The following is a 70,679-nucleotide window of genomic DNA, read 5'->3' as shown; positions in this document are numbered from 1 at the left end:
CTTCCAGGCCAAATTCTGGGAGTAATTAAAACTTGCTCCATTTGCAAATGGGAATATTTTGCATCTTTCAAACCAGCCTGGGACGTTAACAGAGTTACTGGCAGGGGAACCAAGCAGGAAATGCAGGAAACTCCCCCAAAACCAGATTTTCCAAGAGGATGCAAAGCTTTATGCTTCAAGCGCTCCCCAAAAAAGTTATGGAAGACTGCCATGGTGTAGTTTGGTTGGGAATGGGGTTTCAGAAATCTTTGTGGCTGTGTTGGAAAATGCTCCTAGACTTGATGCTGACAGATTCTGCCAGTGGGACTCGTGATCCTTGGCTCCAAGCAGGACAAGGAGCCATTTTGGAAGCAGGGAAACACTGGGAAATCTGTCACTTGCAGCACTTTCCCAGCCACATCTGAAGCAGCGTTATGAAAGGGGTCTGGTCTGGGTTCCCACATCAAAACGGTCAGCCACAGATCCAGATCTGGGGAGTCTCATCCCAACTGCAGCCCAGCTCTCCAAAGGGTTGGATTTGCAGCTCTATTTTCAGCCCACTTGTAATGGGAAAATGGATTTTATTTTGGATGATCCCCAGGAGTTTCTCTGTCTTGCAAACTTCTGATTCCCAGATTTGTGTGCAGCACAGAGCAGGGGGTTGGAAACCTGATATTTTTTTCAAGTTTTATGTTCTTTCTGCATAATCCAACTGCTTCTGCTTTTGGCTGGGTCAAATTTCCCATTAGGGAAAAAAAAAAAGTGGGAAAATTTGCATTTTCTTTGAAAATACAAAGAAATTTGCTTATGAACAAAGCCCTGGATCCCTGGCAGTGCCCAAGGCCAGGCTGGACAGGGCTTGGAGCAACCTGGGATAGTGGAATGTGCCCTGCCCATGGCAGGGGGTGGAATGAGATGAGCTTTGGGCTCCCTCCCAACCCAAAGGATTCCATGAGAGCTCAGCCTAAGAACCTTTTAGTCAGACCCTGGTCCTTATTTTCATTTTCAGCCAAATAAATTTCTCTCTGTTTCAAGAGTTACGGCCTGATCTAAGGAAAAGAAAATGTAATTCTTATGGAACTTCTTAACAACAGGTTATCTTTGTCATTTACTGGGTGTTTTGCAGCATAAAACCTCCCAAATGCTCGGGAATTGTTCCCTTTAATGCCCTTCTGGAACCATTCTCTTGCCCCTGCAAAAAGCCAGCAGGAAATCATACATGGAATTGATGATCTTAGAGTTCTTTTCCAGCCCTAATGATTCTGTGTTGCTCACTACTTAAACAGCATGTTCAGTATCAGTAGGTGCTGAGGAAATATGGTGTTTTAGACTAGGATTATTTGACTTGTAAAACTTTAAGGGAATGTTGAAAACCATTCTGGCGCTGGCTAGAGGAAAATAGAGGATTTGAGCTTCTAGTGGGATTTTTTTCCTGCTTGTTTCTAAAAATGGCAGCTTCCAATGCACATATTTGAGACTCCTTGGTATTTATCACAGCCTTATTGAAGGATCATTTTCAGGGACTTAGAAAAAGCAGAGGGAAAAGGGTTTAAATCACTAAAAACCTATTTAAATAATTTAAATCTACATAAATCACAGAATTGTTTAGGTGGGAAAAGCCCTCTGAGACAGACCATCAAGTCCAATAATTCCCCCAGCACTGCCACAGTGTCTTCTTACCCATGTGGCTTTTAAATCCCTCTGGGAATGGGGACTCCACCACTGCCTGGGCAGCCCCTTATAAGGCCTGACCACCTTTTCCATGATGAACTTTTCCCCAATCTCCAATCCAAGCCTGCCCTGGCCCAGCCTGAGGCCGTTCCCTCTGCTCCTGTCCCTGTTCCCTGGAGCACAGCCCGACCCCCCGGCTGTCCCCTCCTGGCAGGAGCTGTGCAGAGCCACAAGGGCCCCCTGAGCCTCCTTTGCTCCAGGCTGAGCCCCTGCCCAGCTCCCTCAGCCCCTCCTGGGGCTCCATTCCCTGCCCTGGACACGCTCCAGCCCCTCAAATTCTTCATTGAAACAAGAGGGCCAGGGCTGGGCACAGGCTGTGGAAGGAACTGGGTAATATTTTGTCATATTTTCCACAAATTCCTCAATTTTAAATTTTTTCCCCACTATTTTCCAGCTGCCAGCCCTTGCTCTGCTCTCAGCTCAGCCTCTTTCCCACGTGAGTGCCTGCAGGCACAGTTTGATCAGCTGTAAAATCCCTAAAGCTTCATTTGTCCTGGGAAATGGGGCAATGGGAGCTCTGGAGGTGCCCAAAGGCTGTTGGTGAGTTTGGAATCAAGGGGAGACACCTCCAAGCATCTCCTTTCCACGGGAGCAGGGCAGGACAGACTTTGCTGGCCAGAGGATACAGGCAGGTCTGGATTTTGGGCGCCAGGGAACAGCCTGGTGCATCTGCCTGGATGGTAAATAGTTTGTCCTGCCCTTCACCAGGATGTGTGCTCTCTGTGCAAGGTTAGAAAATTGAGGAATAAGGAAAAGAAACTTCACACAAATATTCCTTTCACCATCACTTCACATCTGTCAGGGAAGGGAAGGGAAGGGAAGGGAAGGGAAGGGAAGGGAAGGGAAGGGAAGGGAAGGGAAGGGAAGGGAAGGGAAGGGAAGGGAAGGGAAGGGAAGGGAAGGGAAGGGAAGGGAAGGGAAGGGAAGAGAAGAGAAGAGAAGAGAAGAGAAGAGAAGAGAAGAGAAGAGAAGAGAAGAGAAGAGAAGAGAAGAGAAGAGAAGAGAAGAGAAGAGAAGAGAAGAGAAGAGAAGAGAAGAGAAGAGAAGAGAAGAGAAGAGAAGAGAAGAGAAGAGAAGAGAAGAGAAGAGAAGAGAAGAGAAGAGAAGAGAAGGCAAGGCTCTGGGGTTTTCCAACGAGGGAAAGCCACAAGGAACATGGAGAGAGACTATTTACAGAGGATGGAGTGACAGGAAAAGGGGCAATGGCTTCCCACTGGCACAGAGAAAGATTAGGTGGGATTCTGGGAAGAAATTCCTCCCTGTGAGGGTGGGGAAGCTGTGGCTGCCCCTGGATCCCTGGCAGTACCCAAGGCCAGGCTGGATGGGGCTTGGAGCAGCCTGGGACGGTGGAAAGTGTCCCTGCCTGTGTCAGGAGGTGGGATGGGATGTGTTTTGAGGTAATTTCCAACTCAGGCCATTCTGATTCTGCTTTCAGGACCTTTTCTGACAAGCTCAGGGGGGTTTGGAGCTCCCTCTGCTCTGCAGCAGCACACAGGGCAGAGCATCCCTGCTCTGCAATAAATCAGCGCTGCCCAGGGGTCTGCAAGCTTCAGAAAAGCAAACACTGGGAGCTCCCTCTGGCCCAGCATGAATCTCTGTGTGTATTTACACACACACATATAATGGATGTGTCTATAGATCCTCAATATATCAGTGAAAGGAGCTTGTCTAGGACCACAGCATGCAGCTTTTCCCTGCCAGCAGCCTTTCCCCTAGGCTGGGCTTCCACATGGGGACCAGATGGGCCCATCCCAAAAGTTCTGCTCACTTCTGTGCACTCTCTTTTAGGGGTTTTTTTCCCCCCCACCCCACTGAAGTACAGCAGGAGCCACATGGGCCAACCCTCCAGCTGAGGCTGAGCAGGAACCAGGAGTGGCTGCTTGCTCAGAATGCCATAAATAGCTAAAGAGCTGCTTCCAGCAGCAAACAGGGATATGTGAATTAGGAATAAACTCTCCCACCAGTCTTTAGACATTCCAGTTGCTTGTTTTAATATCTTCATGTGGCTTTTTCCCTCCCCTCTCCTTCGCTTTTCTTGGTGGGAGGTGACACAGAGAACAATGAGCAAGGGGCCCACTCTGGTTATCTGAAGCAGAATGAAAAACAAGAGGGAAGAAAAAAAAAAAAGAAAGGCTGGGATTCTTCAAAAGGAGCCTAGGAGAATTAGAGACCTCAGGCATTTTGGGAACTGCATATTCAGTTCTTTGAGGGGACCCTGAAAGAGCCCATCCTCAAGATGCTGGCAGAGGATTTGGGGATGCTCTGCCAGCTTGGAGCCTTTGGATGAGCTTCCAAAGCTTCCCTGAGCTGTCTCAGCCAGCCTCCCATTCTTCTTGACAGCAACCAAAGCTGTCCAGAAAGTGGAATTCCTGTCTCATGGAATGAAATGTCCTCATGGATTTTTCTTTGCTTTTGTTCCAGATGAGGGAGAAAGGTCCAACTTTTTTTCACTGAGTGGAAGTCTTTCTGAAATGGAGTCAGTGACCTGACTGAAGTGGAAAATTTAGTGTAAAAACCAGGTAAATTTGATACAAATCATGGGCATCCAGAATGGAAGGAAAGGGTGGAATAACCAAGAGGAAAAAGAAGAAACAAAGCTTTTGGGTCTGAACTTAGGGATTTTGCTATCCAACTCCCACAAAATTCTCCCACAAAGTCAAATTAATTGGGATGAATGGGAATTTTCTGTGGTTTGCCTCAAGCACAGCCTGCTCTCACACCTGTGCCCAGCATTATAACACAGAGCTCTTATGGACATCCAAAATTTGGGCTCCAGCTCTGAGTCTGGCCCTGCTTTGAGCAGGAGGGGGGATTAGAGACCTCCTGAGGTCCCTTTGGACTTTGGAGATGTCCACAGCCCATGGAAAAGAGTGATTTTGCTAAGAGATCAAGGGGGAGGAAGGAGGAGGGAGGAATTTAAAATCCCTTCCATCTTTTCTTCCAAAATAGCCTCAAAGTGATGGTCTGGGTTTGAAGGAACTTTAAAGTCATCTAGTCCACCCTCAAATAATGTCTTCCAGCCACCCTATGGACCTCAGCTCAGCAGTGGAGAAAGTATTTTCCAGGTGTGGTGTCTTTGGGAAGGGGACACCTCTGACTGTGGGGTGCACCCATTAAATGGGGAAGGCATAGGCTCATTAAGCAATGGGCCATGAACTTTTCCCTCTTTGCTTCACAGAGAGGGGAGGAAAAGGCAGCCAGAATTCCCAACTCAGATGGAGGAGCCAGAGGGAAGAGCAGGCTCAGCACCCCATGGCAGAGGGAGCACTCAACAGATTGAGAGGTTTAGTGAGCTGAGAAGAAGCATTTTGATGATCCAGCACTGATTTTCCCTGGAAATCTTGGAGCTGCACAAAAATCTGATGGTGATTCTTGCTGGTTGATCTTCAGAGAATCCATAACAGAGAGGTCTGGGTTGGAAGGGACCTTGGAGACCTTCTCAATCCATGGGCAGGGACACCTTCCACTAAAACAGGTGTTCCAAGAATATTGTTGGTCTGAGAAGGAAATCAGAGCTTAAAGCCACCCAGCATGAAGGGACAGCAGTGTGGCCTTGGTGCTGGTGTGGTGTGAGGTGGAGGCAGAGCTGCCTCACGACGTTCGGGGCCGGAATTCCAAGAGTTCTCAGCTCTGGCTCAGCCCAGCCTCATTCCAAGGCAGCAGGAAGGGCTGACAGGGAGCCAGCAGGGCTCTTTCAATCCCTTTGGCTCCCCTAATTACTTCTGGCTGCTGTGGAAGCCCCGAGGAGTTCAAAGGGATGAGGCTGGGTTTGCGCGGGGCTGTCTCTCCGCATCTCCCATCCCGGCTTCCCAGCCCATGGTGGTCCAAAAGGGACTGAAGAAAACATTAAAATATATTACAAATGCACATTCCCACACAGACAAAGGCAAGGGAAATGGAGAGAAATCAAAGGGCTAAGCAAACAATGGAAATTCAGCTTTTTTTGCCTCTTTTTTTTTTTGGCTGTAAATGGAAAAGCATGTGTGGGAGATGGAGCTGGCTTCTCCAAAAGGAGAAATGGTACATCTCAGGGTGGGTTTAGATGGGATGTTTGGAAGAAATTCTTCCCTGAGAGGGGTTGAAGCCCTGGCACAGGGTGCCCAGAGCAGCTGTGGCTGCCCCTGGATCCCTGGAAGTGTTCCAGACCAGGTTGGACATTGGGGCTTGGAGCAGCCTGGGACAGTGGGAGATGTCCCTGCTATGGCAGGGGTGGGATAGGATGAGCTTTAACGTTCCTCTAACCCAAACCATTCTGGGGTGAAAGAGGAGAGATTCTGGTCCAGGCTAAGCAGAAAAAGCACATTTTTCCCTTGGTGGAGGTTTGATGGAGGTGTCTCCTTGTGCCGGGAAGAGTGACGGCAGCTCGGGTGGGATGAGGGAAGGTAGGGTGGGAATTGATGCTCTCCATACCCCATAGATGGGCAGCAAAACAGGGCTCTGCAACCAGAGCAGTGAATGTTCCAGGGGCTTTTTTCTCTTTCCCAGAGCATTGCCCACTTTCCTGGGCCCTTTTTGGGTTGGAAAAGTGAAATAATCACAGGGTTTCTCCTGTTAAGGCTGTTGGGGATGCTCCTGCACGACTCCACATCCTAAAAGACAAGGAAAGATGGATTTTATCCCATTAGAAATAATCAACCCATGGATCTTCTGAGCAGTGGGGAGCAAGGAGGGTGGGGGCTCTTTATCCATCAGCCCCTCTCCAAGGGGATCATCCCATTTGTTCAGCTCTTGGGACACAGTGGTGGCCCTGAGCCCCAGAGGGTTTTCCAGGCATGACGCTTGAAAAACACATCCCAGAGCTGGATTAACCCTGCCCAGTGTGGAGCTGCTTTATAAGAAATCATATCATTACTCAATGAGCTGGTGGGACAGCTCGGGGTGGAGCAGACATGGCGTCATCACACAAATTTAAGCGATTTTGGCAAAACTCTTCTGGCCAAAAGGAAGTTGGCTTTGTTCACTGATTTTCTCCCATTTCAACCCCGAAGAAAATGGTGATTTCCAGCCAGCAAGGCAGCTCTGCCTGTGCTTGAGCAGGCTTTTAGTAAGCTTCAGAGGCTGGCAATTGGGGTGGTAAAGCCACTTTATGGGCTGTTATTCACAGTGCTCTGCTCAGAGGCAGCAAAACTCATTATGTGCAGGAACGCTCCCGTGCACCCATGCAGGGAACCTTTCATGCTCCCCCTTTTCCGGCTTCCCAGTGATAAAAACACATTATTGGGGGGGAAAAACCAACAAAACAAAAGCCTCAGAGTGAGCTGCTGGTTCTCTCAGCCTTCAGGCTCCCATGCTGGAGGTTTTATTTGGCTGCTGAGGTCCTGTGGATAGCTGCAGAACAGGCACTTGGGTTTTAGGAAGTCGGCCAGTGTGGTACACTCTCTGTTTTTTATTTAGCTGCGCATTAAATGTTCCCCTTTGCCCCAGGTTTTATTAAGGAGAAATTAAAGGGAGCCTTGTTAAGCTGGGGACATGAAAGGAGAGCAGGTCATCCTGCTGGGCCGGAGAAACAACCTCAGGATCAGCACCGCAATTAGCCCAGATTTGCTGGCCTGCTATAATTATGGATATCAGAGTCTGCAAAGGGCATGGGAACAGCAGGAAACTCCTCTCAGAGAAAACTGGGGAGAAATAAAGGCTGAGAGGGACTTTGGAGTTCATCAGAGCTCTCAGCTGGAGGATGTCGGCGCACGCTGGGTTTGTGGGGTGGTGGAGATCCCTGCCTGACCCTTCCATGATATCCCAACATTTCCCTGTAAATTTGGGCACATTTTGTACCTCTAGCAAGCAGAAACACCAAAGCCCACCAATGTCCCAGCCAGCTCTCGTGGGAGGGTTAATGGGGTGTGTGTGAAAGACTCCAAGAAGTGAAGGCCCTGTGGAGGAGGCCCTCAGGACACAAAACGCCAGAGGTTTTCCAAAGGTGCACGGAATTATGTCCTGAGTGTTGAATTCATGTTCCCCACTGCCTTGACTTCTCCAACCTCTCCCACTGCTTTGACTGAACCCCTGGTACCACAATCAGGACTTTACTAGGCCTTGGTGGTGTTTTTCCCTACGCCCAACCCAGTGCTGGAGTCTCTCAGTGGCAGGAAAAGGCCCAAATTAGGTCGGTATTAACAAATACTGAGAGCACCATCTGGTGGGCTGAGGGGCTGGGGAATGTGGCCATCAGAGCCAGGGATGGGCTTCTGAAAGCATCCCAGAAATGCACCTGGGATGGGGCCACCAGGGTTTGTGGGTCTGCCTTCCCACAGCCACCTCCTGACAGGCTCGAGGAGAAGGTGGAAATAATGGCCAAACCTCCCCAAACCCTTCCTGCTTTTGGATGGATGGATGGATGGATGGATGGATGGATGGATGGATGGATGGATGGATGGATGGATGGATGGATGGATGGAGCTTGATGTGCTCCCTGAAGTGTGGAAAAAACCTCTGAGTGGGATGACTAAACTCCTACATAAATATCCATTTGCTCTTTCTTCTTTGGACTGCATCATCCTTGTGGGGCTCTTCCAGCTGTGATTCTTTGGAAGTGGATGAAATCTTAAAATCAGCTTTGTTGTGGTCATGGGTTCCATGGATCTGTGAGTGTATATTTGGATAGATTTCTCTCATATACATATATAAATATCTATCCATTTTCAGCTGGCTGATATTCAATGTTCCCATCTGTAGCCTTCATCTGTGAGAGAGGGATTAAGCAGTGCCTGTGTTCCCTGGGCCATCCACACTATTCCTGTCCCTCATGGATTTATCCAGAGCCCTGTGAGACCCCATTAACCCTCCCACATACCCTCCATGTGCTGTGCTCACAGAACCCAGGGATGGTGACCTCCAAAAAAGCAGATGAATCACATGAAAATTACGCAGCATTTTTAAAACCCCAATCTTTTCCTTGACCTTTCAGCACAGCCCCAGAGCCCTGTGTGTGCTTTGGGGTTGGGAACATCCTCCCAGGATGTCACTTGGCTTTTTCCAGGCAGCTGATCCTCCTTTTATCTGCAGGAAAACAGGTCAAAGATGTTCCTTAGAACTGGAGCTCCTTCTCCTGTCCTGTTTGCTGCTGGTCATGGGTCTGTCCCTCCTTTAGTCCACAACAGGGATAAACTATCCCAGCAATTTTTTTATGCTGTTATCATATAAATTTTGACCTGTCAAAGCATTTTCTATACATGACCTGTCAGGGAATGTGGTTTTTTGTTGTTTCTCTATGTCCTTGATCTCAAAGGTTCTGCTGTGCACCTGCAGGAAGTGAAGGCGATGTTGTCAGAGGTCTGACTGGAGATAAAAGTGGGATATAAGTGATTATAACCCACAAATTTGTCATATCTCAACCAGCTGGTGTTGCTGAGTGTGTGCTGTAACTGTCTGGGGGCTCTGCAGAAGAAGCTGGGTGATGTTCCATAAAAGGTTTACAGGGAATTTTATTGTCATTCCTTGTTGTGAGGATATCAGATGTTGTGAGGCCATCAGATATCTCATAGAGCCATGAATTAAATAATCCATATGAATTATTTAATAACAGGGGCAGCTGATGGTATTTTATCAGAGCTGGGTTTTGATGCAATCAGCTCAGATGGAGCAGAAAGAGAAGAATGGGTGCCAGGGGAATTTGCAGCCCTGCCTCTCCAGGATGCTTTTCCCTGGCTTGTTCCCAGGGCTCTCTGCTCCATCCTGCACTTGTGTCCTCCCTCTGCACCCTCCCCTCGAGGCTCAGGCACTTGTGGCACCAGTTCCCACGTCCCCTCAGAAGGAAGAATCCCAGAAAACAACACATGAGGCATTTTTCTCATCATTTTCATAGCGTGGCAGGTGGAAACGTGCAGGAGGAAAATCCAGCTGGGTGCACCCAGCCCTGCTGTCAGTGTCAAAGGTGCTCGTGGAAGCTGCTCCTGAGCAAACAGCAAACAAGTTCCACCCCAAAAACACTTTTTGGCAGCAGCCTTGGGCAGGTTTCCCAACCTGGAGGGCTTTCCCCTGTGGGCTGAGAGCCCTGGGGAGTGCCAGAAGTGCCTCGTGGAGGTTTTCACACCTCTTGCACAACCCCTTGCCCAGCTCACTGCTCAGTTTGCTTTGCCAGCAGTGCAAACTTTGCCTTGGAGGGGAACCAAGGCACTCAAGGAGGCCAGGGGCAGGTGTTTAGCTCTCCTCTTTTCCCAGTCCTGTGCCAGTGTGATTGGGCTGCTGTCACTGCCACTCTGTCCTTGATGGATGTGTGAATCACATCCATCCTGCACATCCCCCAGGTGTCAGCCCCAGCTGAGCTGAGCCATCCCTGTGCAGCTGTGCTGATCCCAGGCTCCAGGTGTGCTGGCTGCTGTGTTTTGGGATCAGTGGGAGAGCCCAGAGCTGTGCTGCACCCCAGCATCAATGCCACAGCCCCTTGCCAGCAGCTTGGCATCCTCAGGGATCACAGGAGGAGGTAAAACATGGAATATCCTGGGCTCAGGGGACCCACAAGGATCAAAGCCCAGCTCCTGGCCCTGCACAGACACCCCAACAATCCCACCCTGTGCATCCCTGGCAGTGTTATCCAAATTCTCCTTGGGCTCTGGCAGCCTGGGGCTGTGCCCATTCCCTGGGAGATGTGTGGGAAATGGATGCTTTGATTAAAATTGCTGGGTATTGCAGCTGAAGCAGGCTTTGACTTCTGCTGGCTGCCCTGTGATGCTTCTCCAGCAGCTCCTCCCAACCTTCCCAGAAGAGCCAGCAACCCTATGCTGCAATTTAAGAAGCAAAAAAATCCTAAAAATCCCTCACGCAGATGAGTTTTCCCCTGTGATGTCTCCCTGCCCCCTTCCCATGGGCTCTGAATCACAGCACCTGCTTGCTTCAGCTGCTCTGATTAAAAGTGGAGAAGAAAATGATCAGTGAGGCTTGCTTTCTTCTCACCAAACAATGCCCCCAAACCTCCCCAAACTGTCATGTCCTGTACAAAAAAACCCCAAACACTTCTGCATTAATAAGGCAGCCTTTGGACCCTCAGGAGTGTCTTTTGTGTGGGGTTCTCCCTGCATTTTAATAAGCCTGGCTTTTACAAAGTCCCCCCCCCCCCAAAAAAAAAAAATAAAAAGAGAGAAACAGACACAGGCACAAAGACAAATTTCATTAGGCTCTAATCTCCTCTCTGACAAATACACTCCTGCAGATCTCTAAGCCCTTTCAGCCCAGCAAAGCTCATTTTATTTTATGTATAATCTTGTTGTTGTTTTGTTCCCCACCAAAATAAAACTTGTTCCAGATCCCAGCACGGATAACATCTCTTTCTTTCGCAGAGGTGTGAAGTTGTTAATGAGCTGCCTCACGTGCTGGAAACCCCAGCAAATCCTTTGATTAAAACCAGTCCGAGGGGCAGGGGCTGGATTATTTGTGCTTTGATGCCTTGGAGGGATGGAGGTGGCTGTGGCTGGGGAGAGGGAGGGAGGATGAGGAGGATGAGGAAGATGAGGAAGATGAGATGAGGGATGGCACTGGCTGGGGGTAGCAGGTTTGTTTGGCTTGGCAGAGCAGCAGAAAGGAACGTCAGGGAAAGGGAGGGGCTTGTGAAATGCCATCAGCCCTCGGTGTTGGATAAACACATGCTGGCAGGAGGATTTGCTGTGAAATCCAGCGTTTTTTGGAGGAGGGGAGCTTTGAGTGGGAGATCTTCGGTCAGCATGAGGGTGCTGACACGCCAATAGTCACAGCAAGGAGTTTGGGAGGGCTTGGCTTGTCCTTGCTCTCTGCTCTGCATGCCCTCCCCTTCACGCAGCTCTTCAGCTCTGCTTTATTCTCCCTTGGCTCATGGGAACACCCACCCATCACATCCCTGTGGGAGCTGCACAGACAGGGTGAGCACACTGAAACTGCCAAGGTGCAGAACTGGGGCAAAACCTGCAGGAAAAGCAGAAATGGCAGCAGAAATGGCAGAAAAGGAGCAAACCCCCCCCCCCCCCGAGGGTGGATCACCTATCATGGCACTGCTGGAGGAGCTCACGCTTTGGCTGGGAGCCCACTGGAGCATTCCTGGCAAAGCTGCTTTAGATCCAGGCATTTTGGGGTGGCTCCTCTGCTCCCAGGGCTGGGGTGGGCTGAGAAGGCAGACCCTGGGTGCATTTGGGGCATTTTGGCTGGGTGGGAGATGCTGTGCCTTTGGGAGGGCCGAGGGAAATGCCAGCCTGGCATCTGCCAGCCTGAGGCCATGCTCAGGGCTGGAGCCAGGAGAGTGCAGTAAACATCTGTCCATCTCTTCCATCCTGGGATGAAAACCAGCCCTGTTTGCTCTCTCTCTCTTGGCTGCTGAGGTTCAAACACTCTCAGCCAGCTCCTGAGCCTCAGAGGAGCCTGGAAGGTGCCAGCAGCTGCCTGCACTTGCCTGTTCCCCCTTCCTGCTGCACATCAGGCTGACAAAAGCAGCTCAGGGAGCAGCAGGCTGAGCTGGCAGGCTCATCTGGCACTTGGCTGCAGCTCCAGGCTCCCTTTGGCTCCAGCCCTGGTGGCTCAGCTCCATGTGGATGCATGGCACGGAAAGGCTGGCACACCAGCCCTCTCTGGAGCCCAGCCATCCCAAAAAGCAGCTCCCAGCCTGGGGAGGACAGGAAACATCTCAGCTACAGCCTCCCCCAGGAGAGGCTGGTGTCTGTGGTTGTGGGGGTTTGGTGGAAAATGGTTTTTATGGTTAAAGCACATCTGTACCCCCCTGGGCAATCTGTAGCCCCTTAGAACTGAGCCAGAGGTGGCTGCTGGTCACTCCCTGCTCTGATGGGGTTGTTTTCCTGATCAGAAGGGGAGAAAGGTACCTGGCTTTTTGCAGGGCTTGGGAAAATGACCCTGATGGATTCACCTGGTGGAAAGGAGCTCCCTGTGTGAGGGAGCAGGGTGGCCAAGCTCCCAGCACCTCACCAGACACTTTGCACTGGTGGAAAGGTGCAGCCAGGCTCTATCCCACCCTGGATTCCCTCTGGCAATGGATTGTTTCCATTTAAAAAATAATTAAATAAATAAAATTGAAAAAGCCAGCCAGGACTGTGAGACTCCCCTGTCCTTGGGGAAAAGGTTTGGGGCAGAAATGTGATTTTCTGTTATTGCCTCCCAAATTCTCCTGTGCATTTGGCACAAGGGAAACACTATCATGGCTCTGTTCCTTTTGGGCTGCCTACACAGAGAAAAATTGGGGAAAAAGTCTGATAGCTTCAAGTATTTTAGAGGGGAAATATTTGGAGGGAAGAGCTTCATGGGCACTGCAAATATTTGGTTGCCTCAGAGATTTCCTGCGCATCATTTGTCTTCTGATGAAATACTCTGGCTTCGTTCTGGAGCCACTTCTCTCTTCTGGGTCAGAAAGATGGAAAATCAGCCATGTACTTCAATATTTTTACATTATTAATATAACATTATAAGACCTATTATAATATTATAATGGTATAATATATTCTAATATATAATAATACTCTAATAATATATTATTTTAATATGATTAATCATTATTAATATATTATATTGATATATTATAGTAATATATTAATATATTATTATGCTAATATATCATATATTAGAATCTATATATATTATAATATATTATAATAATATATAATATTAATATAATATTTTATATTATATCTTAGGGGTGGGTTCCTCACAACTGCAATGAGTGAGATCTTACAATTTTCCACCTTCTCTGTAGCAGAGACTCCTTCAGGTGTGAGAAGCAGCAAAAACCCTGGTGGAAATGACCCTGTGCAAAGCTTGAAGGGGGAAAAGGAAACCCCAACGCAGCAAGAGCTTTGGGTGAACAGTCAGACACAAGGCTTGCAGAAGGGTTTTTGTGTTTGGAAACTCCTGTGCTTGTTTTACCCAGTGATACAATTTGGGGTAAAAGGAGATGTAAATAGATATTGAGGCTGTGGTAGCACTGCTTTAAGAGTGGAAGGGAGCAAAGGAGACCACAGTGATGTGTTTGAGGGCTCACCCTCAATGTGTTGAGTTCACAAACTCAAAACTCCCTTGAACCATCCCTAAAAAGAGGCAGAAAGCTGCTGGATTCCTCCTTCCCCTCCTGCATCCCAACCACGTTCTCCTCCTCCCACTGTACAGAACAGCAGCGGGATGCAGATGAAACGTCAGAGATATTTTTGGGAGACAAACCCCAGCCCTAAACATCTGTTCCTGGCTTTCTCCTGGCCAGAAGGGATAGGTCAGGCTTAGCTGCACTTCAAGTGCCTTTTGCATCCGGCAGCTCTGCACAAGCTCAGCCTTGAGCCAGGCAGATCATCCCTGCTCTTGGAATTAAACACACCCAGGAGCCCTGCCAGCGTCTGTGTGCAGGGCCTGGAGCTGAAGGAAATGATGGGTTCTGGACCAGAGCTGGAAAAATGAATAAATAAATGAAAAATGAATAAATAAACTCCTCCTCTGATGTTTGCCTTCATGTTGGAGGTGAAAAAAACACGCAAAAAATGGCACATTGCATTACTGCAAGGAGGAGATAACTCTCTGTGCCTCCCCAGCCACCAGGGTGGGTGTTAGGGAAAGGATTCCCTGTTGGAGAGATTAATGTGGGATAAATTGGAGCAGCTCCAAGCCAGAAGCTTTTTTGTTTTGTTGTTTTTCCATCAGCCAGGGCACAGCAGAGATGGGGTACCAGGGCCCCCATCCTGCCTGAGACAGAGGGTGAAGGCAGAGCACACCAAAATGGGTGTGTGGAGAGTGGTAGTGGGAACAGAGTTCTAAAAATTAACAAATTCATTAATTGCAGCTAGATGGAAGGGGATGATTTACTGGAAAATGGGCCCTGGCTGTAAACTTCTCTGCCGCTCATGCTGTCTGTAAATGGATTTATCACATGTTCACCTTTGAGCAAGGCTTTAGGAGAGTCTCTCACAGCTTGGGGTTTTCTCCTGAGCCTTTCATGGCAGGGAGAAGCAGCATTCCTCCCTCCTTCCTTCCCTAAGGAACGTGGTGGGGGGAAGAGGAGCAGAAATTCCTTGGTCTGTGGAGAAGATGGGGAGGTGCCACACCTTGGCCCCAGCCCTGCTGCCTCCCTGCCTTGGGAGCCCCTTTCTGGGGAGGGCAGGGTCAGGTGGGGGATCCTGGAGCAAGCACCACCCTCAGGTGGATAAATGCCTTTATCTTGGGGTGAATTATCCACTTTAAAGGGTCATTTGGGCTGGGATCCAGGGTTTTCTTCATCTCTGCCTGCCAATAGAATTTCTGTGAGGATGCACTTTAATTTAGGCAGGGCTGAGGTGATTTGGGAGCCACAAAACCAGCGGCCACTACCAAGAGGTGCTGGTTTCCCTGGGAAATCCGGGCTTGTGCTGTGGTCCTTGGGAAATGTGACCTAAATTGGGAGAGGAATAAACTGTGGAAGAACAATAAAAGCCAGGGAATGGAGTGAAGGGTAAACAGAGCAAGGATCGTGTGTGATGTTTCCCTGACTCTGGGGCTGAAAGACATCTAAATATAACAAATATTGAAAGCTTTTATCCCATCCACTATAAACAACAACAAAGTACTGAGTGGGTTTTTTTTTTTTTTCCCTCTGCCTGGCAGAGAAATAGGAAAAAATTCCTTTTGGATCCCACAGGCAAAATGAGGACAGGATGGAGTCCTGCCCCAGAAGTGGAGGCATGGCCCTTCCTGACCTCCCTCTGCTGAGCTCAGCTTCCCAGTCCACTCTGGTCCACCTGGGATGAACCATTTAGGACCAAAACCTGGGATGTTAACTGGGAATATCCAGCCCTGGGGCTCTGCAGGGCCTTGAAGGAGCACAAACCCAAGCCCACCCCCTAACTTTAACCCTGTAATTTTTGTGGCTGGGGCTCCAGGCACAGTTTTCCCCATAGGGAAGGAGGGAAGGAGCAGAGGGCTGAGGAAATTGGGGAGAAAGAACATCTGGCTACTCCCAGCAGCTGCAAGGTTTTTAACTGAATGTGGTTTCCCATGGGAGCTGCAGGGACCCTGCCCCAAACTCTGTCAGCTTGGAGTTGTACTGAGGTGGTTTTTTTTTTTCATTAATTCTTAGGGTAAAAATTATCCTAATTTAAATTTTAAAAAATCCTAATTTATCCTAATACATTTTAAATAAAAATATCCTAATGATATATATCCATATTGAAATAAAAATATCCTAATTTATCCTGATATTTTACATAAAATTATCCTAATTGAAATAAAAATATCCTAATTTCTCCTAATATTTGTAAAATAAAAATATCCTAATTATATAATCCCAATTATATATATCCATATTGAAATAAAAAATTATTTGTTTCCTAATTTATCCTAATATATTTTTTTAAATAAAAATATCCTAATTATATAATCCCAATTATATATCTCCATATTGAAGTAAAAATTTATTTGTTTCCTAATTTATCTTGATATATTTTAAATAAAAGGATCCTAATTATATATATCCATTTTGAAATAAAAATATCCTAATTTATCCTGATATATTTTTAATAAAAATATCCTGATTATCTGGCAGGCAGAACAGGTACCAGGAAGCACAATTGAAAGCATGGAGGGGACAGAGACCTTCCAGGGCAGGCTGGAAATATTAATTAATATTAATTAATTACTATTAACTCCCCTGGAAAAAGCCCTGCATATCCCCACTGACCTGGCTCAGTGATTTTAGCAGGTCATTGCCTGGCAAAATATCCTTCAGCCTTCATCTTCTTCTTCCTCCTCCTACCACCCTCAAGCTGTGGAGGAGGAGCTCCTTACCTGGTGAAAACGGGGTGGAATATTCAGTGTTTACACCCAAAATCACTTTCAGCTCAAACATTTTGGCTTTTGCAGTCTCCTCCCTCCTCTAGGGCCAAGGGTATGTGAAAGAAGGAGCTCTGTGACCTGCTGGGGACTCAGCTGGGTGAAGAAATCCCTCAAACAGGCAGGAATTTGAGGTCTTTGCGTGTCATCTATTTCTGATGTCCCAGAGCCCAGGCTGGGAACTGCCACCTTGGTGTTTCCAGCATTCCTGGGGTGGGGAGGGAAGCCTTCAGGAGCAGATGGACTGCAAAATGCAGAGCACTGGGAATGAATCAGCGTTGTGGTAGGGTACACATTGGAGCATCAGAGACACTGGGACTGGTATTGCCTGTAAAACTCCTCATTCCAGTGGGATGAATTCAGGCTTGGATCAAACCTGCAAGCAGAGATACACAACAGCCAAGTGTAGGCTGCTCTTGGCTGTGCCATGCCCAGTTAGGCTGGGGGTTTGTCCCAAGGAATTCCTGCCTGCAGGCCAAAACTAACAGCAAGATCCTCAGTGGAAATCCTTCTGGAAGGGGAGGGAAGTCTGTTTGCCCCCCAAAAGTGCACAGCCCTTAGGTCTGAGCCAGCAAGAGCTGCTGGTGATGGTTCGAGGCACAGGATTAGCAGTGGCACACTTAGAGGGGGACAAAGGAGCCGTGGCAGAGGTTGGGAATTGTTCCATGGACGTGGCCAAGGATAAACAGTGTTAACAAAGCAGTGCATAAACAGAGGATGTCAATATGCCCTGATTGCTATCAGCATTTGCCATCATAGAGGCAGCTCCCTACAATGTGGCCGTGGTTTCCTGTTTATCCAGAAGGGAGAGTCGCAACAAAAGCTGCAGCACTTGGTGCCTGTGGTTTGTCTTTTATTTGTTTTTATTTCTAGAGCTCAAAGCAGCCCTCGTTTCTGCTGGAGCTCCTGCTGCCTGCAGAGGCTGAGCACAGGTGACCTGATCCCAGCTCCTGCTGCCCAACCACATCTTGCTGAAATCTCTGAAACCCTTCTCTCCATCTGAACAAGGCAGAAAGTGCCACATGCTTGCGAGGAACAAAGGCAAGGAATTAATTCCCTGTGATTTCTGCTGCTCCTGGTTTGACACCCGATGACAGGCGCCTCTGGAGTCAATCCTAGGAACACATGTACAGCTCTTGGGGGGGAAATTCTGCCTTATCATCTGTCAGAATTTATGCTCTCAGGGCTGCTTATCTCCTGCTGCCTGGTGGGACCCCTGGGAGCTTCTGTAATTCTCCTTCTTCCAGGCTTTTGGTGCCTCCCCTGGTGCTCCTGGTGGAACAGACTCAGATGGATCAGTCATCGCTCTGCTCTCCAGGGAACCTTCCAGTTTTCCTGCTGAAAGGAAGGGGAAATCTCACCTAGTTTAGGCAGAGGAGACCTAAAAGAAGGAAAGAGGAGAGTCTTTGTGGGATTATGGTGGTGTGAGGTTGGCAGGGACCTTGAAGCCCATCCAGTTCCATGGGCAGGGACACCTTCCACTATCCCAGGCTGCTCCAAGCCCATCCAGCCTGGCCTTGGACACTTCCAGGGATGTGGCAGCCACAGCTACTTGTGGCCAGGGCCTTTTTCTGCTGTTGCTGTCTGGAAGCTGAAGAACACAGGTGATGAACCAAAAATATTGTAGAAATGGACCAGCACAAAAACTTGCTTTAAAAGAAAAATAAGGAGATTGTCTATGAGCCCTTTCCTTGGAAATGAGAGCTGCCCCAAAGTTTGTCAAAGCTTTCCTTGGAAGAATGGAGGGCAGAATTAGGAAAGAGAAATCAGTTTTACTTTAAAAGAGTGAGTTATTTGGTGAGATCTGCAGCCATTTTGACTGTTTTCACATAGTCCATCTTTATTTACCTTCCTGTCAGTCTAGCAAGGATTTTGGCTCTATTTTAGTGGCATATAAAGAATTTCCTGCTTGCTCGTATTTTAGGGAACTTGATGAGTATTTCCATATAAAGAAAAAGGCCTGAAAGAGAGGGTTTATCTCAGGAAGGAGAAAGGGCTTCATTTTCCAGGATGTTTGGGATGATGCCACAGAGTGCCTGGCTTGTGCATGGGGCTTGGAGCAACCTGGGATAATGGAGGGTGTCCCTGCCCATGGAGATGAATTTTAAGGTCCTTTCCAAGCCAGGCTGGGATTCTGTGGTGGCCAGACATGGATGCACATGTTCACCTGCCCAGCAGGAAGCCAAAGCTCATCCCTGCCATCAATCCACGCCAGGAACCATCGGCGTGGTGGGATCACAGGGCAGGGCTTTGGCAGGGCCACTTGTGACACTCTGAATCCAGGGAGAAGAAAGCAGCAGAGCTGTCAAACCACCCCAGTTCCTGTTTATGTCACCAGAGCCCCAAGGTTAGGGCTTGAACAATGGATTAACTAATATGTTACAGGCACAGAAAGCCCTGGAAGAAGGAAGGAGGAAGAGGTTTCCCTCCCACATTTGGAATATGTGACGTGGGGCTGCTGGGCAAGAAAAAGGCTTTTGTAAAGCGAAGGAAGGCTTTAAAAAATTAAGGGGAGCTTGTAGGAAGGCTCAAGGAGAGAAGAGAAGAGCTGGAGGGATCCTCAGCTGCTCTGGGAGCCACGGGTCCGTGCAGTGAGGAGGTCAAAGCGAGTTCAGCACTTGGAGCCTGAGCTCTCCCCAGAGCAGCTCCTTGTTCTGAAGCACACACGTTGGCTGACCAGGACCATTCCAGTTTGTTTTTCTTCTGCCTAATCACATCACTCTGAGGAAACAACTGCACAAGTGCTGAGGCTTTGCTGCTGCCAGTGTTCCTGGATCATCCTGATAATCCCCAAATCCCAGGAGATGCCTGAGGCTCGCTCTGCTTTTGGCCCTGGGTGAGGAGAACTCTCACACCCACCCCTGCTCCTGGCCTCTCAGCCAGCATCTCTGCTGAGTTTCACCCCACCAAGGCCAGGTGCAATGGTGGGGACCAGTCCAAGAGCCAGAGCAGAGCTGTGGGTGAAGCTTGGGTTCAGCACCCTCACAGCAAGCGAGGAGATTCAAAGCTCTCTCCCTTGCTTTGCTGTGTGCTGTTAATTTGTCAAGTTTTATCTATTTCTGCTACCCCTGGCTGCTACACTCTGTGTAAAATCCTCCCTGTATCATGTATGAGATGCCCTGCCAGCCTTTGACTGGAAAAGCAACAAAAGCAGAGGTCCATTTTTATGTAAATGTTTAATTGGGGCCTAATTGTCTCCCAAATCTGACTGAAGGCACTTAAATTGGTTGAAAGCCTTGCAGTTCCATGCTTTTGACAGATCCAGCCACAATCAGCTTGTTCTGGCATCTGTGGGCTTATCACATGAATTTTTTGCTCTCAAATTAAGCTTTTTTTAATCACTTAACATCAGTTAATAGGCACTTAAGATGAAGTAATTTCCTTTTTATTTTCTTACTTGGTCTCTGCTGATCAGTGCAGGATGAGATCACCTGAATTTTATTTTGGGGGGGGAGGCCATAAGGAAAATTGGCAGCATCCACCTAGGGCTTATTTTGGTTTTATTTCCCCCTTCTCCTTTGAACAGGGTGGGATTTCTGCAGAACAATTAACATTCATTCGCTAAGTGCTTTTGCAAGCGTGTTTACGAGAAATGCAAATACCCCAGGACTGCGGTGGGCTCGTTTTTCACCTCAATTTAGCCCCAGATCCTGTGGGGTTTGTGTACACATCGGAGTCTCATGCTACAGCACTTGAAAGTTTGCACAGCCGGAGCCGAGCGTGTCTGCAAACCTCCCTGGGGTGGAGGGGCTGAGGCGTGAGAGAGCTCGAGATGTTGCAGCACAGCTTGAAAATCCAGGCTGTTCAGGCCTCTCCAGCTGTCCTGGAAGGGAATTCCAGAGCCTGGAGACTACCATCCCATAAAGAGTGTTCCCTCAAGTGGCCCAGGATAACCCAGGGAGGCTGATGCCTCCAGGGCTGTGCTTTCCCACCTCAGTCCGTCTGCTGGCAGAGCAGAGGCTGCTGTGAATTCTGTGAATTCTGTGATTTATGGGGTGGAGGCTGAGCTCCCAACCAGGAGCAGCAGAGAGGTTTTTCCATGGGAAGTGTGACAGCCCCGAGGAGCAGGATCTGCATTTTGCATATGCAAAAACCATCTGCATCTGGTTTCCCCAGCCTGGTGAAAGCCACCCCCAAATTTGGGGTTTTTCATGGGAATTGTAGGCACAGAGAGGCAGCAAGACCTCTCTCCTCCTGTCTGGGCTTTCCAAGGAGTTGGTCAATCTGTTCAGGGATGGAGGGAGGAGAGGCAAAGCCCAGTATTCTTTCCTTAAGGAAAAGAAGCTAAAAATTGAATTCCTTCTTCCCAACCGATGGATGGACCTCAAAGAGCAAACCATGACCAGGGGCTGTGGAAAAGGTTGGCAAAGGACAGTGAGAAGGGATGGATTTAACAAGGCAACCTGGATATCCTCTCCCACATCATGAGTACAGTCCCTTGAGGGCACTCACTGGGAAAGTCTCTGCTTAATTACAGCCTAATTGCAGCTCTGGGAGCAGTTCTCATGCCTTTGGATGATGGGTTGAGACTGGATGGTGGAAAACTGCTCCCAAACATGTTTTTTTAGGATATTAGGCCCGAAGGAAATATGCCAGGGAGTTGTGGGTATGGTTGGAGCAGGGAGGAGAAGAGGCATATCCTGTTCAGGGTCTTGGAAATATTACTGGAACAGCAGCAGCAAACACAGAGATAATTTATCCTTTTTATCCTTCAAATTTCATAAAAAAGAGGCTTCTGCTGCAGGGAGAAGAGGGGTAACACCGGGGGTGGGTAAAGAATGACCTTTACAATATTAAAACCCAGTTGCCTGGAAATCAAATACTCAAAGATGATGCAGAAACTTGGATTTAAAGCAGGGGTTTAAACCTGATAGGAATTAAAAACTCATCCAAAGGACCTGGAAGAAATGATAGCTGATAAGGATTATGATGGATAACTGCTCAATAAATAATTATTGTGGTCAGGGGAGGGGGGTGAAAGCTCCTTTGCTTCTTCTCCACCCCTGGAGGTGTCCAGGGAAGGCTTGGATGTGGCACTCAGTGCTCTGGGCTGGGTGACAAGGTGGGGATTGGGCACAGCTTGGACACCATGGCCTTGGAGGTCTTTTCCCACCTGAATGATTATGGGGTTCTGTGACACCCCCCAAACACTCAGCCAGGACCAAGGATGCTGCACCTTCCACCTTCAAGGTGCCACCTTGGGCTCCAGGCTTGGAGCTTTAATAAAATCACCCTTGTTCAAGGTTACAGCACGAGTTGATTGCTCCTGATTAGGGATTTGTATTCAGTTGTGACATCCTGCCATTTTTATTACCTTTATGGCAATAATTGCAAATAATAAAATGACAAACTATCGTAATTAAATTTTAATTAATTACAAATCCATTACTTTTAAGTTTATTCATGGTAAGGACAATGATACCCAAAACAATTCATTAAAGCACTTGATATGTAAATTATGAAGCCTGACATTAATCTCAGGCAGCTCATGTATTCTCCATTGCAGCAGGGAATTTGTTTAAGGAAAGGCAGCTCTGGATGATCTTAACTGCTCACTTGAGGGAGCAGGGAAATACTGGATACTCTCAAGCTGAAATGATTCCCAAAGTCAAGTTCTGCATCCTCCAAAGGAAAATGCTAAGGAAGCAAAAAGAGATCCCTGGCTGGCCTTCCTGCTATGGGTGTTTAATCCCTGTCACAGCACGGGGAGATGGGGCAATCCTGCTGGGAGCAGGGCACCAGGGCAGCTCCTGGCTCCCAGCCCAGGTGTTTCACTCCTGATGGGCAACTCTGTGCAGGCAGCACTCGGGGAGAGGGTTTTGGAACACCAGGCCAGGAATGTTTCCTGGGCTTCAGCTGAGAACACCCACCCACCTCCCCAAATCCATGGAATTCTGTTCTTATGCTTCTCCATCAGGGCAGCAAACCTCTCACCCCAGCTCTCCACGCTGAAATGATCCCATTTGGGATGGTCTGTCTGCCATCAGCTTTTGCTGACTTAATTTCATGCACAAAGCCACACTGGGCTTTGCTTCCCCCAGATAACCTGAGTGCAGATCCCTGCACATCCCACGGGAAAAATGGTCCAGGTCAGGCACAGGATGAGGATTATTCCTGGTCAGAATGGCTCATGCTCGGCCCTGCACAGCAGTAAGAGTGCCTGGTGCAACAAAGGTCGTGTTGGATGGGGCTTGGAGCAGCCTGGTCCAGTGGAAGGTGTCCCTGACCATGGCAAGGGCTGGAAAGGGATGAGCTTCAACCCAAACTACTCAGGGATTCTGTGATCTCCACAGGGTGTGGGAATGAGCTGCTTGACAACCTGGGGCACTCTGGCCCGAAGGAGGTCAGCACCAAGCTCGTTAATTTTGATTTTTTCCCTCCAGCACTTCTTTATCTGGGGAAGCACAAGGCTATTTTTGCCTTTTGCCGAGGCGAGCTGGCATTTGGCTGCAGCACCCCCCGTGCTCCCAATTGTCTGGGATCCATGAGTAATCCTACCCAGCCTGGGAGCTCTCCTGTCAAGGGGGGAGGCACAGATGGAGGGGAGACGTGATCAGACAGAAAGGCACCTCACAGAGAGCCTGAAGCAGGAGGCACACCCAAGGTTAATAACACGTTGCTCCACCAGCTTCTATCTAATCTTGGAAAAACGTCCTCTGCTGCGAAGAAAAATGGGAAACTGATTATGTGACTTGAAATAAGGTCTTGCTCCACTGTCTAGACAGCTTTAAAAAACATCAAGCTGGGGTGTTCCTATTTATGAAGAATGCAGCTGCAGTGCTGCCTTCCGCGGGCGAGGGAAGCGCGCGGAGCACTTGAGGTCATCTGGCTGCTCGCTGAGCCTGTCCATGGGAATTTATTCCTCTCTCCTTCTTGCTTTATTTGTTTTCTTCCTTCTGCTTCCCAACCTGCCATCCCCAGCCCTCTGGGCCGCTGGGCTGTGTCCCTGGGGGCTGTTGGCAGCGGGACAGGGATCCCTGTGAGGGTCCCTGCTAATCCAGGCTTTTTCCTTCCCAGATTATTGCCATAGGGATGACTGCCCGCAGCAAAACTGCAGACAGCCTCCAGATCCTTAATAGAGTCTCTTATAACTTCTCTTTTAAACTGGAAGGATTTCATTTGCACTAAATGCAACCTCAGCAATTCCCCTTTGCCTTTCCCCCGCCCCCAGAGTGTGTAGAGTTGGAACGTTTGGATCAGGCAGGTGGAATTTGATGCCAAAACCGACTGGAGCAGGATTTGCAGCAGGGGACACGGGGCTCAGCATCCCCAGCACCACATTCCTGCTAAGGCTCAACCTTGGATGGTCTGGGGGGAAAGAAAAAGAAAAAGAAAAAGAAAAAGAAAAAGAAAAAGAAAAAGAAAAAGAAAAAGAAAAAGAAAAAGAAAAAGAAAAAGAAAAAGAAAAAGAAAAACAGCCCTGCTGGTCACGGGTCTGTGTCCTACAAAAGGGGGAAATGGGTCAGCGGATCTGTTAATCCCAGCTTGATCTAAAGTCTGCAGGACAGGTGGCAACCTCCATTTAATGAACAATGAGATCATTAGGAATTGGTAATGAAGGGCAGTGCAGCCAGGAAAGTAGGTCACCCTCAGCCCAGGAAGGCTCCAGCCTGTCCCCGTTGCTGGCCAGGGGCAGGGTGACAGCTCCGCCCTGGGCTTTGCTAAACCAGATGATTTTAGGAACAGAGCAGGGCACAAAATGGGTTAGATTATCTCTAATAATAAAATGCCTTCAAACCAGGCTGATTCAGGTTTAGGTGCTGTGTCCCACTGGCTGCCCATGATTTGTGGGGAGGGTGGTGCTGGGAGAACCAGTCAGGTCAGGGACATTGATCAGCCAGGAGAGAAAGGGAAGAGATCCTCTCCTGATCCCCATGGGAAGCTTTGCCCAGCCCTGAGCATCACACAGATCCCTGTTTCTGCATCCTGAGGGCCTCCCAGGAGGTTTCTCCTCACCTGCAGCACTCTCAGCTGAGCTTTTCCCTTCAGATGCTTTCCCTGTTGCCTTCAGGGCTGAACTTTGGTGCTTCTTTGAGTTGAATGATCCTGAGTCATCTCAAATAATAATGCAAAAGATCCATACCAAAGACATACCAAATTTTACCAATTAGCCCTGCCCAAGGTGCCAAGCCTTGCACATCAAATATGATTCACATCCATGAATTTATTTCTTCTCCCACTGACCCCTCGAGGATGAAACCCAAGTGCTCCTGGTGGTAAGGCTACAAATTTCAAAAGCCTCTATTCTTCCCTCCACCTTCATTTGCTCCCAAATCTTGATACTCCTACAGCCCTCTATAACTTTCTGAACCACCAAGCAGGCACTGCTGCCCTGCAGGAGCAGAGAGCTTTGCTCAGCCAGTGAGAGCCCCAAGGTTTGAAGACAGGAAAGGTTAAGAAAATATTTTGCCCAAGATGCAATAAGCAGTAGTGGGGTTTGGAAGGTTATTTCATTTTGCTTTTTTTTTTTTTTTCTTTTTTCAAAGGGGTATTCAAGTAAGCATTTTATAAATATTAATAGACAAGGAACTGTGCTAAAATAACACTTGATGGCTGGTTTGAGCTCCTCCAGGAAACTGAGGTGGTGCATGATCCCCATGTGGCTCTGTGTGTTGTTAGTGAGGATCCTCCTGCTCTGCATTTCCAGGAATAGGCTTCAGCTGTTGTCCCTGTTAACTGCAGCTTTTGCATTTTATCCCCATGGATGTATGATTCCAGGGGGTGCTGGGGGAGTGCCCTGATGTGCCCTGAGATGTCTGTCCCATCAACTCAGCAGAAGCCCCCACAGTCTTGACTCCCAACCCCACCAAAGCCTTTTTAAGCCCAGCCCATCCCAGTGAGGATTGCCACTACTCCCCATGAGCACATCAAGGGACCAGGAGTGCCACCAGGCCACAGGAACAGGTCTCTCTTTGTCCCCCTTCACTGGGAAAAGCTCCACAAACCCTCCCTTCCCTCCACAGCTGGAGGTGGTTGTCTACATCCTCTCCTTCTGGGCACAGGTGCTGGAGCTTTCACCAACACTTAAAAACTTCAGGAGGGGAGGGATTCTTCTTCTCCTTTTCCAGTTTTCCTCTTCCTGTTGATATTTTCTGTGCTTCTCTTCACCTGCCCACAGCTCCAGGCTTTCTTTCCATCCACACTCCTGTGGTGTCTGAGCTGCTCCACAAGAACTTCTGTCCACGTCCTGCTGGATGGGATCTGCACAGCATTCACTGAATGAAACCAGAAAATCTCCAGGTTGTTTCCCCCCACAACCCCAGTTTCCTGCCAAAAACAGCTTTGGAGGATGGGGAGGGGCGTGAAGATCCTGGTGGAGCTTGCAGAGGAGCAGGACTGGGACACTGGTGACACCTGTGGTGCTGCCAGCTGGGCTCTCCCATCCCAAGGACGCTGGCTCTGGGGGCAAAAGGGACAGACAGGGGCTTGGGGAGATACATGGAAAAGCTTGGGAACTCTTAAAGGGAGAGGAATGCAGTGCCCCTCATCATAAGGGCTGATTTCTTTTTAATTACTCAGAAATACAATAATAAGGGCTGATTTCTTTTAGTTACTCAGAAATACAATAATAAGGGCTGATTTCTTTTTATTACTCAGAAATGCAATAAAAAGGGCTGATTTCTTTGCATTGCTCAGAAAGAGGCAGCCTAGATAGGTATCCATGTGTGGCTGAGCTGCTGAAAAATGTTTTTTGCCTTTTGGGGAAGACTGGGGAGGGTCCTGTGTGTGTGTGTGTGCCCTTGGCTGTGACATCTGGCAATACCAGTGCTTGCTCACAGCTCCCCCAGTTTTGAGGATGAAATGAAGTGGAATGTCCATCTTGCCCTGCAATGCAAACATTGCAGCAGGCCAGGCAGCTGATAAGGAATCACTCCTTGTTTTAATGAGGAGACTTGACATAAACTCAAGAGTGTGCAGGAAAAAGGAAAACATTTCAGAGGGTGCCTGCAATGGAACATTTCTGGCACTTAAAGAGGCACGAAGCGAGCGTGGTTCACATCAGTAAAGATTTTCAGCTTCCTATTACGTAAAAATGTAATAATTTAAACCAAACAAGAAAAGCTTCCTGTAAATGTACAGTGAGCAGTTTGGCCTAGAAATTTTTCCCCCCCTCCAAGAGCAAGGAAACCACACAGGTGAGTTTTGGGGTTTGTTTTTTATTCTCTCCTCATGGCCCAGCATTAAATGAGTGATTAACAGCAGCAATGACCCAGGAGTGTTTCACCTGCTCCAGTGACATTGCAGTGATTCCTTGAGGGCCAGCCAAAAGATCAGGTTTGCTGGACTTGAGCTGGACGCTGGCCATGCTTCCAGGCAAGAGTCGAATTCTTGGATTCCTTCCCACTGTTCTCAGCCAACTGTGTGCCCAGATGGAAGGATGGTGGTGTTGGAATCCTTGGGGATCTCCTTCTCAAGCTCTGATGTCTAAATGGAGCAGGATAAATGTAGGGAGACAGGGGAATGGCTTCAAAGTGACAGAGGGCAGGGTTAGGGTGGCTATCAGGAGAAAATTCCTGGCTGTGAGGGTGGAAGGAGTTGCCCAGAGAAGCTGAGGCTGCCCCATCCCTGGAAATGCTCAGGGTTGGGCTGGATGGAGCTCTGAGCAGCCTGGTCGAGTGGAAGGTGTCCCTGTCCCAGGCAGGTGGGTGGAACTGGGTGATCCTGAAGGTCCCTTTCAGCCCAAGCCATTCTGGCATTCCATGGTTTCCACGGGAAGGAGAGGATTAGGACACCATGCTGTGGTTTCAGGGAAGCTCTCCAGGGTCAGCCCTTGGCCACAAGGCCTGAGATCCCCCTCAGAGGCTCCTGAGCACGTGAGGAGCTTGCAGCTAAAAGCAGCAGCAGAAGGATGCCAGGGTGCTGGTCTTGGCTTGAGAACACTTAGTTTGGGAAGGAAACAAAACCAGAGGTTGTTTTTACGACCACAATGAATATCCAGAGTCGATTCTGCTTCCAGAGCACACATCCAGGAGGGCAGCTCCAGTTATTGATCTGAGGAAATTGGCAGGTTCCTGATGTTGGGGCTGAAGTGTTTCCTCTTCAGGTGCACACAGAGGCTCTGAGGGGTGATGTTGTCCCTTCTTTGGAGCTCTGCTGCTAACTCAGCCCCTTCAGAAAGAGAAAACGTGGCAGCTTGTCCAGCGAGGGGTTCAGGGACGTGTTCTCTTATATCTGCCTCAAGGTTCAGCCTGTAATCCCTTAAACTCCCCTCTGAGCTGAGAGGGTGTTGGGTTGTGCCTGTGTTCCTTGATTTAAATGTTGGGGGTTTTTTAGAATTAATCATTTAGGTTATTATTAATTATGAGCAAAACCCCCTCTTGATGGGGAGGATTTGGCAGAGGTGCTGTTCACTGGAGAGATGGATGGGGTGGGATATCTGGGTATCCCAGGACTGGAATTTCCTTGGTGTCTTTGCAGGAAAAGGAGAAAGGTGAAAACCTGTCCTTGAAATAAGTGGTTATACTTTCTGTGCCACCTGGAATACACAATTCCCTGTTGATATTAGCATTATTTAGTCCTCTGCAGCTTTATTTTGATAGTGCATCAGTTAAGAAAGGAAAAGATCATTTGGAAAAAAACAAAACAACCCAAACCCAATGTTTCTAGTTCCTCAGGAGTGTCTTTCCCTTTATAACAAACAACTGGCTGACAATTTCAACTGAAATGCACAAATAGCTTCTATCTCCCAGACAGAATTTTCCAACAATTTTTCTGGAAATAGGCTGCCTTATGCCTGATTTTTTTACAAATGCCACGGATTTCAGAACCAGGCTTCTCCAATTCTCAGCTTCACCAGATATTGAGCAGTAGAACCTGGTCATATTTCCACACAGACAGCAGTGAAATTCAATATAAATTTAAAATTTGTAGGACAAACATGGGACATTTTTGTGGTTTATCACATTTGGTGTCTATGGGAATTCCTTCTCCATGGGCATTCTTAAGGAAAACCTTAAAACATTGGGAAAAAAAATAAAAAGTGTATTTTTAAATGTTTACATATGGGGACATGTAGTCAAATGTAGCAGAGATGATTTTTTTATTCACCAGATGGTAACTTCTTATTTACATTTCCCATATAAAACCATCTGTGCCTGAAGTGGGGAGATGCTCCAGTGGGGAGTTTGGCTGCAGGGGGTGGATTTGTTACATCCAATTTTCTCCTCTCATCAGAGCTGAATATGTAACACTTGTTTTATTTAACCTCCCTTTAATTAGAGGGTTACAGAAGTGCACTTGGCTCCCCCATGCAGTAGCTGGCACTCTGCATTTTCCTGCTTTTTGACAAAATTGAGATTTCTTGCCTTGAATCCCCTTGACGTTGAACTTGCTCCGTTTCCATCCCATGGCTCCCTCTCCCAGCCTTCTCCAGCACCAAATTCCCCTTTCTTGGTGTGAAATCCTGGCCCTGCTGAAGTCAGTGGAAGCCTTGACACCAGCTCCAGCAAGGTCAGGATTTCTCCCTGGGTGTTTATTTCCTTTAATCACTCCCAGCCTTTTGCTCTGTCCAACTCTTCTTGGAGCCAAGTTCAACACTTCCCACTCTGTCACTCCTCCATGAACTCCCTCCAAATTAAAATGTTGGGTGCCCAGAATGCTCTCTGCTGTTTCAGGTGCTGTCTAAGCAGGAACCTCATGGAAACACCATATTTTTTTTTCCCCTGTCAGCCTCGCTGGGTTGTTTGCTTTTCTCTTCCCCCCCCCCCCCCCTTGCTTTAGTGGCATATTACACTGCATTTTCATGCCATTAATAAAGATGGACCTAAATACGAGACCTGACAGTGACCTCCCCATAGAATCCACCAGCTCTGCCAACTCTGTGCTCTGCTGGTTGCCTTTTTGCTCTTCCTTCCCATCCAGTTCTTATCCTTCATGGACCATTTCCATCCAGGCCAATTTGAATTCATCCTGTGTGATCTGAGGAGACACCAAACTGGGGGCTTCATCCTGCTAAGAATCCCATCCATGTGGGAGCCAGATGTTGTCATCTGTGAAAATTTTCATCATTCAAAAAGGAATTCAGAGGAGAAATTTGCTCCCCTTACATGCAAAAAAAAGAAACTTGGCCAAAAAAGGGGTTTTTAAAAAGAAAAATTCACTGATAAAAACTGTCTGAATGACATTTTTGATGTTAACTTGAGTTACCTAAGGTTGTGCAGAACTTAAAAAGACAGACTAGCTGGATGAAACCAAGCCTGTAAACTCTGATAAAATCAGGCTGGTCTGACACAGCACTCTCAAAAATTAAGGTAACTCCACAGAACATAATTTCCCAGTAGAAAACTCTCTGGTGAGACCAGTTGTGACTAAGAGCAGTAGCCTAAATATATGAATTTTTTTTCCTACAAATGCCTCTCATTTCCTGGAAATGAAAAACCATGTTTTCAGAGTAGCATTTCTCATCTGAAGGGTTTTATTCTCTCCAAATCTGCTGCAGAAAATACGAGTATACTCAGGAAGGAGGGGTTACAAACCGGGCTGCAACTGTCTAATGCTCAGCATGGAGCATCCTTTCCTGGGGCTTTCCCATCTCCTGGACTTCACTGGTATTTGGGGGTAATTTGGGGCTGGGCTGGGAATCTCAGCAGGGTCAGAGCTCCCCGTTTGCTTTGGCACGTGTGCTCTGAGTGTGGTGGGATGAGGTGCTGGCCGCCGCCTCCCCTCCCTGTGCTGCCCATTTTCCTTGGCCTCTGGCCAGCAATTCCTGCTGGACTCGTGCTCCAGGGCTGGGTTTGAACTCCCCTCAGCCATCCCCAGCATCCAGATGTGACAGATCCAGAGCACCACGCTGCAGATGCTGGATATTGGCTGCAGCTGGGGGAAAATAATAAGAAATATTATTTCTACATCCGAGCGAGGGTGAAGTAACATCTCCAGAGGGTTTGGAGGAGACCCAGTTTGTCATGGGCTGCCCTTGGGCTCCTTTTCTTTTCTCCTCCTGTTTTTCAGGAAGGGGAAAAACCCTGAAGAGGTTTTTTTTTTCCCCCCTGAAAGGGGATTTCAGCTCTCCCTTGGATCCTGGTCAGGAAAACAGAGTGCTTTGTTTGTGATGGCAGCCTCCACCAAAACAGCCCAGGGGCCAAATCAAGGCTGAGGAGGAAATCCATCCTCTCCAAAGATGAAAGGTCTGCTTGGTTTCTTCCCTTGCCTCTGCTGCTTCCCAGGCATGCCTCCCTCTGCTTGATGGATGGAGAATCATGGAATTATGGAATGTCCTGAGCTTGAAGGGACCCAGAAGCATCATCCAGTCCAACCCCTGGCCCTGCACAGACAGCCCAACAATCCCACCCTGGGCAACCCTGGGAGCATTGTCCAAATGTTCCTTGGGCTCTGGTGCTCTGGGGATGTGCCCATTCCCTGGGGGAGCCTGGGCAGTGCCCAGCACCCTCTGGGGGAAGAATCTTTTCCTGATATCCAGCCTGAACAGCCCCAGCTGTTCCCTGTGTTGCTGTTCTGGCACCCCAGGAGTTTCTGGGACCCCTTGGGAGGATATGGGACCACATATCCTTAGAGGAAAGGCTGTTTGTGTGCTGAACCTGCTTGCCTCCCACCCAGCTGTTAATCCAAACTGGGATAAGGTTTCCCTTCTCCTCCTTTTTCCTTGCCTTCTCCCTCAGGGTGTTTCCTGGCTCCCTCCTCACTTCCAAAGCAGAGCCTGACAACAGCCTGGAAGGGAGGGCAGGAAATTGAATTGGTAAAAACTTTTCCATGAATCAAAAGTTCAGGGAAGTTCTGGGCAGGCTTTTCCATACCATTTTCCAGGAGTGGCAGCTTTGGGAAGGAAGCTTTAATTTGGAGATTTTTCTCCTCTAGCCAGATTGGGGTTTTGTGATGAGCTGGCAAATCCCAAAATGCTGTGCACTCACACAGGTGGGTAAGCAGTGCTCAGTGGGACCCTCTCCCACCCTCTCTTGTTTGGTGGCCTGATGTTCACATTTTATTTGAAAATGTTCCTCTTTGGATAAGTTTTCAATTTTTTTTTTTTTTTTAGTTGGAATGCACAAGTTTTGAAACAGCTCAAAAAAGCAGATACAAAACGGAGCTGGAAAACCCCAACATTTTGGGCAGATCTGGTTCCCAGCTTGTTTACTACAGTTAATAACATATTCCTGAAATCTCAGGCAATTTGAGACACTGTGTTCCAGCATGAGCCCCGAGTGGAAGTTGCTGGGCACGTCTCTTTGACATGAGAATTATTTCAGTGGAAGCATTTTGCTGCTGAAATCCTTTCACTGCTGGAATCACTTCACTGCCATCCTCCTCTGCCTGGAAATGTTGTTTTACCTTCTTTGGGGTCCCATTCCCTCTCTGTTCCTGCAGGGGCAGGTAGTACAGCCTGAAGTGAACATCCCAAGGGCTTGAAATCCCTTCACTGAGCTGTGAGGCCATTCTGTGGAGCTTGGGTATGGCAAAGCCATTTTCATTATCCATTGGACAGCACAGGCAGAAATCTCTGCCCTAAACCCCAGCCCCCTCCAGTCTGTGTCTGATCTGCTGCCTGCCAGGCTCTTGTGACTGCGGGCTTTATGTCCCTGGAGGTTTTTGGAGAGCTGCCACCCCTCTCCTGCCCCAAGGAACCCCAGACTCTGAGATCTGGTGCTTTGCTGCCATCCAGCACTGACACCTGCAGCTCCTGGCCCTTATTTATGGCCAGGACACGACACCCAAAGTAAATAACACCTGGGGTTCTCCTCCCCCTTCCCCTGCACAGGGCAGAACCTGCCTTCCCAGGGCTCCCAGATGGTGATGGATCACCTGGAGGGCTGATGGCTGCCAGCCAAGCCCCAACCTGTTTAGTCTGCTGGGCACAGCCAGCCCAGACAATTGGCAGCCCAGCTTTGAACAAGAGGCATCCCCATCCTCCTCTGCAAATAAATCACAGCTCAAAGCAGCTGGGGCTGAGGCACAGGGGGTGTTTGAGCATTGGGATAGTGTGTTTCCAGCTCCCAGCCCTCATAAAACTCAGGAGAGGGGCAGAGAAGCTGTCAAAATTGGGTCTGGATGTAGGGCTGGGCTGAGCCAGCACCTGTGGGTGGAGGGAAGGTGAGAAGAGGAAAAACAATAGGATCCCCACTCCAGTTTGCTGTTCTTCAAGTGGCAAATCTATCCCAAAGGGCCACTTAATGGATTTCATTTATGGTTGCTGCTGCCCTACATCATCCCTGAGAAGAGAAGTGCCACTTTGGGTTTGTATATCTTTCGCTGACATGTGTATTTAGCACTCATTAACCACTTACCTTGGGCTAATAATTCAAGTTTTGTTCCAGATTTCCTCTTTTCTGTGAGTTCCTGCAGCCAGAGACCTCTCCTGACAGATTCATTTCAGCATTTTAGCTGATTTGAGCAATATTTGCCCTGGTTTTGTTTTGTTTTTTTTTTTAATGATTAGTCAGAGTGAAACCATCTCATTGCTTTAAACCTGCAAATGATTCTTGCCCATTTCAGCTGAAAGCAAATTCAGAACATTTGTTGATTTTTACAAGGAAAAAATCAATTAATTCACTTCATCTTGGTGCTTTAGCCAAGCTGGTTGCAATTAACTTTGTTGTTCCTGTCCAGACTTTTTCCTGCTCTTGTTTCTGGGTGTTTTCATTGTTTTGTTCCATCTTCAATGGGTCTGATGGTTTGTTTTCCATCTATTTTACCTTTGTCAGCACATAAACTCCCAGGACTGACAGCACCTGGAGTGTGTAGTCCTCACACAGTGTCTTTTTTGTTGGGTTTTAACTCCAATGTCTTTTTTTGTTTGGTGTTTTAACTCAAATGCACTTCAGCCCATGCTTAAATCTGACTTCAGCCTGATCTAAGCCTGTGTCAAATAAATTTAGGCAGGGCTGGGGCTGTTTCCTACGAAAGCACCTGAGGCAGGAGGGGTTGTGAGCCTGGCACAAGCATGGTGGGAAATACCCAGCTCTGCTTCTCTGTGATTTCCTGTCCACATAAAACTGAAAATGCTGCAATGAGTCAAATCAAATAGAGGCTGAACCACTGGGTTTTTTCCCCTTAAATGAAAACTGAACTCTCAGAGGATCCGGTTGGCAGCTAAACCCAAACCAGAATCAAATTTGAGGCACAGTACTGTAAAAAAAAAGTTTAAAAAATTGAGTTTAAATTGCTTTGCAGTGCCCAGATCTGGGGCAGTCCCTCCTTGGATGAGCTCAACACACGTGGGGCTCTCAGAAGGGGAGTTTGGCATCTCCCCTCCTTGGCTGCTGGGCAGGAACCTGCCTGGGCTGTCAAGTTTCCCCATCCCACCTTGGGGAGTAATGTTCTGATTTCAGCAGCTCAGCAAATGCTCTCCAAGCCGTGCTTTGCTGTTGGGTTTGGTGGTTGTGGGGCTTTTTTTTACCCTTGTTATTTCTGCTGTGGGATGAGGGGTGTTGCACATGCACAGGGAATCCTCCATGGCCTCCAGGAGAGCAATAAACAGCCCAGGCTGAGGAGGAAGGGGATGGAAACCCAGCCCTGGAAAATGAGAGGTGAAGGATTCAGCCTTGGCTTGACTCTGTGCCCAGGGATGCTGAGAGCTCTGCTGTCACTGACTGCAGCAGGCTGGGGACTTGGGAGGAACCTGCTCCTGGAGCAATGCAGGCTTTAGTCATTTATTCCATTCCCATTTTATTCCCATTGACTCTGTTTTTTCCCCAGGGAATTTGCACCCATACGTCACAAAACTCCTGTTTTAAATTGCCTTCAACCAAGGGCTTCTCTTTCAATCCAAAGGCTTTGTATTCTGTCCCCAGGAGCTCCCAAGCAGGCAAGGACATCCAAAAGGCAACTTCAGATTCAATAAAAATAAGGGAAATACTGGTTTTTTAAACTTTTTCCCTCCCTTGTCCATTCAGCAGTGGAACAAAACCCAGTGAAGGAGGAGGGAAGGTTTCTCCCTCTGGTTTTGGTTATTTCCTTGGGCAGAGCTGCCACAGGGGTGGAGAAAAGCTGGAAGGAAAAGTCCCCAGGCTCTGGGAGTGGAGAAATCAGCCCTGCTGGGTTGCTCTGCTCCAGATCCTACTGCAAAGTTCCCCCTCAGGCTGCAGGAATATCGCTGCCACCAGGATCCATCTGTGGAGCCCATTTTAAAGACTTGTTGTGCTAATTTGTGGTTTTCAGGAGAAAGTGTTGGAAAAGAGAGCAGTGTCAGGAACCCGAGCCAGACTTGCTAGTTTTGGCTGGTTGTCCCTTTTCTATATTCCAAATGCTGTTGGATTTGGGGTATTTTTACTTTAAGTCAAGGAAATGAGAGAAAAATGAATTCTATTAGGAAGACTTCCATTCACTTCTCTGACTCAATGGAAGTCAGCTTTGCATAACTCTGAATCCCCCCCTGCTCCTTGTTTTGCTGACTCCAAAACATATTTCATAGTGATGCTGAATTCTAAAAACTGAACCTGGGTCTAAAACACCTTCACATTTAAGTCAAATTAAGCCTAAGAGTATTTCCACATTTTGCAGCCTTCCAGTACCTAAGAGGGCTCCAAGAGTGATGGAGTGGGATTTTGGACAAGGGCATGGAGTGACAGCATGAGGGGGAATGGTTTCCCACTGCCAGAGGGCAAGGTTGGATGGGATATTGGGAAGGAATTCCTCCCTTTAAGGGTGGTTAAGCCCTGGCACAGGGTTCCCAGAGCAGCTGTGGCTGCCCCTGGATCCCTGGAAGTGTCCAAAGCCAGGTTGGACAGGGCTTGGAGCAGCCTGGGATGGTGGGAGATGTCCCTGCCCATAGCAGGGGGTGCAATGAGGTGACCTATAAGGAGTCTTCCAGCCCAAACCATTCTGTGATTCTCTACTTATGATTTCTGGTGCTGATACAGCCCCTATTTATCAGAATTAAAATATTTCCCACAAGCTTTGACGCGCTTATGAGAGCAGAGGACCCCATGCTTAACCCATCTTATTTCTGTGTGCAAATCCCTGATTTTGGTGCAGACTCAGGTGCAAAGCTTCCCTAGCCTGGAGCAGGGGCTGGTGGAAGGGTGTCCCAGGAATTGGGCACCTTGGCCAAGCCCTGGTGGGTGGAGGCACCTCAGGCACACAAGTGCTGCACAAAAAACCAGCAGATGACGAGGTCAAGGCCACATCTGCTGGTGGAGAGCAGATTTGAGGAGCAGATGAAGAAAGCAGGGAGGTGGCAGGAATATCAGATCTGTTTGCTCAGGGAAGGGTCATTTTCCACAAGGCCCTGCTTGTTGTTGTCCTCCGCTCAGCGTGGAGTCCTCTTCCAGCCCTGCATTGAGGGAGCTTGGCTGGGCTGCCAAGAAAAACAGAGGGAATCACTCCTTTATGAGCCATCCCTTCCTCCCTTTCATGTTGTTGGGAATTTCCCTGTGTGTCTCTCCCTCACCATTTCCTTTCAATTACGTTGCATCCAAGCCAAAGGAATCCATCCCAGTTTGGCTTCTCCAACGCTGGGAGATGCAGCGCTCGCTCTGCTCCTCCTCTCCTGTGTCCTGCTTCAGGGTTTCCAGAACATCAGCCCAATGGCCTGAAGAAGAAAAATCATCTCAGGTGAGGGCAAATTATCACCTGAGTGCCTGTATGGGCTGGGAGGAAACATTCCTTCCAGGAATTTTTGGGGTTTGGATGAGGGAAGAGCAGCACACGAGGAAAAGGTGGGGACGTGTTGCTCATCCTCTTCATGGCTGTAGCCATGAGAGATAAGGGATGAGATAAGGAGTCTCCACACCAGTGATTTGGAATTATAATCCTTGGAATTCTAACACTCTGTTGTTCCTGCTGCCTCTGAGGTTGCAGTAAACACAAATCTGAGGAAAACGAAAAGTGCTCGAATCCTCCCAAAGGAATCATTACTGTTTTCCAAGGGAATGATTATTGTCTTCCAAGGGCATGATTATTGCTTTTTTTTTTTTTAACCCCTGTGGTAAACTCCCCTTTATCCAAATTAAAACTTTCCAGGAGGAAAAAAAAAAAAACCAACCACAAAACACAAAACCAGCATAAAAAATCCTCTTGCAAAGATTCTGCTCAAGCCTTTCGTTTGTTTGTTTCCAAATGTCATTTTAATGAAGTCAAGGAGCTGCATCAGATTTTGTCAAAGCCAGAATGAAAACAAGATGTATCCAATAAAAACGGGGCTGGAAAGGGAGATTAGACAATTCCCCTGCCCTAAAACAGGATTGACTATTTTCAGGATATAATTAAAACACCAAGAATTGTTGATGTTTCTCTGGCTTTGTTTTCATCCCCTCACCCAAAATGCAACCTCCTTTTTCCTGTGGCTTTGCTCCCACACCTTGAACACTGCCTTTTCCCTCTGGATTGAGGCTGGCCTAAATTAGGAATGCCCAATTAGTAATCTTCTTTAGGGTATCCCATCCCAGAGCAGCCCCTTGCAAGGGATGTATGGGTGGTGTTCCCCTGTTCCCTGCCCTGTTCCAGTCATCCCCCATAAAATCTTGCCATGGCCTTTCTGTGGCATCTTTGTCACCTGTTTTCCATCTGAGATTTTACCAGTTTTCCTAGGAATTAATTTAACACCAATGTTGGAGAAACTCCTTTATATCTACAAGATCCTTGAACCACTGCTGCTTGCACTGGATCCATTTAATGAATCCAAACATTTTGGGAGAATGTATAAATTTCATCTGCAGTTTCAACAGGAAATTATGGAAACATTCCCATCCCATAGAGTCTGAATTTTCCCTGCCTTACCTGTTTTTTCTACCATAACTATAACACACAGAGCAGTTGATGTTCAGATTTCTATCTTGACTTATTTAGCACAACAGTCAAACCAACCCAAACATTTCAGCTTCATTGGTAATTTGTTTCCATTTGTATTTGGAGAAAAAAAAAATAGAAAATCACATATTCATACACTCCCTTCCCTCCAGACAAATGCTTTGGAGAATGCTTTTCCCTGACTTTTGTGCTCAAAAGTGTCAAGGAAATCTGAGTCACTTGTCTGCTTTGAGTTGTAAAGAATAAATGGGCTTCTCGAGCCCTTGGGCTGTGTTGGAATCTCAGCCAGAGGCCTCTATTAATAACCCAGAGAGTTCTTGTATGACACTTTCTTATCCTCATCTCACAGATGGGAATGTGGCTCTCCAAGGTCACCCAGCTTTGGAGCCACAGCTGGAGCCCAGGCTTCTCCTGCTGCCCACTGACCTGCTGGAACTGGGGAAAAGGCATCACCCTCTTACACAACAGCTCTTCCAGCAGTGCACACCAGAAAACTGGGGATGTCTTCATGGATATTTCCATGGGAAACGATCATTTGCCTGGTCAGAAATGTCTGTCTTGAGGAAATTCTGCTTTTTCCGTGGGGAAGATTCAGAATGCCGGGAAGAGGGAGTTGCCTTTTGCCTTCCCTTCCAGTTCTCCTCTTCCCATGCACTTCCCATTTGGAGAGGACATCTGTGCAGATGCAGTGGTTTGATTCCTGCAAACACATGAGTTTAGATTTATCCTCACAGTAGTCTCTTGGTGGTCATGGAAAGACTTTGCTCCATGGCACAGAACACCAAAGAGCACCAAAAAGACACGAAACCAAGGGAGATGCTCCAGGGGCTGGAGCTCCCCTGCTCTGGAGCCAGGCTGGGAGAGCTGGGGGTGCTCACCTGGAGAGGAGAAAGCTCCAGGGAGACCCCAGAGCCCCTTGGATAGGGGCTCCAGGAGAGCTGGGGAGGGATTTAGAAACAAGAGCGTGCAGGGCTTCTGTTTCCTGCATTTGGGATATAAACTGGGAGGGAGAGTATTTTTCTTGTGTTTTACACATTTAGACCTGAGTGTGATAGGGAAACAAGCAGGGATGAAAGTATCCCGAGGTGGAAGATTCCCTTCTTTTGGTGCTGGGCTCCCAGGAGTGCTCCCTGGGCTGTGAAACATGTTTTCCTCCCCAAAAGTAGACATCTCTTTTCTGTTCTGCTGTAGCCAGTGGAGTCCCAGAGGGGGTTGCTCATTCCAGGATGGAAATAGAGATTTATTTTCAGCTCCTACAAACTGAGATCATCTGCATGAAAATAGGGGTTTGTAAACCAGGATAAAATTGTCCCTGTGGGAAGGTACACCAGTACATGCAAATGACCAGGAATTCGTGTCCTACATTCATTGACCTCATCCATGCAGACAGGGATGGGAGTGGGGTGGAAGTTCAAGGACCTTCCACCATCCCATCCTTCCACCATCCACCTTCTGCCATCCCAATTTCCTCCAAGCCCCATCCAATCTGGCCTTAAATTCTTCCAGGGATGTCCTGGAAGAATATCCTTCTTTATATCCTTCCATATCATTTAGCAATTAGGGAATTGGATGCCTAAGGTTGTTGTAGCAGAGAAGGGGGTGAAAATCTGACTAAATATCCCCTATTCCTCAAATTCCTGGGATATGCTATGTTTGTCCTGATTCACAGAGGACCCCAGGTAAAGAAGGCTGAGGAATTTATCAGGGGAAATGAACCCAGCTCGTGAATGGCACCACAGCAACATTTTTGCAGATCCTCATGAATGCTGAATGGATCTCAGCTACACTTCCAAAACTGCAGGGTTTTAACCCCAGAGAAACTGAACTGAAATGATTGTTTGGCTTTTTAGGGGCTTTTTGTTGTTTGGTCTCAAGGGAAAATGGAGTCTCCAAAATGGTAGCCTGTAGAAAACTTGGAGTGTTCAGAGACTGCATTTACCTCACCAAAGGAGATATTTTTGGGGAGACTTCCCATCCAGTTCTGAAGCTCATTTATTTAGGGACGAGCCTATATAGAGATGTTAGGGATGCAGCTCAGCTAAGTTAACTGCAGAATTTGACCTCTTGAATATCTATCTTTAATAGAAACAGAGCCATGAACAGACTCAGTGGTTATTTACGTTCTGGACAATTCCCTGCTCTTGCTTTGTGGACACCACAGTTGTTCCTGTGTGCCCAGGGAATGATTTCTTTAGAAGCCTCTCAGTCTGATGCCTACCATGAATAATCAATTGAGGTGTCAGAATCACACAGAATCACACAGAATCACACAGAATCACACAGAATCACACAGAATCACAGAATCTTTACCTTGGAAAAGGACTCCCAGGCCATCGAGTCCAGGCTGTGCGTGATCCCCACCTTGTCACCCAGCCCAGAGCACTGAGTGCCACATCCAGGCCTTCCTTGGACATCTCCAGGGATGGATTCTACTGCCACTGCCTGGGCATGGTCCTGTGGCCACTTTATTGCTGATACCAGCCAGGTGCCATTGGCCTTCTTGGCCACCTGGGCCCCCCCTGGCTCAGCCAGCAGGAGCCAAATCCTGATGCCTTACAAGCCCTCTCCTCACTGTTGGGGCACCCACCAGTGTGGTCCAGGCTGTTCTCCTTCCCTCCCCCCTCCACCTCACCCCAAATTCCCCTGCCATGACGTTCCTGCAGTTATTTCCACTCCCATAAATCACCCCAGCCCTGAGAGGCGATGCTGTTAATTATGTCACGCAGAGACAAATTTACAGTGTGGAGCAACAGTAAAAAATAATCCTGCCTGAAATGATGGGAGATCTACATTCTATGGGCTCCCTGTAAATCACAGCCTGCTCCATGTGCTGGGCTCTGATGGGCTCTTCCCACCCACTGGCAGACCTGGTGGATATTGGTGCTGACAGCCCCAAAGAAGGGAGTGCTGAGCAATAACCTGCATCACTCCAAGCGGGTGAAAAAAAGTCTATTTTAGGTGCTCAAGTGTTTGAGTACCTGATTTTCTATGTGGTGGCACCATAGTTTCTGGTGAAGAAATAATTTTTTCCTAGCACCTGACTTTTCCAGGAGGAAATCCACCCAAAATGTGAACTTCTGCACTTCAGGTAGGAGAAAAGCAAGAGCACAATTTCCAGATGCCCAAGAGTTGTGCTACCCTTGTCCCCCGTGAAGGAAATCCAAGTTCAGCTGCCCAGCAGCTCCAAGACGCTCAGTGTGGGCTCACACATTGAAATTTGGGAACATCTTCAGCCCTTTCTGTGAAAATGTTCTGCAGTAAATCTGAGCTGGGTGTCGGGGAAGGAAAGCCAACACCTCATCAATCACAAATTTAAACAGCCTATTAGTGAAATGCCCACCTTGGCACACAGTCATTTTCCCAATTCCTGGCTTCTGAGGCTGTTCCTGTGTAAATCCACAGAGCAGACATCTCACATGGCCACCCACTTGCTCACTGCATGTTGTCCCTGTGTCTGGACACCCATCCAGGTGCCTCCATCTCCCCATCAGGTCCAAAAATTTATGGCAGTTCACCTCCTGGCTCTGTTTAGTGCAGTCCAATGTTTTTCTTGGAAGAGGGAAGAACATCTGTGACTCCTGCAGGCAGCACACACCAGTGGATTAAAGGCATCAGTGATCAGTTAAGGGGAAACGGTTTCAAACTGCACCAAGGAGACTTCAGGATGGAGATCAGGAAAAATTCTTCACTGGAAGAGTGGTTGAGCATTGGAACAGCCCAGGGAAGTGGTGAGGTCACCATTTCTGGAAGTGTCCAAGGAACTGAGTACACGTGGCGCTCAGTGGGATGGTCTAGTGGGCCAAGGGCTGGACTTGACATCTTGAAGGTCTTTTCACTGGGACATTTTGTACATGGAAACCTCTGGCACAGGGGGGCTCCCATGGCTTCCCCAAGGCAGGACAGATTTGGAGAGTGGTCACAGCCCTTGTCCCAGCATAAAAGTTGCCCTGACAGCCCCAGGACACCCAGGGAAATGCTTGGAGCCAAGGTGAGAGGACCTGGCATGTCCCAAATCCTCATGTGCCCCTCATCTCTCTGCTTTGCCAGGGCGTGGCACCCCCAAAATTGGCATCAGGGTGGCCACGGTGGGCTCATGGGACTGTCCCCTTTCTCATGCTGCTCAGGAGACAGCACCAGCTAAAATCTCCCTGCTTTAACGCCTCAGGGCTTTTTAGCTTTTGACACCGCATGTGGAAGGCAGCTGTCAATTAGCAGCTGAAAAAACAGCCTGCGGTGCTAGTGAGAGCAAGTCTAACAGAGACCTTCTCCAAATCGTTTCCATCCATTTTTCAGGGCTTTTAATTGCTGTCATATTACGAGGAGGATGGCAGATGGAAAACACAGGGGGAAAAGCCCCATTCAGAGGTAGATTCCTCTCTGCCAGGGCTGACCCGGTGGGAGCCTTCTTCCCAGGGTTTTATTCACAGAATAAAATTCTCAAGTTGTTTCTGAAGTTTCTGGTCCTGGCCAGTTCCTGTAGCCACTTTTCCCCCAGGATTGGGATGTTCTGTCAGCTGCCACAGCTGGATGGAGGGCTGGGGACAGATCTTGTCTCCCACCCATCCTCAGTGCTAGATTCTGACTTTATTATATATATATGTGTGTGTGTGTGTGTGTGTGTGTGTGTGTATATATATATATATATGTATAAAATATAATATAGTCAATAATATAGGAATATAGTAAAAAAAAGAAGTATTATGTACTGAAACAGCAGTGCTAAAATGCTTAATATTTCTAAATTCTTACCAAAGAAAAGGCTTCCTAATTGTTGAGTTGGTATGGGCAGTGCTGGAGCCTCATCAGGAAGTGAGAGGAAAACAAGGGAATGAATGAACGTGTTGGGCAGGGCTTGGAGCAGTCTGGGATAGTGGAAAGTGTCCCTGCCCATGGCAGGGGGTGGGAACGAGACGGTCTTTAATGTCTTCCAAACACCAACCATTCTGGGATTTTGCAAAATGCAATAAAATCTTGGAGCAAAAGGTAAATTTTGTGCGAGGGTTAAGGGTGAGCCAGCCCAGCATTCCCCAAAACACATTACAAATGACCTGGAAGGGCTGGGATGGCAGCCCTGGCACCGGGAGCTTCCTGCTGCCTGCGGCTGATAAGGAAAGCCCAGGCAATCAAATTGATGTCCCTGTCAGGAGTTCAACAACCCAGGGTCATCCGTGAGCCCCAGGGCAATGCTGCAGCCTCCAAAGGGCTGTGCCAGGGTGGGGCCACTTGTGCTCCCTGTGCATCATTCCTGGAGAAGGGAGGGGAGGGATGCTGCTTCCCGATTACGCCAGTTAAATCCCCACGTGTCTCACCGTGATGTTTTCTGAAAAATCCTCTTTGCCCGGGATTTTCTTCTAGGAAGCTGAGAAGTCCCAGAGAAGAATAAAAAAACCCAAAACAATAATTATCTGATTGCTGCTCTGGAATGTGGCTTGGACAATGTTTACCAACAGGTGAATGATCGGTTCCATGTGAATTGTTATTAATTAATGACCAGTCACAGCCAGCTGTGTCAGACTCTGAGGCGTCAGTCATGAGTTTTTATTATTTCATTCTTGCTAAGCCTTCTGTGAGTATCCTTTCTCTTTCTTTAGTAGAGTTTTAGTATAGCATTCTTTAATATAATGTAATATCATAAAATAATAAATCAGCCTTCTGAGAACATGGAGTCAGATTTTCATCTCTCACCTCCTCCTGAGGACCTCACAAACTCCACACCCATGCGTGATTTTAACCCCCGGGCTGGTGCCAGGGGGTGAAATCCCCTCAGAGGGTGCTGCCCTGAGTGTTCCCTTCCCAGGGCTCAGAATCTCTGCTAGTCAGAGTCACTCTGAGATACACACAAGCTTCTTTTTCTCAGCTCAGCAGCTGAAGAAGGAGTCAGGATTTTTCTGTTCTCATTCTCAAGGTTGTTTATTGTTTCTTATCTATAACATTCTTTCTGTGATCCACCGTAGGTCAGTCTGGCAGGTCAGACAGAGGCACACTGACCACCCTTGGGGTGGTGTTACCTTTTTATACTAAAAACTACCTGTACATTATTTACCATAACTTCCCAATACCTATCACCTATGTTAGACAGTGAGTTTCCACCTTAAACCAATCTAAAAGTGCCAACATCACCCAGAAGATGAAGGCCAAGAAGAAGAAAGAAGGAGGACAAGGCACACGAAAATTCCTCCATCTTGCCTCCTGAACCCCCATTCTAAAAACCCCAAATATCTATTTTTCACCTCATAACAAACTATCATTCTATCTAAACTCTCTTGACTTGTAATTCCTCATATAAAGGTGGTAATTTGCTCCATGGGTCAAAATCAAAGGCACAGGAGTCCTGGGCTCTGTGCCAAGGTCTCTGAGCCCCCTGGCAGGGGCTTGAGCCATCCAGGACAGCCAGAGGAATGTCCTGGGTTCCAACACCCAGGGATTGGGGTGAATCCATGGGTAGCTGTGCTGGGATTGTGCTGGGATGAAGGTGATGAGTGTGGGTGATGCAGCAGCCCTTGGAGCCATGGGGCAGCGCATCTTTCTGAGCCTCACTAACCAAAAGCAACGGGCATTTCCTGCTGGATTTGCCGGGATTCTTGGCCCATCCTGAGTTCCACCAGCAGGGCTTAAAGAGGGGCTAATGTACCAATTGTGCCTTCCTTGACCTTGGGACAGGAGCAGCTCAGCAAAGCAAATCTTCCCCAGCTGCACCGACCTGGAAACAATCCCGCCCAGCTGCTTCCCGGGCCTGCCTCGGGAATCTGGGCCAGACTGGGACAAACTGGGGATGGCCCTGGCCCAGGGAACATGCTGTTCAGGGAATGTCAGAAAATGTCAGCTCCTGCCTCCCGGGGCCTGGGGGGGAGCCACAGGGAGAGCGTGGGGCAGTGGCTTTGTCCCAGCACACCTGCCCTGGAGCCAGCCTGGAGAGGGTCAGGCTGGGGAGTCCTGGGAAGCCTGAGGATGGATCTGTGCCTGGCTGCAGTGGGATTGCTACAGAACAAGCTCAACAGTGAAGGGAGAAGGGAGGAGAGAACCAGGGGAGTTCCCCATCCATGAACCTGATGCCTTCTGGGAGCACCACCACACCTTCAGCTCCTCCTCTGCCGTTTCTGGAGACACCTCCAGTGCTTAGACGCTGATGACTTTTAGTGCAGCTGAAAAACATCTTGCCTGAAGCTTTTGCTTTCACATAAAGCTGCAGCATGGTGGTGGCTGGATGCTTCACCTGGTAGCATGAAACACCTTTTCCCCCTCAGATCCACAGATTTCCAAGTGCTGGGCCACCACATGTGAAGCCTTTGCTGCATCCATCCCTCCATATCCATCCCTCCTGTTTTTCCCAGACCATCTGCGAGGTCGTGAACCCCAAGCCCACGTGGCAGGGGGACAGTGGGGACAGAGTGGTCTGAGCTCATAGCCAGCCATCTGTTCCATGGAATGCCACGTGTGCTCTCTGTTTGGAAAAGGGAAGGAGGCAAAACAGCCTCTTGTGAGGCAACGGCTTGCAAAGTCCTGTGGAGTCAGTTCCTCCTCTTTGGCCTGTCTGGCTGGGGCTGGAGGTCAGCTCTGACCGGGGAAGGAGAGCTGGGCAGACAAAAAGGGGCTCTGTTTGCCTTTCCAGTCCAGGATAAGACAGGAAACAGCAGGAGAGAACTCCAGGCTTTATTTATGCTCATGAAGTGCCGAGGAGAAGCAGGGAAAAGAAACCCAGGGATGGGGTGGGTCCAGGTAGGCAGCACTCAGGGACGGGGAGAGGAGACTCAGAGGAGCCTCAGGAGGCAGCTTGGAGTGGAGAAAGGTTTGGGGTTTTATTTGCTTATGCTTACAGAGATTTTTTCCCAAGTGTTTCAGCTGTTTATTTTGTGATGTTTTTTACCTAGGCAGAGTCAGAGTTAAAGGTGGACTTGGGGTACCAATGGGGTAGAGAAGGGGGAGCATTGTCCCTTGGAGCCAGTATGGAGCAGGACAGCTTTGGGGACAGCAGGACCACTCCCTGGTGCAAAGAGGATGCCAGGGACATCCCAAAGGGCATTCTTCACCAGGACTCAAGCACTGTGTGGATACACTCCAATTTGCATGGAGATCCAAGACTGTAGCAGGAGGATTTGGGTCTGTCCCTCCATCTTCCCAAGGAGCTGGTGTGTCACCCTGTTAAGGAATCACCACTGGACTATGTTTCCTCCCTCTCCCCTGATGGAGAAGGTGTTGGATGTAGGGGTGAGGTGAGGGCTCCTCATTCCTGTGAACATCGAGTCTAAACCCCCTGATTTCTCAAACTGAGATAGAACATTTTCTTCTGCTGAGCTCTTGGCAGCTTTCCTGGGGGCAGCTGGTCAGAGGCATCAGTGTCAGCCCTGCCTTTACACCAGGGACTGACATCAGGCCCAAAACATCCCATGGTTGGTGCAATCCGGGACATTCCTGCAATGCTCAGAGCCTGACACAGCAAGGGAGAGGCAGCACCATGGGCGTTTTTTATTGGTACCTAAACAAATCCCCATCTTCTCTCTTGAGGATTTCTGATCTGTGCCTGAATGAGCTTTGGGCTTGGACTGAGCCTAACCCAGCCCTTGTCTGCAGGCTGAGCTCCTGAGAGCTAAACAAACCTGGATAAACTTTGGTGGTAAACACAGAGGAATGGGCAACTTCCTCCTGGAGAAGTCAACCGAGGAGCTGCTGCTCCCCTGCCAAATCAAGGACCTTGTTTCAGGCAAATGAGGTTTTGGAGTGTGAGGAACCTCTCAGATTTGTGCCAGGGCTGTTGCTGGTCCCACTGGAGCAGCCCCATTGTCACCACAGTCGTCACCTGGGTGTCCCTGCATATGGCAGGGGGTTGGAACTGGATGGGCTTTAAGGTCCCTTCCAAACCAAACTGTTCCAGGATTCTGTGTTATTTCAGGAGACATGTGGGACTGATCTCTACTTTCCTGCTGGAAAGAAATGTAAAAGTTTGGAAATGTTAATTTTAAGCTCACTTTATTCCACCTCCTCACCTCCCCTTAAAGTTTTGTTTAAAGAATTTATCTGGAAATTATTTTCAAGGTCACAGTGCCTGTGAGTAATCCACCCTGGCTGGCTGGAAAACTTTGGGTGTCATTTATCATTTTATCTCTTTTTTTTTAAACTACAGAACAGATTATGGAAGTGCATGCAGAGCTGAGGGCTCTCTTAAAATCAATGAGTTCGTGCAAGTTTATATCCACAGAGGAGGTGAGGGAGATGATGATAAGGGAAAGTTTAGATTTAATATTGGGAAGGAATTCCTCCCTGTGAGGGTGGGAAGGCCCTGGCACAGGGTGCCCAGAGCAGCTGTGGCTGCCCCTGGATCCCTGGAAGTGTTCCAGGCCAGGTTGGACAGGGCTTGGAGCACCCTGGGACAGTGGAAGGTGTCCCTGCCATGGCAGGGGTGGAATGGGATGAACTTTAAGGCCCCTCCAACCCAAGCCATTCCAGGATTCTATGATCTCCCATCATCTCAGAGACCTTCCTGTGCCTTTTTTAGACTATTCTCCAAAGAGCTCTGCTCCATGTCAGCCTCAGGTAGTTTCAGAGGTGAGGGAGAAGATGGTAAAAAGGCCTGCCCATGCCTTAAGCCCGTGGCAGAAATTACGATGTGCTGGAGAGACACCTGCCCAGGGAGCAGGACTTGTTGGGAGATGGCTGTGCCGGAATCTCAGGCACACTCCATCCTCTCTCCACCTGGGAATGGCACAAGGTGTCCATGCCCCGAGCTGGCCTCCAGGCTGAAGCCTCTGCAGGTGTTAAAGACATCAGCTGCCCAGCCTCCTCCTGGTGTTTTTCCATCTGCCTGTGTTTAGCAGCTCATATTTCTCGAGCTGCAGGAGGGGTATGAAGAGTAACCCAGGGACCCCAACAACCCAGCACTGGGATGGAGCTGGCTCTGGGGCTGTGCAGTGCTGGAACCTTATGAGGTACAGGCTTGGAAGTGACAACTCCAATGGAATTCAGGGGGAAGTGCACAGCCAACCCTCCAGGCTTATGTCAGTGGAGCAGCAGGAGAAATAGTGATTTCTTCCAAGAAACCTTCAGTCCAAAACACTTTCTGTGCCTTTTTGCTCAAGTGGAGATTGGCATCCTCCAGGGAAAGTGGTTTTCCTCCCCAAACCCACAGAGCTTTCACAGGGAAGGGAGAGGGGTGGGTGACAGCCAGGTTTTGGGGGTGTTTGTAACGGAGCAAGCATCCCTTTGTGCTTCACTGAGGCTTGGGCATGTGCTTGAATCCAGGTGACTTCCATCTCCTGCAGGTGAAGGCTCATTGTGCCAATGAATCCTTTGGAAAACCTGTTGGTATTATGCAATAGAATCCCAGAAAGGTTTGGTGTTGGAGTTCTGGATGCTGAGAATTTCAGATTTTCTGCACAGACAAACTCTGACCCCGAGGAGAGCACTGCATTTGACCCGAGGCCGTGGAGAAAGCTTCCAAAATTTATTGATAGCTCTGGGATTGTGGATGTGTAGTTGGCTAGAAGTGTGTAATATTGCAGGGTGGAAAACTCAGAGTTTGGGGTTTTAGAATGTAGTAATAAATATGAAACAATATGGAGGTTTTAGGGTGGAGGCAGGTTGTTCTTTTTTACCTTATTCATCTTCTTCTTCCTTCTTCTCCATGGCTTTGGGTGGCATTTTGTAATTGGACAGAAAAGTCTGCACCGCGGGCTTCGAGTGATCAGTTATTGGGTTAAAAGTGAAAATAATTTAGGTGTCATTTCTTAATTGGATAGTTTAGCCTTAAAAGACCTTGTAACAAGAGATAGTTGGCCATTTTTGTGCCTGGTTAATGAAAGATTGCAAAACTCACTGCTGTGAGATTGTAACATAGATAAGAAATATTAAACACCTGACTATTGTCTGAGTGCCTTCAATCCTGACCCCGACAGAGGTAGAAAAAAGGAAGCCAAAACCCAGCAGTTTGGGTTTTGGAAAGAAAGGGACCTCAAAGCTCATCTTGTTCCATGGGCAGAGACACTTTCTACTGGAGCAGGTTGCCCCACGCCCTGCCCAGCCTGGCTGGAATACTTCCAGAGGTGGAGAAGAGAGCAGGATGCAATGGCAATAATCAATATATACTCCCTGCCAGGGCTTCCAAAAGCCACCATTGCACTCCAGCTTTCCAAGGGGGTTTTCCAGCCCTCTGGAGGGAAGCTGGAAGCAGGCACAAGGGCTGTGAAAACCCAGCCCTAGAAAGCTCATTGTGCTTCATCCAGACACAGCAAAACTTAATTAGGGCCGGCTGGAAGAGCTTTTTCCTCTGCAAAAGCTCCTCTCGTGCAAAACAGATCTCTCATCAGAATGGGAAGAACATCAGGAATTTTAGAAACGAGGTGGATGCTGTCATCTGAAATGTGTTCTTCAAAAAAACACCCTAAAATGCTCCTTTGGGGGCTTTGAAGTGTTGCAGTCACTTATTCATTTGGATGTCAACAGAACGCTTTTTTCCAGAGAACTGCTCTAGGAATGGAGCTTTTCCAGCCGTGGTGGGGTGATGGATGGATGTTCTGTATGAAAATCACTGAAAATTTGGAGATAAATTTAAATTGGAGACCTCAAGTGCTGGCACAGCAGTTGATCAATTCACCCTCGTGCTTTCAACCCAACAACCTCCAGTAACCTGATCAAGATAAATTTTAAACATATATTGGATATATTTTATATGTATATTGCTGCTTCTATGTAATTTAACAAATATATTCCTCCTGCTCCTTTGCCTTCCTTCCCACAGACGACATTTTAACAGCTTGAGTGATGCTGCTTTTATGATGCACAAGTCATTTTCCTAAACAGCAGGATAAAAGTTTGCTCAGGCAGGAATTTCATTAACTTTGGGATCCTTGTTGCATCGGGCTTGGCATGTGGGAATAATGGGTTCCAGGGCCTGGAATTTCCATTATTTTCTATCCAGTTTATTTAAAAATCATTGGATGGATTATAAAAGGCCACAAAACAATGAAAGTACTGTTGTTAAGTATTGTTTGCTGCTGCATCCATATGTTTGGTGTTCCAGGGTTCCCTGGGAGACCTTTGGGGTGCCACAGAGGGAAATGCATCTCGTGAAACCATTCCTAAACCTTGCTCTGTCCTCATAAAAGAAAATGACAAGTCTTTGTGGATGGGATGAGACAGTGGGAAGTTGCAGATGGAGCTGATGGTGCTGGTGAGGATTTTTTGTCTGCAGAGCTCTGTGCAAAGCAGGAGCATTTGCAGAGGGGGAAACTGAGGCACAGCACAGCCGGTGTCCTGCCGTGCCAAACCAACCCGAGCATGGGATCAACCCTTTTCTCCCAAGCCCAAGCCAATGTTTTCCATGTGCCTTCACCCAGATCCCTCCTGAGGGATGCCCATCACTGAGAGATGCCTGCACCCCTTTGCCCCCAGCTGGGGATGGGGACCAGTGCTTGGCTCTGTGCCTCCCATCCAGGGGAAGTTCCTTAAAAAAAGCCCCCCCCTAGATCAGATTTGCTCCCAGCCCATGTTTATAGGGAAGGAAGCACAGGGTGCATTGCCAGAGCCCTCTGGCTGGCTGTGCTCTGCTCCCCAGCCTTTTTAGGGATCCCTTCTGGATGGTGTGTGCAAATTGGACCAGGCTCCAAAAGAAATAGCCTTGTCCTATGGTCTCCAGCATTCCTGAGGTGGGGAATGCCTTGTACTGTAAATAACTGGCTAATAAAAGCACAGTGTTCTTACAGAATAAACAGCTCTGCTGCTTAAATTAAATAGGGATGTGAAATATGGAGGTGCTGGGTGCATCCCAAAATATCCCCCTGGAGAACAGCTCCCAGAGGGGACCCTCCAAGTAGTGGGGCTGCTGTGTCCCCCTCCCTCAGCCCTCTGGGAAGGATGGAAGCGCTTGCAAGGCAGTTTCAGCTCAGTTTTTGATGAAAATAAATCCCCATTCAGAGCATTGCAGTGCTGGGAACTGTGAAGGAAAGGGTGTGGAGAGGGAGGAGAGTGGGATGGGGAATGATCTGTAAATGTGGACAGTGTGTACGAGCGATCCTAATTGCCTGGCAAGCTCTCACTCCCTGTTCCAGGGATTCTTTTCCAGCTGGCTCTGTCCACTGTTATCCTTTCTGAGACAGAGGCAGATGTGCAAGGGGAATTACTCACAGTGCCCCGTGCCCAGCTGTCTGCAAAGAGCTCCTGAGAGGTGTCCTGCACCCACAGCAGGCTCACATCTGTCTAATGATGAGAAACCCACCCCTGGAGCTTTGTTTAATCTCCTTCTAAATCCCTTTGCTCCTCATCCCCATCTTAGTCCCTCGATGCATCTGATGGTGCTCAGTCCGTGTATGAACTGTGCAGAATGGAGATTATTAAACTGATTGTTGATTATCAAAATTATGTCACATTCAAGGCCACAAAATCCTGGAAAAAAAACATAAGGTCTGGAGAAAATGTCACAGTCCCACACTCCCAACAACTTCATAGAATCCCGGACTGGTTTAGATTGGAAGGGACCTTAATGATCATCCATTGCCACCCCTGCCATGGCCAGGGACACCTTCCACTGTCCCAGGCTGCTCCAAGCCCTGTCCAACCTGGCCTTGAACACTTCCAGGGATCCAGGGGCAGCCACAGCTGCTCTGGGAATACCATACCAGGGCCTGCCCACCCTCACAGGGAACAATTCCATCCCACTATCCCACCTAGCCCTGCTTTCAGGCAGTGGGAAGCCATTCCCCCTTGCCCTGGCACTCCACGCTTGTAGAACCTGGTTCTGCCAGAGGCTCTGCCCAGCTCGTAGGCTCGGTGTCTGTACCTTTTCCTTTTGCTCTCCTTCATCTTTTCTTTCCTGAGAAAACATCATTTTCCATAAAATCATGGTCTCACCCAGGGCCAACCGGCCACCCCATCCTTCCCAGGGGAAATAATTAAGGAATGAAACCTGATTGTGCCAGAGATAAAGGTACATCCAAAATATTTCTAGATTTGAGGCGCAGATTTGCATTTGCCTGAGATATTGCAAAAGATATTGTGGAAAACAAGGAAAAATTCCCAGCTCAGCACACAAAACACAGCCCCAAAGAGCTGAGCAGGTCAGGAGGATTTTTGTCTGACACCCCATCCCTCTTAAGAGGCAAAGATCTGCTTGATGGAAAAGTCACACTTCAGCTAAACAAAACCTCTTCCAGGGTGAGTTTTCACTCCCTGAGATACAAAATACTTGTAAAGAAGGATGAAGTTTGTTATGAACCCAAACCTTCTCTAATGAAAAACTTTTGGTCTCCTCCCACAGCCAGCGAGGACCGTCGCCCCAGGCAAGGGAGGATGGCTGGGATGTGTCAGCAAGAGATCCCACCCTTCTGCACCCAGGAGCCCAGTGAAAATCCTGTTGGATCATGGTGAAAAACGTGGTTTCTTCCATTAGTGGAAGGTGTCTTTGCCTTTCTTTCTTGGATTTCCTTTCTTCTGGGTTTTTCCATGGAAATAAAAGGTGGGGGGAAATGGATTTGAGGGTTTTACCTGGGAAATGATGTCTGGAATAAATTTTGGAGACGAAACTGAGCCATGAGAGAGGGTGGAGGGGAGCTTCCAGATCCTGGTGGCCACAACCCTTCCCCTGGCACTTGTTTGATCCCCATCCAGACCTTCCCACCAGCAAGGGAACGGAGTAGGACCCTCTCATGACCAGCACAGTCTGGAACAGCAGGAATAACAGGACCTCCCACCAAGCACAACCAGGCTGGAAGAAAAGCTCCTGCAAAATTATGGTTTTCAAGGGGTGTGGGATCATTGCCTTGGGGAGTGGGACACTGGGAACATCCTCTCCTCCCAACTTAGGGAGCCACCAAGCAATGGGAAGTGACCTCTCCATCCCAAGGGCTCTGATAGCCTGGGGGGTGCCATGAAATATTTATTCTGTGTGGCATCCTTGATGGCTTTTCCAAATTGTTTCTCCCCTCACACCTTGTTTTATATCCACTTCTCTTCCTTTTCAGACCCACCTTATTCTGGGAATAATGGGAAAAGTGTGGCAAAAATTCGGAAGGGGTTTTTAACTTTGTTTCAAGAAGTACTTCCCCCCTTGCCATCCTGCTGACAAAGACCCTTTTAGGATTCTGGGATTCTGTGAAAATTTACAGCAAACTGTGGGGTGCAGCATCACACTGGCTTCTTTCCAATTCAGAGGGATGCAGGATCTGGTTTAAGGGTTCCTACAGACTAACTGCTGGGAGTTATTCTGGAATTTTCTGGCTTACACCATGCAGATTTGAGCCAATCCTTGGAAATCAAAGAGCAAACAAGCAACACATTTTCTCTTACAGTATCACCAAAATATCTCCTCAGAAGGAGCTTCACAGAATCATTTAGGCTGGAAAAGTCCAGCCTGTGCCCAATCCCCACCTCGTCACCCAGCCTAGAGCACTGAGTGCCCCATCCAGGCCTTCCTTGGACACCTCCAGGGATGGGTGCTCCAACACCTCCCTGGGCAGCCCCTTCTGATGCCTGATCACCCTTTCTAGAGAAATTCTTCCTCCTGTCCAGCCTGAGCTCCCTCTGGAACAGCTTGAGGCCATTTCCTGTTGTCTTGTGTCACTGGTTACCTGGAGAAGAGGCCAACCCCACCTGGTTCCAATTCTCAGCTTCTCCTGAGCCAGGATCCTTGTGCGGGATGCAGAGGCCTCATCTCACTCAGACCTGCAAGTGTCCCCTCTCCGGAGCGCCCATTATTGTTTGCTGCTGCATCCATATGTTTGGTGTTCCAGGGTTCCCTGGGAGACCTTTGGGGTGCCACAGAGGGAAATGCATCTCGTGAAACCATTCCTAAACCTTGCTCTGTCCTCATAAAAGAAAATGACAAGTCTTTGTGGATGGGATGAGACAGTGGGAAGTTGCAGATGGAGCTGATGGTGCTGGTGAGGATTTTTTGTCTGCAGAGCTCTGTGCAAAGCAGGAGCATTTGCAGAGGGGGAAACTGAGGCACAGCACAGCCGGTGTCCTGCCGTGCCAAACCAACCCGAGCATGGGATCAACCCTTTTCTCCCAAGCCCAAGCCAATGTTTTCCATGTGCCTTCACCCAGATCCCTCCTGAGGGATGCCCATCACTGAGAGATGCCTGCACCCCTTTGCCCCCAGCTGGGGATGGGGACCAGTGCTTGGCTCTGTGCCTCCCATCCAGGGGAAGTTCCTTAAAAAAAGCCCCCCCCTAGATCAGATTTGCTCCCAGCCCATGTTTATAGGGAAGGAAGCACAGGGTACATTGCCAGAGCCCTCTGGCTGGCTGTGCTCTGCTCCCCAGCCTTTTTAGGGATCTCTTCTGGATGGTGTGTGCAAATTGGACCAGGCTCCAAAAGAAATAGGCCGTGAAATGCGACTCGTGCCCCTCGGGAAGGGAGCCCGGCGGCAGGGCCGGGAGCGCGCTGGGGCGGCGGGACGGACGGACGGACGGACGGACGGACAGGTGGCCGCGGGCTGGGAGGAAGGGACCGTAACGAGGCGCCGCAGACACAAGATCCCCTTTGTTCGGGTGTTACTGGAGCAGGAGAGCGGCTGCGGGAAGAGCTCTCGGCACAGCTGCCCGGGCTCCTGCCCTGCCGGAGATCAAAGCCCGCCGTGCTAATCGCGGCTTTCATTGCGCTCGCCCGATGCTGCTGCCCCGGTGCCTTTGCAGGGGGACAGGTGTTTTTTAACACGCGTGCCATCACGGGGGATTAGCGCATTGAAAAGCGTGCCCCGGGAGACACGGCACCAGGGGCATGGCGCTGCTGGTGAAAGGAGGGATGCTGAGCCGAGCAGGGAGGTTCCTGCAGGAGAGTCGGCCTCCCTGGCAAAGGAGAGGGTGTGGGATTGACGGGGGTAGCACGGTCGGGACGGAGGGAGATGAGAGATCTCTGCAGCCAGGTGGTGGAACTTGTGGTTTATTGCAATGGGCCTGGGTGCAGGGGCCTGCTGGGAGCTGCCAGCCACAGCTCGGAGCAGGCCCGAGAGAAGAGAGGGGCAGAGAGGATGAGAGGGTGAGAGAGTAAAAGCATAAGAGAGTAAAAGGGGTAAGAGCATAAAAGGCAAGAGGTAAGAGACAAGAGGTACGAGAGTGAGGTTCCCATTACAATACCATCAATCTTCTTCTGTGTTGAATATTCTGATTCTCACTAACCAATCTAGTACAAAATACAAATCCTATAGCATTTCCATACAGCCTATAAGAATCACTACATTACCACACTGTGCTACATTTTAAACCCTAAAAACTCCTCTTTGGACCCCTTCTGCCAAGCTGGCAGGGTCAGCTCGGACCCTTGGAGCTGTCTGCAAGCAGAGGGAATTGTTTAATCAAAAGGGGATCACCTTCAGCTGGCCACACCATTGTTTTCCCGTTGTTCAGTAACTAAAGGATCTCAAAGCTTGCTTTCATTTCAGTCTCACTTATAGTTTCTATATTCTCAAAATCTTTTGCCAGGCAATCATATTTATAAGGCTTTCCTGTTTCATCTTCCCCAACAAGAGGGAAAGGAGGAACAACCCTGGGTGAGCCCTGTGCATCCCATCCTGGTGAAAGGGCATCACTGGAGAGTGGCTTCTGCACTGGGATGCTCCATCCTCAAATGCCCCAGCTGGAGCAGGGAGTGCTCACACCATCTCCCAGATGCTCCCTTACTGCACCAGGGACCCTCCATCCTGCAAATGCCCCAGCTGGAGCAGAGAGCACTCAGTCCATCCCCCAGATGCTCCCTTACTGCACTAGGGACCCTCCCCAGTTCATACCCTCCAAAATCCCTGTTGGACCAGGAACCCACCTGCTCCATATTTCAAATGCCTCAGCTGGAGCAGGGATCCTCCATCCCCCAGTCACCTCGTGCTTGACCTGGGATTGTCCCACTCCATACCCAAAAATATCCCATGCTGGATGCTTGATCCCACCCTACAATGGACCAGGAATCCCCACTCTCTCTTTATCCCCTGGAATTTGGGGGCTTTCAGAGATTTCCAAGTGAGGGAACCCCGTGGTGGGGGAGCAGTCCAGAGAAGAGCTGTTACATTGCTCAGAGGTAACACAGCTCCTTTCCACAGAGGATTAAAGTATGTGGAGAGCAAGAACTGCTGGCCCAGAAGCCAGGGAGGGGACAGAAACTTGGCTGAGGATCCCGGAGAACAAAGCAAAAACAGGAAAATGCACAGACAAGCCTGGAAAGTCATGAAAACAAAGTTTAGGTTAAATACACAGAGGGTCTCTTATCTCCTTGGCAGGTTAAGAAAGGGCAGCCTTTGCCTGCAGAGCCTGTGGCAGAACCAGCTCCTGGTTACTCACAGGGAAGGCAAGAGAAGGAGATGGAGGTGTTCAGGGTGGACAGAAAGGGGCTCAGCCACCCCTGAATCTCAGCTCTGGGGGAGGTTTGCTCCAGGGCAGCAGCAGAAGGACACAGAGCCCCACGGGCAAGGACAGCTGGGTGGGAAACCCTCATCACTTCCTGCTACTCTAGTCACTTTTTGGTCTCCTACACATCCTCCAAGCTCCTCAGCCTCTCTGGTTTAGGGGTTTTTTTAACCTTTACTTCATAGAATCACAGAATTATAGGATGGTTTGGAAGGGACCTTAAAAGCCCATCCAGTTCCACCCCCTGCCATGGGCAGGGACACCTTCCACTATCCCAGGTTGCTCCAAACCCCATCCAAATCTGACCTTGGACACTTCCAGGGATCCAGGGGCAGCCACAGCTTCCCTGGGCACCCTGTGCCAATATTTATACCACCATGCTGGAGTATAAACCTCTAGAATTGAGACCTTGGGTGTGAGCTGAAAAATCAGGCATGAGGACAGCAGGGAAAAAAAAAAAAAAAAAAAGGAAAACGTAATATCCCAAATATCCCAGATAGCTTCTTGTTTATTGGAGTTGAAACCAATGCCCCTGTGGAAATGCAATAGATTTAAAAGCTTGTCTGGGGAAAAGCAATGATCATTTCCCACCAGCTGCTCACAGCTTCCTTTCGTGGGTGCAGCTCTCAAAAACGAGGCGTTTTCCCCTTTGATGTCATGGAAGGAAATAACCTTCCGTGTTTGGATCCAGCTTTTGCTCAGCTCAGCCCTGCTAATGCCAATCAGGCTGTTGAGGGAATGGGAAGGGTGTGGGGAGGTTCAGCTTGACCCTTTAGCACCGTTTGCTTTATCTTTCACATTAAATTGCTGTCCCATTGTTCCATATCGCCCCTTGCATCTTAATTTCCCCATCAAGAGTCTTTTGTTCCCCTACAAAGCTTTGGGAGCAGATGAGAAAGAGAAACCACTTGCAATCATCTTTCCAGAGGGTACCTCCAGATCACAGGCAGCAGCACATGGAAACGACTGGGAAAATGAAGCCCTGTCACGAAATCTCTGTTAATTTTTCTTGGAAATGCCTCGGTATTGCTTTGAAAGCTACTTGGGACTGTCCAGGATGGCAGAACTGGGATCCATTTCCCTCCCTGCTTTAAAATTCATGCAAGGCACAAACGAGTTGCTGAGATCTTCCTGCCATCATCACCAGGAGCTGAATAAAAATCACATTAAAGTTACTTTACACTCCTGCAGCAGCAGCAGCTGGCGGCCAGTGTCTTTAAGTGCTTTTTGAGCCCGTGGGCCAAAGAAAAATCAGGATGCTGTCAAGTCAAGGAGCCTTCCTGTTAATTTAAGGTGGTTAGCTTTGCCAGTGGGATAGATTTTCCAACGTGCTCAGCTGTTTTATGAGCCTGGCCTCTTCTTTTGGTGTCTGAATTGAGGAGAAACTCCTGAGTGAAATAAATGGCCCAGTGGTTTTATGGGATGCTGGCTCAGTCAGTCTCTGTCACTGTCCAGAGGTCCTGGATGATGCCACCATACAGAGGCCAGGCTCCAAATAACCCCAGGAACATCTTCCAAACCTCCTGGATTTATAACAACCCTGAAAATACAACAAATCTCCTGTATTTTATCTTGGTGACCCAAAATAGAAGTGTATTCCTTCCCTTCTGGCATGTTTCCTCTGGAAAATGCTGCCACAGCCTTAAACAGCTTTGCAGAAAGGGGGTAAAGAGAGAGGGGAGGATGCTCACAGAAGGGTAGGTTCTGGTTTCTGGAAGGAATTGCTTCCAGAGAAGGACTGGTGCATTTAGGAGGCTCAGCTCAGCACAGCGGGAAGCAGTACTTCCTCTGTTGTTCCAAAAGAAAAATGGAAAGCAAAACGAAATATTAAAAAATTTTTAAAAGCCGATTTTCCTCCAAATAGAGTCTCTTGTGTGGAAAGGACAGCGGGATGCGTGGATGTCCAGCTTCCTTGGATTTTTCAGCAGTTTCTCTTGCAGCTAGTGCCCTCTTGAGGAAACCTCTCCTCTATTCCATCTTTACTGGGCTTTTTTCCTCCACGAACGAAATGATCTCCCTGCGGGGAGCCCGAGCACAGCCAGGGGCTGCGATTCTGCCCTGCCCCAGCACAGCCATCGGTGCCGGGGACCAGCTCATGCCTTCCCACCAGGAAGGAGGATGGCATGGGAATGTGGGATGGCATCCCCCCAGGAGACGAACCCTTCCCAAATCAACGTGTTCCCGGTGGCAATCCGGGATGCTGTGACCTGAGCCCCGAGGGAAGGTTCCCCACCGGCACCATCACAAGCTGCCCCCCTCCTCGCCTCCCGAAAACACCAGATAATTGGGAATGGGAGCAAAAGGTGAGGACAGTGCTGCTCTCAGATGTCCGAATGTCAAAGCACCGAGCTGGCGGCAACAAAGGGCCGTGGGGATCGATGCGGCTGGCGGGGAAGGGAGCGGGATGAGAGGCTGCTTCCCGGAAAAAGCGATGCCTGAGCCGGCGGAGCAGCAGTGCCATCGCCTGGAGCCCTCCTCCAAGATGCTGGTGCCTCGGGCGAATCCCAAAAGAGAACACAAACACGCGTTAGTTTTTCTTTCCACAGCCAAAACTTCTCCCGGAGCGCGGGGACTCACACACAGAAATTCGAGGGATGGTGACTCCACAACCTCCCTGGGTAGATGATTCCAGTATTTGACTACTCTTTCTGTAAAATACTTCCTCCTTATTTCTAGCTTGCATCTCCCTTGGCGCAGCTTGAGACTGTGTCTTCTTGTTCTGTCGGTTGTTGCCCGGAGAAAGAGACCGACCCCCAGCTCACCACAGCTACCCTTCAGGAAGTTGAAGAGGGTGATAAGGTCACCCCTGAGTCTCCTTTTCTCCAGGCTGAACAACCCCAGCTCCCTCAGTCGCTCTTCATATGGCTTGTGTTCCAAGCCCCTCACCAGCCTCGTTGCTCTCCTTTGGACACGCTCAAGCGTGACTCCATGGCAAAGGGATCGGGGTTTGCGCCGCTCTTCCTTTTTTTCACCCCAAAAGCGTGGGGAACACGGGAGTTTTGCAGCTCTTGAGCACAGCTTGGGAAAACTCCCTGCTTGAAGGATAAATGGTTTGGGGAATGATTTTTAGGGCAGTGCTGGGGATGGAGGGTGGTGGGAAGCGCTGGTGTCAGGCGTTGTTCAAGGAATATGGGGCGGAGGATGATGGTGGAAAGCAAATCTGTTGTGTCAGAAAGCAGAGTTTTGCAGAAAAGGAGCCCCTCGGGTTGATTTTACCCTAAAAATATGAATTTACATCAGTAACAACAGAGATTTGGAGACAATCTTGCCATTTCCCTTTACTTCCTATTCCTCAAACTGGGATGCAAGCACATCCAAGCCATAAATGGGGCTCCTGAGCTCAATTCTGGGGAAAGGTGGGCAGGGCTGGGGGTCCTGGTGCTGGATGGGGCCTCACTGGGGATGGAGAGCCATGGAAAGGCAACAGCCGAGGGGTAGTTCCACCTCTAAAACAGCACCAGTGCTGTTAAAATGCTGGTTTAGCATATTGTGGGCTCTTTCATAGGATATAAAATATCTGTGCTTGCTGCCAGGGCCTAAGGATTGTTTGGAGAAGGCAAAGGCTGGGATTGCTGGGGTGTCTGTGCAGGTCCTGGGGTGGGACTTGATGATCCTTGTGGGTTAACTCAGGATATTCCATGGTCCTGTCGACTGCAGCAAGCAGGGGATTTTACAGGAAACAACGATAAGGGAATCCACCTGTAAAAACTAATTCTAAACCCCACCAGAAACAGGCACAGAGCTGGAAATGCAATTCTATCCCTTGAGAACAGCCCTTACGTACATGTAACATGCAATAAAGGATGGAAGGCGCCCGTCTCCCATGACGAATACGGAGAGAAAGCCGAATGTATTGCACGCCAAGCACACTCATTTCTTTTTATGACGCGGAAACTTTGCTTATTACACAGAAAACAAATGGGTTTTTAACCACCGCCGTCCGCAGACGCCGCGCGCCGCCCTCAGTCCCTCACGGACAGTGACCACGCCCCCATGGGTCAGACCACGCCCCATGGGTCAGGCCGCGCCCCCTCGGTCCTCCAGGAGCACAGAGAGGCGGGCGGAAGGCGCTGAGGGCACGGCGGAAGTGACGTCAGGGCGCGGGCGCCTGCAGCGGGCGGCGCCGTGAGGGGAAGATGCCGGTGGCGGTGATGGCCGAGAGCTCCGGGAGCTTCAGGCGGCTCCTGGAGCAGTGCGAGACGCAGGAGCTGGAGGTGCTGCGGGGCGGGTCTGGGTCTGTTTGTGTGTCTGTGTCGGTGCGTGGGCCTGTGAGTGAGCGGGGGAGGGCGCAGTGTTTGAACTTGGGCTCGCCACGGAGCCCCTCAGAAAGTCGCAGGCTGCAGATAAATGGGTGTTTCTCTATAATTATTCGTGTCGTTTCGGAGGGAGTACGAAGGAGGGGGAGTTTGTGGGTCTCAGTCCTTCTTGTGGCTAAGAAAAGGAAAATACTGATCAGGGGAGTGGAGCCCTGAGCCAGGGCTCGGGGAATTACCCTCAGACCGAGCTTTACTGTGGCAGCTTTCACTAGAAGCTCCCTCCGTGCTGCTTTACGTTCTCTTGTCCCTCGATAAAAGGCCTGAAAATTGAAAATCTTTGCCGCTTTCGAAATTATACAGCTTTTTTTAATTGCTCGTTTATTTCCTCCTTGTGAGCTCTACTGAATGTGGCAGGAGCCAAAGCTTAGCTTGAGGTTTTTGGGAGGGGCAGAGAGGCTTTGCTGTGGTGGAGTGGCCTGAGCTGAAGGTAAACGAAGTCAGGGGTTAATTAATAGGGGTTAATTTAATTTCACTTTCAACAGCTGCAGCTTTCATGAGCAAAGGAAGTTGAAAGATGTAGGCTTATTTATTCCCCCCCAAAAAATTGCACAGGTCTGTTACGTGATGTGAAAAAAAAAATTGAAGTAAAAATAAAAATCAGTCATCTTGGAGTGTTCAGTTTACATAAAACTTGGCTTCCTGCTGCGTTTTGTATCACAGCCCTCTTTAAAATCTGCAGCCCTGTAATGTGTGTTTGTTTTCAGGCCCCTGGAGGGATTGCCACGCCCCTGGTGTATGGCCAGCTGCTGGCTCTGTACCTGCTGCACAATGACATGTAAGTGGCTTGTCCCAGCCTGGGACACTGGCTGTGTCACCAGCACACTGGGAAGGGGCTCTGTGATTAATGAAAATGCTGGTTTTGCAAAGAAATAATGACAGTGCTCCTGGGGGATCGAGTCTCTTTCACTCCTTGATCTGACAGGAAAGCTGTTCTCCTTTCCTGTGGGGAAATTTGGGAATAAAGTTCCTTCGTGGTGAAATTGGCTCCTCTGGAAAGTGTTGAACATTTCAGAGTTTTGTTTTGTAGCTGTTCAGGGCTGTGTTTGTTTTGGGAGTGTTTTGGATTTGTTTGTTTGTTTTGGGTTGGATTTGTTCCTTCTGTTTAAATTCCAGCAGGATGAATCTGGACTGTCCCTGTTAAAAATGAGAGATGCTGTTGGCTTGAAGGAGCTAAATCTGCAGGAATTCCTGGGAATTTGCCCTGGGGGGGTTATTTCATGTCCCTGTGTGTACTTAATGCACTGAACTTGAGGTTTTAGGGAGAAGTTGCTTTCCCAGAGTGGTGTTAAATGAGGCAATTCATGAACTGTTGGTTTTGTTACAGCAGTCCAGAGTTGTCTGCTGGAGGGCAGCTCTGCTTTCCCACCTCAGTATCCAATATTCCTTCCTGGAAATGATATTTTTAAAGCACTGAGAGTGTTCATCACAGCATCTGGGCAAACCTTGTGGTGTCTCTTTGCAGCATTTGGTGACTGAGAAGTATTTTTAATCTTTTTATTTATTTATTTTAGGAATAATGCACGTTATCTCTGGAAAAGAATCCCTCCTGCTATTAAATCTGTAAGTACTGGGCCAAATTCACCTCAGAAACCTGCTGGTTTTGTTGCACTGCAATGTTCCCTGAAAACCTGGGGGTGGGAATGGGTTTATGCATAAGGATTTTCTTCTGGATTAACACTGGAGTTTGGTTTTTGGTTTTTTTTTTTCTGGTCACAACAGGCAAATGCTGAACTCGGTGCAGTTTGGTCAGTGGGACAAAGAATCTGGCAGAGGGACTTCCCAGGGATCTACACAGCAATCAGTGCCCATCAGTGGTCTGAGACCATCCAGCCAATCATGGAAGCACTCAGAGGTACAGGCTGAGCTCCTGTGGGAGCAGGGAATTGCCTGGAATTATTTGTGTCTGCTCCAGCAGAAACAAATTGTTCATCGTGAAAAATCAGGCCAACTGCTGCCAAGGTTTTGTGGGTTTTACTAAAAGGTTTCCAGGTGTTGGGTGTAAATTAAAAACTCTACAAAACCTTGTAGAAACAACTGAAGTGGTCTTAGTAGGATTTTGTTTCTGTGTATTCTTTGACACTGGATTTTCATAAACCATGTGGTTTGTTCTGTAAGAGCAGAACAGACCATAAATCACCCAGTTTTATCAGACTTCTCACCAGAGAACTTGGCTTGGCATTTCAGAACCTTGTAGGAGTTACAAGGTGGTTTTTCTGTGAAATGTTTTCCTTCCTGTGTAATGGTACCATGCCGACTCTTGCTCCTAGAGGGCAGTGCAGACTGCTGAAAAGAGCTGTTCTGCAAAACAAGTTCTCTGGAGCTTGAGAAACAGCTGCTTTTTAGATGGCACTAATTATTAACTAATTGCTGGCACATTGCCAGCAGAGAATGCCATCAGCTGCTGAGTTCCCTGTGCTGCTGCTGGAGCCCAGGATGCTGCAGGCTGCACTTGGGGGTTCATTGCAGGCCCTGAAGGGGTTTGCCTTGGCAGAGAACAAGCTGTTGTCTCTTGCTGCTGACTGTGAGCTGTGGGAGGGGAGGGGGAGCTCCTGAAGCGCTCCCTTGAAGGCTGGTAGTGATTTTCCAAAGGTGGTGGAATTGAGGAAATGTTCTCAGGTGTCCCAGCTCTGGAGATGAGTCTCTGGTGTCCTGTGTTCCTCTCTCCCTAGATGCAACCAGGAGACGAGCTTTTGGACTGGTTTCCCAGGCTTACACATCCATAGTTGCAGATGATTTTGCAGCCTTTGTTGGCCTCCCTGTAGAAGAAGCTGTGAAAGGTACTTGGCATTATTCCCTGAGTACTTTTTATATTGATGATCGTGGCATTTACATTCTCTGAAAAAATTCCTTCTCCTGGGAAGCTGAAAGGCAGAGAGAGAGGCCTCAGAGAAAAGGAAAACAATTCTTCTCTCATTTGCTTCTCCTGTGCTGTGCTCACATGTGGAATGTGTTTGGAGATTGTTTACCCACAGGTGATTGTTCCATTGGATTCTGCTGGGAGTTGTTTTGGCTCTTTGGCCAATCAGGGCCAAGCTGTGTCAGGACTCACAAGTTTTCATTATTATCTTTTTAGCATTCAGTTAATATCCTTTCTGTATCCTTCAGTATAGTATTCTTTAATATAATATAGTATCATAAATTAATGAACTAGCCTCCTGAGAACATGGAGTCAGATGCATAATTTCTTCCCATCATCAGGGTTGCCAGCATTTACAGTAGATAATGAGCTCAGAGAGCTCTAAGTGATGATTAATAAAAATGTATCTACAAATTCTGAGCCTCTTAAGTGACTGGGCAGTGATTAGAGGAAAAAAAATCTTGGTTCTGGATAATGGTTTGATTTTTTAAAAAATTATTTGCTGTTAATTATCACTCTTTATTCTCCCCTTCTGTATCTTACGAACGCCTTTCCAGGTGTGCTAGATCAGGGCTGGCAAGCAGACTTTGCAACTCGCATGGTGATGCCTAAAAAGCCAGGTAGGTGGAGCTGTCACTTCATGAAACATTCAGCATATTCTAGGAATGAGGTGTGAAGTTTGTAATTACAGCTTTGCACAGGATTCTGTTAGATACTTTTTGGACACTCGTGCTACTCATGAACACGGGGCATGTGTAAAACGTGAGGAAGTACAAAGTGGTGGGGTGGGTTTGGACTTACAGCAAGTAGTTTGGATTAAGCTAAATCCTCACATGAACTTGTTGAAACAAAAGCAGACAGGATGTGCTGGGATTGCTCCCTCTCCTCCTGCTGCTGGCTCTGCCTCTGTGCAACAGAAACTGGATGATCTCAAATGGTCTTAACCTAATAAAGATGAGTAAAAGATAGACCATCTTGAACCTGAGATTTCTTTTTCCTTCAGGAGAATTAGAACTTCTTCAGGCAGGGATTTAGTGAACCTTTGTGTTTTGAGGAGCTCCACTTGTTGATATAATTTCCATTGATTTAAAATCTAAATATTTTCTTCACTTTCATAGTGTTGATTACAGATTGTCTATTCCTGGAGACCATGGTCTGCAGAAATACTTGGCTTTTTTTTTTTTTTTTCCTAAATCTGTATCTGGCTGTGGCAAAAATAAATATTAAGATGTAAAAGCAGGATGAAACAACTGTTCTTAAACTGCTCTGTGCAGCTCTGGCAGAAGGAGCCAAATTACAGCATATCCAAAAGGGCAGGACCTGTTAGACTAAGAAATGGCACTGTTTGTATGGGCAGAGATTTTGGGTTTTCAGTGCCCATAGTAAACAGGTGCCAGGTGTGGAAATTTACCCCTAAGGGGTGCAAAGCCAACCAGTGCCCTGAGACTGTATATATGAGCAGGTGGGGTTTTTGTGAACTGGCTGCCAAATGTGCAGAGCTTAAAAAACTTGCAGTTGCTTACATGTGGTTTTTATGCCAAAAGTGAGTGCAAGAACTGCTATTCAGGCAAAGGAGACTCTTTTGAAGCAGCTAAGCCTTGGGTATTCTGCTTTTTAGTTATAAAGTCAAGTGTGATGAATAAACAGGTTTAATTTTAATTAGCTTTTGATCCATGTTTTGTTGCATAGAGCTGTTTAAAACTGTTCCACTGAGCTAATTTTGTATGCTTTTCTCCAGGTGTGCTGGAAGCTTCCTTTAACAGATTTATTCCTTCATCAGGTATTTTTGTTTGTATATAATGGATTTAGCTAAACCTGCACAAACAGTGTCAGCACTGAGTGGGAACTGAGTCCTAGAGAGGTGAATGTTCTCACTGGCCCCCCCAAAATAAAAAACAGCAGCCCGCCCCAATCAGGTGCTATGTAAATGTGCTTCTCCCTCTGTCTCCTCACTCCCTCATGTTTTAAGCAGTGCCTGAGATTCCTGAGGTTCCCACTTCCACAGCAGAACTCCTGTGTGTTCTGCTGGTCTGGTCACCCACCAGATCTGTTTGTTTGGAGTCTCCAGGATGGCAGCTTGCAAGGAAAGGAGCAACCAGAGAGCTCCAAGAGCTTCCTTCTCAGGGCAGAATACTGTCAGCCCTCATTACTCAGACTGCAGTGTGTGCAGAGAAATTCTGGAGACTGCTGACAAGTGGAACTTGTTGCAGCAGTTTTTGTGGTTAGTAACTCCTGGAGCACTGAATGGTGCAGATAACAGGAATTGTGTCAGCTGTGCAGGGAGGAGATACAGTTAAGATCTGTCCCCAGAAGGCTGTTGAAAGTCAGATGCATTTAATTTGTTTTCCCTTACTGTTGTGATGGATGGTACTGCTGGTGGATTTGCTTTCTAAATTTCATTAATGATCCATTTGTTTTATCTTTGTAGAACCTGCTCCAGTCCCACCAATTCCCAATGAGCAGCAGTTGGCCAGATTGACTGACTATGTGGCTTTCCTGGAAAACTGATCACCTTGCTCCTGTGTTCAGAACAACTTGGGAATCCTGCATACTGACAGTTTTAGATCTAAGATTTATTTTATTCTGTTTTATTCTGTTAAATGTTGCAGCGTCCCCCACTCAAAAGTGTGAAGTATCCAGTGTATGTCAGCCCTACTCCTGTTTTGCCAAAGCCCAGCTAGCAGTAAAACAATCCTTTAACTCCTGCAATATTTATTCAGTAGGTACACAGCACACACAGCAGTATTACATAGTCCTTTTTTTTTAAATTAACTCAAAGCAGGACTGTTTTCAGGTGTGTTAGAAATGGAGAAGAAACAGTTCTCTGGTGAGTACTGCAGTGCTTATCACAGATCTGTTGCATGTTGAACTAGAGGACAGAGAGTGGAAGACTGCCCAGCCTGTATGTACAGAGAAAAAAATATTTTGATGAAAATGGAAGAAAACAATTTTGCAGTAACTCTCTTGCAAATATTTTTGTGGCATACTTAAAATTGATTTTTTTTCTTGTTCTTCCTAGATTGTTAAATCTACTTCTTGTTCTGATGTGAGAAATTAAACATCAGGCATATTTTTACAGCAGAATATTTGTTTAACAAAGACAAATCTACACTTTGAGGAAGTATTTTGACTTTTGAAAGGTTTTATTTGAGTGACTTAGGACACCAGATGTTTTCCTGGGTAACGCTACACCTTGAGACCTATCATGTCTTGCTCCCTTTCAGTATGCTGGGACAGGATCTGCAAGAAATAACAATTCTTACCTGTCTTTCAGCTTTCTGGGTTACTTTTGCAGTGACTGGAGAGGAGTTTCAAGGTTAGAGTAGGAGCAGAGCCCAGCTGGGAGGGGGTGATGCACTGTGCTGCAGTGTCAGTTTGAAGAGCAATTCTCTCTGTCAGAGCAGTGCTCTGTTAATCTTTGAGCTGAGAGTGGGTTTTGGCAGCAAGCATGAATTCTCTTGCCGTTTGTGTTATGTTGGTGAAAAGGCTGTGGAGGAAGAGTGGTGCTTTAAAAGGCAGTGCATGTCTCCATTTACTTCCCCCCCCTTTCTGAAATCCTATCCAGAGGTTCCATGGAAGCTGGCAAGTGTGCCCTTGTGTTGTGATTGTTTTTCCAGTGTGCACTGCCTACTGTACATTCTCTTGGTGAGGGGGTGTTAGCAGGGAGGAATTACAAACTCTGCTCTTGCTGCCTTGAGAGCTCCCTTGATATGTAAACACTTTCTCAAAATGATTATTTATTTGAAACCCACCTAAGACTTGGATTGCTAAATTTTTCTTCAGTGATATTAAAGAACATGTTTACACTGACCTTGTGCACTTGAGTTTTTAAATTTTCTGCAGAATAAAGGTCTGGTTTGGTGAGTTTTTAAAATTAATTCTTACTGGCCTAATTTGGAGAGGGCTAGTTAAAGATTACTGCAATATTTTATGCCTCCATAGCTTCGTGTGCAGCAATTGTATGGTGGTGTATTAAAAAACACTGGCACCCCTCAGATGTCTTAAAATATTCCTTGGTGTAAAGTGTTTGAACAGCTGAGTGAAAATTTCCCTTCTGTGTATGTATTGTACTTGTTGGTAGCACAGAACCCTGCTTGAGGAAATGAAAGTTAGACATAATTAAAGGATTATTAGGTACTCAGTGAATGGTAGTAGGAGAGGAGCAATGTGGACACTGGCAGTCTGTGTCTGTCTCAAATCTAGTATCAAATTATGTCAAATACAGTAAGATTGACCCTGTCCTGTTCTGACAAGTTGATAACTGTGATTTCTGGTCTGCTGTAAATTTTAAGGTGTCTTTTAGCTTTGGGTAAGGCATTAACGTATAACGTGCCTTGAATACTGTGTTCCCAGACACACTTTTTGCCTTGTGCTATTTTGGAATCCAAGCTATTTCACCTGGATTTCATCCTCATTGCCTTTATCCTGGTTTTTGGTTCACAAATACCTTACTTCAGATGAGCAGCTTTGTGCTTCCCTGTCCAGAGCCCTACCTTGGGAAACACTGTGAAATATTTCCTAAAGTGACATCTTCAGGCATTTGAATCCTCACCTGGCCTGCACTCATAGGAAGTGCACTCCCTATTCTTCTGCACTAAGAGGAAGTATTTTTGTGCTTGTATTTGCTGTTTTAATTGAAGCAATTGGTGTGGGTTTTGGAGTTCTTCCAAGTACAGTGCTGAGTGGGAGTACCTTTGAGTTAAGAAACCATTAGGAATTCAGTTGGGAGCAGAGGTTTGGGAAGGATTTGGAAAAAAGGAACTCAATTTCAGTTTTCCATTTCATCTGCATCCCACACTTAATGGAACATAGTTTCTTGGCATTTTATTATCCTCTCCTATATGGATCAGCAATGCTCATTTACCCACAGTTCCAGTCTCTGTAAGGAAAGCTCCTTGAGCTCCAAGGTGGTTGAACCAGGAGAAACAGGGTGGGAAAGCAGAAGAGCTGGGTATCCCTCCCTGCTGAAGATCCACGTGGAAATCTGTGGGCTTTAATGAGAAATCCTGACAGACTTTCCAGTATTTCATTGGAGCTGCTAGTAATGCAGTGAAGAAAATGAAAGCAGAATGTGCATGTACAAGAGAAGTCTCAGCAGGCTTTGCAGGAGAGTGGTCTGGATGTGCTCTAAGTCTGTGTTTCAGCCTGGGCTATGCACAAGACAGTAGGGGACATCTGGAAGGAGTCCTTGGGTGAGTGGTTGGTTCTCCCTGCAGGAGTTGGCTGGACTGTCACCCAGATACCACTCTGGTGTGTTCTTCTCCTAGGAAGGACTCTCTGGGCTGGCTGCCGTGGCAAAAAAAGCCAAACAATCCCAAACAAACCCAAAAGACAAGCTTTTCTGTTTAATGTCAAACAAATTTTTGTAATTGACACTCAACAGACCATGTGAAGGCAAATGAGCTGCTGTTTGGAGATGGTAAGTAGATTTCCAAATATTTTACCTTCTCAGGTCATGCCAATTGACTTGAGAAGTTTGTAACTTTATTTTTGTTTGTAACTATTTGAACAAAGGGAAGTAATGTGCATTCCTGGTTTCCTGAATTTAGGGTTATTAAATGCTGGATTCTTCTGTGCCTTCACAGCAAAGAACCTCAGGTTTGGAATGGCCAGGCAGTCTGGCACAACTGGGTGTAAATAAAGTCAGAGAACAGGTAAAGCTTTAGGAATCCAGATGCTCCAGATCAATTCCAAAGCAGGAAATGCGGATACCTCTTGAATGTGCTCTCATGTAATCAAAGTACAAGACTGGGAAGGAAGGGAGGTTTTGAGCAGTAGGAACCCAATTTGGTTCTGCCATGCAAGTCTCATTACACAAGGATAAATAATAGAAACAGTGCTGGTGACCAGCATCTTACTTTGTGTTGGAACAGCCCCTCAAAGCTGAGGTTGGTGTAAAAGTGTGCAATGAGAATCCACATGATGTGACAAGGCTGGTAGATCAGTGACTCTACTGAGACCCAACTTTGGCCTCTGATCCACAAGGAAGGACACATTCAGGTCTCAGGTGTTTGAGAGCTGATGGATATTTGAATTATGGAACATGTTCTATTGCTTTGTCTTTTTAAGCAGCATTGAGCCTGTGTCAGGTAGCACATACCAGCTCTGAGAGCTATCCTGAGCTTTACAAAGTGAGAAGGATGATGATGACATCACACTATGCTTTCCTATGCTAATTGGGATCTATGTTTAGACTGAGTTTAAGAATTAACACATGGGACTTAAGTACCACACGCATGGAAAGTCTCACTCTGTAAGTCAAACCTGCGGCAAAACAAAGGGAACCATATTCAGTTCAAACATTTTACTGGGTTCCAACTTGGTGTGTGTTACACTTTGAGCCTGGCACTGCAGCTGATACAAGGTAAATTAATTACTCAGCCTGCCTTGTCCTTGAAAGAGTTAATACTTGGAAAAAACTTGACGCTTTTATTATTTATACTTTCAAACATTACTTGGCTGCATAAGTATTAATTGCTCCCAGATATTTAATGCTGTTTCTGTGGTAAATCACTACAGCAAATGGGTTCAGCCTTGATCTGATGGGTCAGCAGTGCTGAAGAAGTAGCAGATCCTGAGTAAAAGTAGGGACTCCAGTGGCTGAGGTTCAGGGGTGCAGGGAAGCTCTTTAGTGTCCCCTGAGGCGATGCCCAGCTCACAAGCTCAGGCTTTGCTGCTAGAAGATCCTTCTTCGCTCTTGCTGGAGGCCATTGCCTACCAATGCATGGCCTTCCATTGTTTCTGGATCAAGTCTGGTGGACCGGTGGGCTACAAGTCTGCCCCGTGCGCATCTGACAGCAGAAAAGAGCAGGACATGGCTGCTTCCAGCACTTGTCTTGGCTGCTCCTTCAGGGGGCTGGCACCATCATCAGAGACACAGAACAGCTTCTCCTCCCAGAGTTATCCCTATCCTCTGCACTTCCCCACGTGTCTGCCTCGATGTTCACTGCGGAACTTCCCTATTTGTGACCATCCATTGCCATGCTCAGCAGGAACTGGCTATGTTTGGACATGAGCTGCCAAAGCCAGACACAGAGCAACTGGAGCCTAGAATATCAGAGGCTGGGCTGATCTTTTTTTCCAGAAAGCAAGAAGAACAGTTGAAAGAGCACAAGGAAACTTAACAATGTCTCTACAGGACACGAAAATCAGTGTTGCCCAGCCACATGTGGTGGTAGAAAGTTTACATCAGTGGGGACTCTGCCACAGCTGCTGCTGTCAGCGCTGCCCGGGCCCCAGGGCTCAGAGCAGCATTTGTACCTGGGCCCACACGTTCCCTGTGCGTGTCACACCCGCGGGTTTAGGATGGCCACGGGCCGGGACGTGTCCCAAGGAGGCCGTGCCAGCTTCCCTGGAAGGCCCCGTGCCATTCCCAGCGCGGCTGCGTCGGCAGCCCTGGGGGCTCCTTCTGCTGCCCTGAGCCCGCAGAGCAGGGCAGTGTTTGCTGATGCTCTGAGCCCTTCCTAAAGTTCCTGTGGGGCTGCCTTAGACACCTGGGGCCAGGCATTCCTTCCAGCCTGGGCCACTTTGGCTGGGCTGGGGGCGGCCCCAGGGCAGGCAGCAGTGTGTGCAAGGGCCCTGGGTGGCACGCTGCAGCACGGTCACCGTGCCATGGAATGGGACACAGTGTCCAAGGGCCCTTTGTGATGCGTGGTGACATAGGAGCTGGCCATGACAGGAGCAGGCCACAGTGCTCGGAGCATGCGACGGGACAGGACGGGACAGAGCGGTGCCTTGAGGGGCCCCCGCACAGCGCGCTCGTTCGTGTCCCACCCAGAGCTTTTCCGAGGCGTTGTTCCTGAAGCTGAGCTCGTGGAAAGACTGCAAGCTTTGGTAGCCCGTGGTCTTCCTGAGGCCAGACTCTGGAATGGCAGGCACATTCCTTAACATCTTCAAAGTCTTCAGACAGAAAACAAAGAGAAGCCCTGAAGTTGCCACAGCACAACAGCTGGAAAAACCGGAGCAGACCCTGGGCTAGGGGCACGCTCAGGGGGCACCAGGCCCACTGCTCCTCCTGCATCT

General features: G+C 48.2%; 1 protein-coding gene across 1 annotated transcript; it reads left to right on the top strand.

Moving 5' to 3' along the window:
- Positions 1 to 59,588: 59,588 nt before the first annotated feature.
- On the top strand, positions 59,589 to 66,652 carry COPS8 (COP9 signalosome subunit 8). The gene is made up of 8 exons (XM_036387003.1): positions 59,589 to 59,698; positions 60,505 to 60,575; positions 61,312 to 61,360; positions 61,520 to 61,652; positions 62,470 to 62,577; positions 63,215 to 63,277; positions 64,396 to 64,437; positions 65,086 to 66,652. Exons 1-8 carry the CDS (start codon positions 59,621 to 59,623, stop codon positions 65,163 to 65,165), a joined length of 624 nt encoding a protein of 207 aa, XP_036242896.1. The 5' UTR covers positions 59,589 to 59,620; the 3' UTR covers positions 65,166 to 66,652.
- Positions 66,653 to 70,679: the final 4,027 nt, after the last annotated feature.

The sequence above is a fragment of the Molothrus ater genome, chromosome 7 (assembly GCF_012460135.2).
Source record: "Molothrus ater isolate BHLD 08-10-18 breed brown headed cowbird chromosome 7, BPBGC_Mater_1.1, whole genome shotgun sequence".
Classification (NCBI taxonomy): Eukaryota; Metazoa; Chordata; class Aves; order Passeriformes; family Icteridae; genus Molothrus; species Molothrus ater.
This window is presented reverse-complemented; position numbering and strand designations above follow the sequence as displayed.

Coding starts and splice junctions, on each gene's coding strand:
- COPS8 (XM_036387003.1), top strand. CDS start 59,621: ATGCCGGTGGCGGTGATGGCCGAGAGCTCCGGGAGCTTCAGGCGGCTC. Junction 60,576..61,311: donor TACCTGCTGCACAATGACAT/GTAAGTGGCTTG, acceptor TATTTATTTTAG/GAATAATGCACGTTATCTCT. Junction 61,653..62,469: donor AATCATGGAAGCACTCAGAG/GTACAGGCTGAG, acceptor CTCTCTCCCTAG/ATGCAACCAGGAGACGAGCT.